General features: G+C 32.2%; 8 protein-coding genes across 8 annotated transcripts; 1 reads left to right on the top strand and 7 right to left on the bottom strand.

Annotated features, from left to right (window-relative positions):
• The first annotated feature begins 9,793 nt into the window (after window positions 1-9,793).
• Window positions 9,794-10,793, top strand: LOC142224101 (uncharacterized). The gene is made up of 2 exons (XM_075293903.1): window positions 9,794-9,927; window positions 10,025-10,793. The coding sequence occupies exons 1-2, from the start codon at window positions 9,880-9,882 to the stop codon at window positions 10,655-10,657; spliced, it is 681 nt and encodes a 226-aa protein (XP_075150018.1). The 5' UTR covers window positions 9,794-9,879; the 3' UTR covers window positions 10,658-10,793.
• Window positions 10,794-23,575: 12,782 nt separating this feature from the next.
• Window positions 23,576-24,480, bottom strand: LOC142224100 (uncharacterized). The gene is made up of 2 exons (XM_075293902.1): window positions 24,329-24,480; window positions 23,576-24,255 (listed from the first exon to the last, which is right to left on the bottom strand). The coding sequence occupies exons 1-2, from the start codon at window positions 24,374-24,376 to the stop codon at window positions 23,623-23,625; spliced, it is 681 nt and encodes a 226-aa protein (XP_075150017.1). The 5' UTR covers window positions 24,377-24,480; the 3' UTR covers window positions 23,576-23,622.
• Window positions 24,481-31,007: 6,527 nt separating this feature from the next.
• Window positions 31,008-31,865, bottom strand: LOC142224098 (uncharacterized). The gene is made up of 2 exons (XM_075293900.1): window positions 31,715-31,865; window positions 31,008-31,642 (listed from the first exon to the last, which is right to left on the bottom strand). The coding sequence occupies exons 1-2, from the start codon at window positions 31,760-31,762 to the stop codon at window positions 31,160-31,162; spliced, it is 531 nt and encodes a 176-aa protein (XP_075150015.1). The 5' UTR covers window positions 31,763-31,865; the 3' UTR covers window positions 31,008-31,159.
• Window positions 31,866-38,380: 6,515 nt separating this feature from the next.
• LOC142224097 (uncharacterized) lies at window positions 38,381-39,349 on the bottom strand. Its single transcript, XM_075293899.1, has 2 exons — window positions 39,258-39,349; window positions 38,381-39,183 (listed from the first exon to the last, which is right to left on the bottom strand). Exons 1-2 carry the CDS (start codon window positions 39,303-39,305, stop codon window positions 38,557-38,559), a joined length of 675 nt encoding a protein of 224 aa, XP_075150014.1. The 5' UTR covers window positions 39,306-39,349; the 3' UTR covers window positions 38,381-38,556.
• A 1,690-nt stretch (window positions 39,350-41,039) lies between these two features.
• LOC142224099 (uncharacterized) lies at window positions 41,040-41,875 on the bottom strand. The gene is made up of 2 exons (XM_075293901.1): window positions 41,794-41,875; window positions 41,040-41,718 (listed from the first exon to the last, which is right to left on the bottom strand). Exons 1-2 carry the CDS (start codon window positions 41,839-41,841, stop codon window positions 41,080-41,082), a joined length of 687 nt encoding a protein of 228 aa, XP_075150016.1. The 5' UTR covers window positions 41,842-41,875; the 3' UTR covers window positions 41,040-41,079.
• Window positions 41,876-50,540: 8,665 nt separating this feature from the next.
• LOC142224096 (uncharacterized) lies at window positions 50,541-51,398 on the bottom strand. Its single transcript, XM_075293898.1, has 2 exons — window positions 51,323-51,398; window positions 50,541-51,244 (listed from the first exon to the last, which is right to left on the bottom strand). Exons 1-2 carry the CDS (start codon window positions 51,368-51,370, stop codon window positions 50,606-50,608), a joined length of 687 nt encoding a protein of 228 aa, XP_075150013.1. The 5' UTR covers window positions 51,371-51,398; the 3' UTR covers window positions 50,541-50,605.
• Window positions 51,399-61,958: 10,560 nt separating this feature from the next.
• LOC142224094 (uncharacterized) lies at window positions 61,959-62,684 on the bottom strand. Its single transcript, XM_075293896.1, has 2 exons — window positions 62,623-62,684; window positions 61,959-62,540 (listed from the first exon to the last, which is right to left on the bottom strand). The coding sequence occupies exons 1-2, from the start codon at window positions 62,668-62,670 to the stop codon at window positions 62,148-62,150; spliced, it is 441 nt and encodes a 146-aa protein (XP_075150011.1). The 5' UTR covers window positions 62,671-62,684; the 3' UTR covers window positions 61,959-62,147.
• A 6,546-nt stretch (window positions 62,685-69,230) lies between these two features.
• On the bottom strand, window positions 69,231-69,986 carry LOC142224093 (uncharacterized). The gene is made up of 2 exons (XM_075293895.1): window positions 69,912-69,986; window positions 69,231-69,830 (listed from the first exon to the last, which is right to left on the bottom strand). The coding sequence occupies exons 1-2, from the start codon at window positions 69,957-69,959 to the stop codon at window positions 69,447-69,449; spliced, it is 432 nt and encodes a 143-aa protein (XP_075150010.1). The 5' UTR covers window positions 69,960-69,986; the 3' UTR covers window positions 69,231-69,446.
• Window positions 69,987-71,827: the final 1,841 nt, after the last annotated feature.

Here is a 71,827-nt window from a genome sequence, read left to right as displayed (position 1 = left end):
AAAGTAAGTAGTCCGATTTGTATGAAAGAATTCAAATCTTTTCGAATTTGTTTTCAGCAGGAAGGATATGGTTGACTAAGTTAACGCAAAATGTTCCTACAAATACGCTTCGGAAGGCGCAGCGAAGCGGGCCGGGTTACGCTAGTAGTAATATAATTTTTACAAAATTGTCTATAGTAATAAAGCTTTGACTTATTCCAAAGAAACAAAATTTTGACAAAATTTTCTAAGCAAATAAAATTTAAAAAAATCGTGACAACATTAAAAAAAATTAAAATTTTTTTTTATAGAAATAACATTTTGGCGAAATGTTCTATAGAAATGAAATAAAAAAACAAGTATATACGGCCGTAACTTCGGTCAGGCCGAATCTTATGTACCCTCCACCATGGATTGCGTAGAAACTTCTACGAAAGACTGTCATCCACACTCGTCCACTTCCACATCCACTTAACATTGTTTTCTAAATTGTGACTTAGTCCAAACGTGGTAGAGAGCCAGAATTGAAATATGGGGGTCGCTTATATGGGGGCTATATACAATTATGAACTTGATATGGACCAATTTTTGTGTGATTGGGGATCGATTTATTTGAGGGCTATATATAACTATAGACCGATATGGACCTAGTTAGGCATGGTTGTTAACGGCCATATACTAACACAATGTACCAAATTTCAACTGACTCGGATGAAATTTGCTCCTCCAAGAGGTTCCAAAACCAAATCTCGGGATCGGTTTATATGGGGGCTATATATGATTACGGACTGATATGGACCACTTTTGGAATGGTTGTTAAATATCATATACTTTCACAACGTACCAAATTTCAACCAGATCGGATGAATTTTGCTTCTCCAAAAGGCACCGGAGGTCAAATCTGGGGATCGGTTTATATGGGGGCTATATATGATTGTGAACTGACATGAACCACTACCTGCATGGTTGTTGGATACCATATACTAACATCACGTACCAAATTTCAACCGATTCTGATGAATTTTGCTCTTCCAATGGGCTCCGGAGGTCAAATCTGAGGATCGGTTTATATGGGGGCTATATATAATTATGGACCGATTTCGAACAATTTTTGCATGGGTGTTTGAGGCCATATACTAACATCACGTACCAAATTTGAACTGAATCAGTTGAATTTTAATCTTCCAAGGGGCTCCGGAGTTCAAATCTGGTGATCGGTTTATATGGGGGCTATATATAATTATGGACCAATGTGGACCATTTTTTGCATGGTCATTAGAGACCATATATTAACACCATATACCAAATTTCAGACGGATCGGATCAAATTTGCTTCTCTTAGAGGCTCCGCAAGCGAAATCGGGGGATCGGGTTATATGGGGGCTATATATAATTATGGACCATTTTTTGCATGGTCATTAGAGACCATATATTAATACCATATACCAAATTTCAGCCGGATCGGATCAAATTTGCTTCTCTTAGAGGCTTCGTAAGCCAAATCGGGGGATCGGTTTATATGGGGGCTATATAAAATTATGGACAGATGTGGACCAATTTTTGCGTTGTTTTTAGAGATCATATGTTGACACCATGTACCAAATTTCAGCCGGATCGGATGAAATGTGCTTCTCTTAGAGTCCCCGCAAGCCAAATTTGGGGGTCCGTTTATATGGGGGCTATACGTAAAAGTGGACCGATATGGCCCATTTGCAATACCATCCGACCTACATCAATTATAACTACTTATGCCAAGTTTCAAGTCGATAGCTTATTTCGTTCGGAAGTTAGAGTGATTTCAACAGACGGACGGACATGCTCAGATCGACTCAGAATTTCACCACGACCCAGAATATATATAATTTATGGGGTCTTAGAGCAATATTTCGATGTGTTACAAACGGAACGACAAAGTTAATATACCACCATCCTATGGTGGAGGGTATACAAAGTATATACAGCAGAAAGTTCAGCCGGGCCGAATCGTAAATACCCACCACCATGAACCAAATAGTAGTTTCTCTTGAAATTTCAGGGGAGTTTGATGACAGATATTCTCCCAAGCAGAGCAGTACAACCATTACAATAATTTCAGACATATCGATAAAAACTACAGTTTCTAGAAACCCAAAGAGTTAAATTGGGAGATCGGTCTATATGGGGGCTATACCAAAACAGGGACCGATACTCACCATTTTCGGCGCATCTTTTTATGGTCCCAAAATACCTTTAGGTTTTCAATTTCGGGCAAATTGGATAAAAGTTATGGATTCTAGAAGCCCAAGCAGTAAAAAAAGAGAGATCGGTCTATATGGGGGCTATACCAAAACATGGACCGGTTCTCACCATTTTCGGCGCACCTCTATATGATCCCAAAATACCTCTAGATTTTCAATTTCAGGCTACTTTGATAAAAACTACGGATTCTAAAGGGTGATTCTTTTGAGGTTAGGATTTTCATGCATTAGTATTTGACAGATCACGTGGATTTTATTACCAAAATCAGTGGCAGAAAATCCGCTTTTTTATCGACAAATTTTGTTCAGCGATGAGGCTCATTTCTGGTTGAATGGCTACGTAAATAAGCAAAATTGCCGCATTTGGAGTGAAGAGCAACCAGAAGCCGTTCAAGAACTGCCCATGCATCCCGAAAAATGCACTGTTTGGTGTGGTTTGTACGCTGGTGGAATCATTGGACCGTATTTTTTCAAAGATGCTGTTGGACGCAACGTTACGGTGAATGGCGATCGCTATCGTTCGATGCTAACAAACTTTTTGTTGCCAAAAATGGAAGAACTGAACTTGGTTGACATGTGGTTTCAACAAGATGGCGCTACATGCCACACAGCTCGCGATTCTATGGCCATTTTGAGGGAAAACTTCGGAGAACAATTCATCTCAAGAAATGGACCGGTAAGTTGGCCACCAAGATCATGCGATTTGACGCCTTTAGACTATTTTTTGTGGGGCTACGTCAAGTCTAAAGTCTACAGAAATAAGCCAGCAACTATTCCAGCTTTGGAAGACAACATTTCCGAAGAAATTCGGGCTATTCCGGCCGAAATGCTCGAAAAAGTTGCCCAAAATTGGACTTTCCGAATGGACCACCTAAGACGCAGCCGCGGTCAACATTTAAATGAAATTATCTTTAAAAAGTAAATGTCATGGACCAATCTAACGTTTCAAATAAAGAACCGATGAGATTTTGCAAATTTTATGCGTTTTTTTTTTAAAAAAAAGTTATCAAGCTCTTAACAAATCACCCTTTAGAAGCCCAAGAAATAAAATCGGGAAAACGGTCTATATGGGGGCTATACCAAAACATGGACCGATACTCACCATTTTTAGGACACCTCTTTTTGGTCCCAAAATACCTCCAGATATTCAACTTGAGGAAAATTTCATAAAAAGTACGGATTCTAGAAGCCCATGAAATAAAATCGGGAAATTCGTCTATATAGGGGCTATACCAAAACATGGACCGATAGTAACCATTTTCGGCGAACCTCTTTATGGTCCCAAAATACCTATAGATTTTCAATTTCAGGCTAATTGGTTAAAAACTACGGATTATAGAAGCCCAAGAAGTAAAGTTGGGAGATCGGTCTATATGGGAGCTATACCAAAACTTGGACCGATACTCACCATTTTCGGCGCACCTCTTTATGGTTCCAAAATACCTTTAGATTTTCAATTTCGGGCAAATTGGATAAAAACTACGGATTCTAGAAGCCCAGAAAGTAAAATCAGGAGATCGGTCTATATGGGGGCTATACCAAAACATGGACCGATACTCGCCATTTTCGGCGCACCTCTTTATGGTACCAAAATACCTTTAGATTTTCAATTTCGGGGAAATTGGATAACAAGTACGGATTCTAGAAGCCCAGGAAATAAAATCAGGAGATCGGTCTATATGGGGGCTATACCAAAACATGGACCGATGCCCACCATTTTTAGCACACCTCTTTATGGTTCCAAAATACATATAGATTTTCAGTTTCAAGCAAATTGGATAAAAACCGATACTCACCATTTTCGGCGCACCTCTTTATGGTCCCAAAATACCTTTAGATTTACAATTTCGGGCAAATTGGATAAAATCTACGGATTCTAAGAGCCCAAGACCCCAAATCGGGAGGTCGGTTTATATGGGGACTATATCAAAACCTAGACTGATATAGCCCATCTTCGAACTTGACCTGCCTGCTGACAAAAGACGAGTTTGTGCAAAATTTCAACACGATTGCTTCATTATTGAAGACAGACAGCCAGACAGACAAACAGACAGACAGACGGACATGGTTATATCGTCTTAGAATTGCTGCCTGATAATGAATGTATATACTTTATATAGTCGGAAATCGATATTTCGATAGGATACAAACGGAATGACAAACTTATTATACCCCCGTCACCATTCTATGGTGGTGGGTATAAAAATCTTGATAAAAATTTAACAAAATTTCCTATGAAATAAAAATTTGACAAAATTTCCTATAGAAATAAAATTTTTGAAAAAATGTTCTTATGAATAAAAGGTTGAAAAAATTTTCTATAGAAATAAAATTTTGACAAAATTTTCTATAAAAATAAAATTTTGACAAAATTGTGTATTGCAATAAATTTTTGGCAAAATTTTCTATAAAAGTAATAATTTAACAAAATTTCCAATGAAATAAAAATTTGACAAAATTGTCTATGGAAATAAAATGTTGACAAAATTTTCTATAGAAATAAATTTTTTGAAAAAATGTTCTTATGAATAAAAGGTTGAAAAAATTTTCTTTAGAAATAAAGTTTTCACAACATTTTTTATGGAAATAAATTTGTGACAAAATTTCCTATAGAAATAAGTTTATGACAAAATATTCTATAGAAATAAAATTTACGTGTAATTTTGCACAAGGAGTAGAATTAAGATTTTAACTGTGCATGTCAGATTGGCTTCTATTTACTTTATTTATTCATTACTTTCAAATAGTATGGAACACTCGGGGAATTCCACGATTCATTGCATTATGCAATATTTCCTTGAAAAAGAAATAATTCCAAAGTATTTAATTGATGTAAATAAGAGATTGAAAGTTTCCATATCATCATGAGTTAATCAAACCCGTGACAGAACAATATCAGTTTCATTTTCTTTGTTGATGGAAAACAGATTTTCTCACATGTCCATAATACTAGCAATGGCAATTAGCGCTTCCAGTGAATAACCACACAAATGTCTGTCAAGTACTGTTTTCTTGCAAACTCAGTTTCATGGCTTCATGTTAGTGTCAAAGGTCACAGTGCATTTCCATTATTGTAAATGTAAACATTTCCCCAGAGAAGACATATCCATATCGTGGTCTATGTTAATTTTCTGTTTTTGATTTAAAATTGCAGTCTTATAAACGATCCAATGTACTTCCTCAAGGCCCATATAAGCCATACATACGTCTTCTTTTGTAATGAAGGGGAAAATATGTAACAGTATAAAAAAACACAAGAGTTTTTCGTATGTGACACTTTCCCTTTGTTGTGGTTTTGATTACGGATGTTGGTTTTCCTGCTGTTGTATGACTGTCACCTGTTATTAGCTACACTGGCAAAAGCAAACATTAAGGCTGAATTAAAGTTTTCATGTAGAAAACATTATTCAGCCGAGCTGAATTAAAGTTTTCTTATAGAAAATATTATTCAGCCGGGGTGAATTAAAGTTTTCCTTTAGAAAACTTTATTCAGCAAGGCTGAATTAAAGTGTTCTTATAGAAAACTTTGATTCAGCCGGGCTGAATTAAAGTTTTGCTATAGAAAACATTATTCAGCAGGGCTGAATTAAAGTTTTCCTATAGAAAACATTAATTCAGCCAGGCTGAATTAGTGTTTACTATAGGAAAACTTTACATCAATCTGCCTGAATAAAGTTTTCTATTAGAAACCTGTAATTCAGCCTGGCTGAATTAATGTTTACTATAGGAAAATTTTAATTCAGCCCGGCTGAATAATGCTTTCTATAGCAAAACTTTAATTCAGCCCAGCTGAATAATGTTTGGTATAGGCAAAATTTAATTCAGCCCGGCTGAATAATGTTTACTATAGGAAAACTTTAATTCATCCTGGCTGAATAATGTTTACTATAGGAAAACTTTAATTCAGCCTGGCTGAATAATGTTTTCTATAGGAAAACTTTAATTGAGCTTGGCTGAATTAATGCTTTCTATACAAAAGCTTTAATTCAGCCAGGCTGAAAAATGTTTTCCAAAGGAAAACTTTAATTCAGCATGGCTGAATAATGTTTTCTTAAGGAAAACTTTAATTCAGCCAGGCTGAAAAATATTTTCTATAGGAAAACTTTAATTCAGCCTGGCTGAATAATGTTTTCTATACAAAAGCTTTAATTCAGCCAGGCTGAAAAATGTTTTCTAAAGGAAAACTTTAATTCAGCATGGCTGAATAATGTTTTCTTGAGGAAAAATTTAATTCAGCCTGGCTGAATTAATGTTTACTATAGAAAAACTTTAATTCAGCCAGGCTGAATAATGTTTTCTATATGAAAACTTTAATTCAGTTCGGCTGAATAATGTTTGCTATAGGAAAACTTTAATTCAGCCTAGCTGAATAATGTTTTGTATAGGAAAACTTTAACTCTGACTGGACAGCCTGAAAAATGTTTTCTATAGGAAATCTTTAATTCAACCTTGACGAATAGTGTTTTCTATTGGAAAACTGTTATTCAGCCTAACTGAATAATGCTTTCTAAAGGAAAACTTTAATTCAACCTGCCTGAATAATGTTTTCTATAGGAAATATTTAATTCAGCCGGGCTGGAAAATGTTTTCTATAGGAAAACTTTAATTCAGCCCGGCTGAATAATGTTTTCTATAGCAAAATTTTAATTCAGCCCGGCTGAATAATGTTTGCTATTGGAAAACTTTAATTCAGCCTGACTGAATAATGTTATCAATAGGAAAACTTTAACTCTACCTGGCTGAATAATGTTTTCTATTGAAAAACTGTAATTCAGCCGGACTGAATAATGTTTTCATAGGAAAACATTAATTCAGCCCAGTTGAATAATGTTTTGTATAGGAAAACTTTAACTTTGCCTGGCTGAATAATGTTCTCTATTAGACAACTGTAATTCAGCCTGGCTGAATAAAGTTTTCTATTAGAAACCTGTAATTCAGCCTGGCTGAATTAATGTTTACTATAAGAAAATTTTAATTCTGCCCGGATGAATAATGCTTTCTATAGCAAAACTTTAATTCAGCCCAGCTGAATAATGTTTGGTATAGGCAAAATTTAATTCAACCTGCCTGAATAATGTTTTCTATAGGAAATATTTAATTCAGCCGGGCTGGAAAATGTTTTCTATAGGAAAACTTTAATTCTGCTAGGCTGAATAATGTTTTCTATACGAAAACTTTAATTCAGCCTAGCTGAATAATGTTTTGTATAGGAAGCCACCGTGGTGCAATGGTTAGCATGCCCGCCTTGCATACACAAGGTTGTGGGTTCGATTCCTGCTTCGACCGAACACCAAACAGTATTCAGCGGTGGATTATCCCACCTCAGAAATGCTGGTGACATTTCTGAAGGTTTCAAAGCTTCTCCAAGTGGTTTCACTTCAATGTGGAACGCCGTTCGGACTCGGCTATAAAAAGGAGGTCCCTTGTCATTGAGCTTAACATGGAATCGGGCAGCACTCAGTGATAAGAGAGAAGTTCACCAATGTGGTATCACAATGGACTGAACTGTCTAAGTGAGCCTGAAATATCGGGCTGCCACCTAACCTAACCTAACCTACTATAGGAAAACTTTAATTCAGCGCGGTTGAATAATGTTTTCTATAGCAAAACTTTAATTCAGCCCGGGTGAATAATGTTTGCTATTGGAAAACTTTAATTCAGCCTGACTGAATAATGTTATCAATAGGAAAACTTTAACTCTACCTGGCTGAATAATGTTTTCTATTGAAAAACTGTAATTCAGCCGGACTGAATAATGTTTTCATAGGAAAACTTTAATTCAGCCCAGCTGAATAATGTTTTGTATAGGAAAACTTTAACTTTGCCTGGCTGAATAATGTTCGCTATTAGACAACTGTAATTCAGCCTGGCTGAATAAAGTTTTCTATTAGAAACCTGTAATTCAGCCCAGCTGAATAATGTTTTCTATAGGAAAACTGTAATTCAGCCTGACTGAATAATGTTTTCTATTGGAAAACTGTAATTCAGCCTGACTGAATAATGTTGCCTATAGGAAAACTTTAACTCTGCCTGGCTGAATAATGTTTTGTATAGGAAAACTTTAATTCAGCCTGGCTGAATAATGTTTTCTATACAAAAGCTTTAATTCAGCCAGGCTGAAAAATGTTTTCTAAAGGAAAACTTTAATTCAGCATGGCTGAATAATGTTTTCTTAAGGAAAACTTTAATTCAGCCTGGCTGAATTAATGTTTACTATAGGAAAACTTTAATTCTGCCAGGCTGAATAATGTTTTCTATACGAAAACTTTAATTCAGCCTAGCTGAATAATGTTTTGTATAGGAAGCCACCGTGGTGCAATGGTTAGCATGCCCGCCTTGCATACACAAGGTTGTGGGTTCGATTCCTGCTTCGACCGAACACCAAACAGTTTTCAGCGGTGGATTATCCCACCTCAGAAATGCTGGTGACATTTCTGAAGGTTTCAAAGCTTCTCCAAGTGGTTTCACTTCAATGTGGAACGCCGTTCGGACTCGGCTATAAAAAGGAGGTCCCTTGTCATTGAGCTTAACATGGAATCGGGCAGCACTCAGTGATAAGAGAGAAGTTCACCAATGTGGTATCACAGTGGACTGAACTGTCTAAGTGAGCCTGATATATCGGGCTGCCACCTAACTTAACCTAACCTACTATAGGAAAACTTTAATTCAGCGCGGTTGAATAATGTTTTCTATAGCAAAACTTTAATTCAGCCCGGCTGAATAATGTTTGCTATTGGAAAACTGTAATTCAGCCTGACTGAATAATGTTATCAATAGGAAAACTTTAACTCTACCTGTTTTCTATTGAAAAACTGTAATTCAGCCGGACTGAATAATGTTTTCATAGGAAAACTTTAATTCAGCCCAGCTGAATAATGTTTTGTATAGGAAAACTTTAACTTTCAGCCTAGCTGAATAATGTTTTCTAAAGGAAAACTTTAATCCAGCCTGGCTGAATAATGTTTTCTAAAGGAAATCTTTAATTCAGCCTGGCTGAATTAATGTTTACTATAGGAAAACTTTAATTTAGCCAGGCTGAATAATGTTTTCTATAGCAAAACTTTAAATCAGCCCGGCTGAATAATGTTTGCTATAGGAAAACTTTACTTCAATCTGGCTGAATAATGTTTTCTAAAGGAAAACTTTAATTCAGCCAGGCTGAATAATGTTTTCTAAAGGAAAACTTTAATTCAGCCTGGCTGAAAAATGTTTTCTATAGGAAAACTTTAATACAGCCTGCCTGAATTATGTTTTCTATAGGAAAACTTTAATTCAGCCTAGCTGAATAATGGTTTGTATAGGAAAACTTTAGCTCTGCCTGGCTGAATTATGTTTTCTATAGGAAAACTTTAACTCTGCCTGGCTGAATTATGTTTTCTATAGGAAAACTTTAATTCAACCTTGACGAAAAGTGTTTTCTACTGGAAAACTGTTACTCAGCCTAACTGAATAATGCTTTCTATAGGAAAACTTTAATGTACTGACGACAAAGGGTTAATGATGCCCAGTCAGTGGTTTTATACGTGTACGTGCTGTGGAATTATTCATTCTTTTGCATATTTCGGTCCATTGTTTATCTACTAAATATGGTATTAGAAAAGGGAATTCAGACATTTAGTTATATTACCAAGCGCTACGAAGTGAACTACCAAGTCAGTCAACAATGAAAATGTCTGTGTTGTTAATATTGTCTCTCTTAGCCATGTCTGAGGTTAGTGAAACTTTTTTATATTAATTTTATTTGTTTATTATTTTTTTTTTTTTTTTGGAAAATTATAATAATTTATAACATGTCCTTTGTCTTTTAGCAATTTCCTGTAGTCGAGGCTGACGATGGGACCGACGACAATTTGACTGTATTGTATGCTGAACATCTACGTGCATCTCTCTGGTCTATGGAAGTGTATGAAATGGTAGAAGAATACTTAAATTCATTGAAAACATGGACATTGGATAATAAATCGAAATTACGTAAAACTGGCATCGATTGGGATCAGTATAGTGACCTTGAAGAAGCTATTGTCACTGCCACGGAGCTATTGGAGGCATTAATACTGAATTTCAATGGTCCCTATACTTGTAAACAACAAATAGCACTTCATGCTTCACTTGAAAATATCTTTAGCATTTTATCCAAATTACGAGATCCGGATTTAATGACTCAGTGGAATCAAATACATAAAGGATTTGAAACAAATATGCGTGTGATTTTGGTAGAAAATAGATTAAAATTTTTCTCATATTTGGATGATGAAGTAAGATTTTTAGTGGAAAATAAGGATGTAGATATACAAATTAAAAATGCTTACCTATCAGATTGGCACAAGAGATTTACTCAACATTATTACCTGTTTGATATGTTGAAAGTGGAAAATATTCGTTCATTTTTACCCAAAAGTCCAATGATGCCAACTGAATGTAATGATGATGAAGAAGAGTAATCTTTCAATAAATAGTAGAAATTAAATTAATTAAATTAACAGTATAAATTACAATAATCAACCCTAATATATGCCTATTGTCCCATATTCCTATTGAACCAGAATTATAATAAAAAACAACACTCTGAAAAGTAAAGTTTTGTTTATTTCTATCGAAAATTTTGTCAAAATTTTATTTCTATAGAAAATGTAGTCAAAATGATATTTCTATAGAAAATTTAGTCAAAACGATATTTCTATAGAAAATTTTGTCAAAATTTTAGGTCTATAGAAAATTTTGTAAAAATTTTATTTCTACAGAAAATTTTGTCAAAATTTTATTTCTATCAAAAAATTTTGTCAAAATTTTATTTCTATAGAAAATTTTGTTAAAATTTTATTTCTATCAAAAAATTTTGTCAAAATTTTATTTCTATCAAAAAATTTTGTCAAAATTTTATTTCTATAGAAAATTTTGTCAAAATTTTACTACTATCAAAAAATTTTGCCAAAATTTTATTTCTAAAGAAAATTTGCAAAATAAAGAAAATTTTGTCATAATTTAATTTCCATAGAAAATTTTTTGAAAATTTTATTTATACAGAAAATTTTGACAAAATTTTATTTCTATAGAACATTTTATCAAAATTTTATTTCTATAGAATTTTACCAAAATTTTATTTCTACAAGAAATTCTGTCAAAATTTTACTTATATAGAAAATTTTATCAAAATCGTATTTCTATAGAAAAATTTGTCAAAAGTTTATTTCTATAGAAAAATTTGTCATAATTTAATTTCCATAGACAATTTTTTGAAAACTTTATGTCTATAGACATTTTGTCAACATCTTATTTCTATAGAAAATTTTGTCAAAATTTTATTTCTATAGAAAATTTTGTCAAAATTTAATTTCCATAGAAAATTTTGTCTTAATTTAATTTCCATAGAATTTTTTTTTTGAAAATTTTATTCCTATAGAAAATTTTATCAACATTTTATTTATATAGAAAATTTTGTCAACACTTTATTTCTATAGAAAATTGTGTCAAAATTGTATTTCTGTAGAATTTTACCAAAATTTTATTTCTACAAGAAATTCTGTCAAAATTTTACTTATATAGAAAATTTTAACAAAATCGTATTTCTATAGAAAAATTTGTCAAAATTTTATTTCTATAGAAAAATTTGTCATAATTTAATTTCCATAGAATTTTTTTTGAAAACTTTATTTCTATAGACATTTTGTCAACATCTTATTTCTATAGAAAATTTTTTCATAGAATTTTACCAAAATTTTATTTCTACAAAAAATTCTGTCAAAATGTTACATTTATAGAAGATTTTATTAAAATCGTATTTCTATATAAAAGTTTGTCAAAATTTTATTTCTATAGAAAATTTTGTCATAATATAATTTCGTTCGTTTTGTTTTGTTATTGTTGGTTTTGTTCTTTAAGCATTGTTGTTGTTTTTATACCCTCCACCAAAGGATGGGTGTATATTATATTCCGTTTGTAACACATCGAAATATTGCTCTAAGACCCCATAAAGTATATATATTCTGGGTCGTGTCCGTCCGTCCGTCCGTCCGTCCGTCCGTCCATCTGTTGAAATCACGCTAACTTCCGAACGAAACACGCTATCGACTTGAAACTTGCCACAAGTAGTTGTTATTGATGTAGGTCGGATGGTATTGCAAATGGGCTATATCGGTCCACTTTTACGTATAGCCCCCATATAAACGGACCCCCAAATTTGGCTTGCGATTGCTCTAAGCGAAGCAAATTTCATCCGATCCGGTTGAAATTTGGTACATGGTGTTAGTATATGGTCTCTAACAACCATGCAAAAATTGGTCCACATCGGTCCATAATTACATATAGCCCCCATATAAACCGATTACCCGATTTGGCTTGCAAATTTCATCCGATCGGTCTGAAATTTGGTATATGGTGTTAGTATATGGTCTTTAATTAACATGCAAAAATTGGTCCACATCGGTTCATAATTATATATAGCCCCCATATAAACCTATAACCAGATTTGACCTCCGAAGCCTCTTGGAAGACCAAAATTCATCTGATTCAGTTGATATTTGGTACGTGGTGTTAATATATGTTCTCAAATACCCATGCAAAAATTGGTCGAAATCGGTCCATAATTATATATAGCCCCCATATAAACCGATCCCCAGATTTGACCTCCGGAGCCCCTTGGTACAGCAAAATTCATCCGATTCGGTTGAAATTTGGTACGTGATGTTAAATAGTATATGGTATCCAACAACCATGCAGGAATTGGTTCATATCAGTCTATAATTATATATAGCCCCCATATAAACCGTTCCCCAGATTTGACCTCCGGTGCCTTTTGGAGAAGCAAAATTCATCCGATCTGGTTGAAATTTGGTACGTGGTGGTAGTATATGATATTTAACAACCATGCCAAAAGTGGTCCATATCAGTCCATAATCATATAAAGCCCTTATATAAACCGATCCCGAGATTTGGTTTTGGAGCCTCTTGGAGGAGCAAATTTCATCCGAGTCAGTTGAAATTTGGTACATTGTGCTAATATATGGTCGTTAACAACCATGCCTAATTAGGTCCATATCGGTCTATAGTTATATATAGACCTCAGATAAATCGATCCCCAATCACACAAAAATTGGTCCATATCAAGTGCATAATTCTATATAGCCCCCATATAAGAGACCCCCGTATTTCAATTCTGGCTCTCTATGTACCGTGCACAAAGTCCATATCGATTCGTAATTATTTATAGACTTAACTATACATAACTTTTTTGTCTAATATATACCATGTGGACCATGCACTAACTCACAATTTAGAAAACGATGTTAAGAAGTTTTAGGAAGTTCGGTTAATACCACAACCCAAGTAATGCGATTATGACATATTTCGTAGAAGTTTCTACGTAATCCATGGTGGAGGGTACATAAGATTCGTCCTGGCTGAACTTAGGACCGTATATACTTGTTTTTTTTTTGTTGAAAATTTCATTCCTATAGAAAATTTTATCAACATTTTATTTATATAGAAAATTTTGTCAACACTTTATTTCTATAGAAAATTGTGTCAAAATTTTAGTTCTATAGAATTTTACCAAAATTTTATTTCTACAAAAAATTCTGTTAATATTTTACTTATATAGAAAATTTTATCAAAATCGTATTTCTATAGAAAATTTTTTCAAAATTTTATTTCCATAGAAAAATTTGTCATAACTTAATTTCCATAGAAATTTGTTTGAAAACTTTATTTCTATAGACATTTTGTCAACATCTTATTTCTATAGAACATTTTGTCAAAATTTTATTTCTTTAGAAAATTTTGTCTTAATTTAATTTCCATAGAATTTTTTTTTTTTTTTTTGAAAATCTTATTCCTATAGAAAATTTTATCAACATTTCAGTTATATAGACAATTTTATCAACACTTTATTTCTATAGAAAATTGTGTCAAAATTTTATTTCTATAGAATTTTACCAATATTTTATTTCTACAAAAAATTCTGTCAAAATTTTACTTTTATAGAAAATTTTATTAAAATCGTATTTCTATAGAAAAGTTTGTCAAAATTTTATTTCTATAGAAAATTTTGTCATAATATAATTTCATTCGTTTTGTTTTGTTATTGTTGGTTTTGTTCTTTAAGCATTGTTGTTGTTCTTTGATTTAAGCTTAAAACTATGCATTGACTAAACTGTAGTTTTTACTGTAGTGTAGCTTAACCAACTGAGGAAAGGAATGTTTGTCAAATTTAACAGGTTGGCTGATAAGTCCCCGGTCTGACACATAGATGGCGTTGCTAGTATTAAATGCATATTATTTTTATATAGTACCAACCTGCAAATGATTCGTGTCAAAATTTGACGTCTTTAAGTCAATTAGTTTGCGAGATATAGCGCCTTTTTTGAAGCAACTTTTGTTATTGTGAAAAAAATGAAAAAAAAAGGAATTTCGTGTTTTGATAAAATATTGTTTTCTGAAGGGAAAAAATACGGCGGAAGCAAAAACTTGGCTTGATAATGAGTTTCCGGACTCTGCCCCAGGGAAATCAACAATAATGGTTGGTATGCAAAATTCATGCGTGTTGAAATGACCACGGAGGACGGTGAACGCAGTGGACGCCCGAAAGAGGTGGTTACCGACGAAAACATCAAAAAAAAAAAAAAAATGACCGTAAAATGAAGTTGATCGAGATAGCAGAGGCCTTAAAGATATCAAAGGTTGGTCATATCATTCATCAATATTTGGATATGCGGAAACTCTGTGCAAAATTGGTGCCGAGCGAGCTCACATTTGACCAAAAACAACAACATGCTGATGATTCTGAGCGGTGTTTGCAGCTGTTAACTCGTAATACATCCAAGTTTTTCCATCGATATGTGACAATGGATGAAACATGGCTCCATCACTACACTGCTGAGTCCAATCGACAGTCGGCTGAGTAGACAGCGACCGGTGAACCGTCTCCGAAGCGTGGAAAGACTCAAAAGTCCGCTGGCAAAGTAATGGCCTCTGTTTTTTGGGATGCGCATGGAATAATTTTTATTGATTATCTTGAGAAGGGAAAAACCATCAACAGTGACTATTATATGGCGTTATTGGAGCGTTTGAAGGTCGAAATCGCGGCAAAATGGCTCCATATGAAGAAGAAAAATGTGTTGTTCCTCCAAGACAATACACCGTGCCACCATATTCTCCAGATCTGGCCCCCAGCGACTTTTTCTTGTTCTCAGACTTCAAAAGGATGCTCGCAGGGACATAATTTGGCTGCAATGAAGAGGTGATCGCCGAAACTGCGGCCTATTTTGAGGCAAAATCGAAGGAGTACTACCAAAATGGTATCAAAAATTGGAAGGTCGTTATAATCGTGCTATCGCTCTTGAAGGGAACTATGTTGAATAATAAAAACGAATTTTGACAAAAAAAAAAAAATGTGTTTTTCTTTGTTAGACCGGGGACATATCAGCCAACCTGTTATTTGGGGAAAGCCCTATAAGCTGCAAGGTGGTTGGATGGACGCACATTTCGGAATTACCACATTCCTCATCAGCATCCTCTACTTGCAGCAACCTCTGTTTGATGTCACCGGTCACCCTGAATCCTCACGATTCCATTTCCCCTTCTCACAATCGCCGTAGATCTTCGTTGTCTCTGCTTTACATTTGACTTGGGTACTTATCAAGGTCGCAGTCAGTCCAGATCTAAACGATCCCATTGTCTCTGCCCCCCGTTTGACTTGTGTACTTACCCAGGTCGCAGTCACTCCAGATCTACACGATCCCATTGTAGCTGTCCATCATTGGTCTTGTGTACTTACCCAGGTCTAGATCTTCACGATCCCATTGACGCTGTACTTACCAAGGTCACCATTCCTAGTGTCGTCGCATCTATCCACTCCGCCGTTCCTAGTCTCTAGTTCGGTCCAGGGCACTGTTCATTCGCTATTCACCGTCGCTTAGTACTATTCTAGCTCTACTTACTCCACATCAGGATTCACACGATCACCTTTGACTCACCACTGTCTCGTTTCCATACGTCTCACCGGATTCATAGGGCGTACTTAATCGCCCAGACTTTCAGAGCGTACTTAGCCAGGTCGCCAGTTAATCCCACACATTCGCCAGCGCATGATCCTGCCCAGACTTCCAGAGTGTATTTAGCCAAGTCGTCATTTCATCACCCACATTTGCCAGCGCAAGATCCTGCCCAGACTTCCGTACACAGATACGACGCCATTCAGCGCTCCCATTCCTGCCATACCGACGATCAGGCCAAACACGTGCCTAGTCCAGTCCGGTGTGGTTATCCAGGCCACCATATCAAGCCCTTCCAGCCCCTTCGAAACAGTACCACCTACTCACACCACCCGTATCTCCAGTAATTATATACTACTCTAACTGTAGGCGATTTACAATCAATAAACCTTAATAACAACGTAAAACACCGTTTTTTTCTTTCTCCTTTCCTTTCTGTGATGGACCCTTCCCCCGCGAACAATTCCCCAGCGACCGGAGGAAACTCGTCGTTACAATCTAACCAATATTTTTGTAAAATCGCCACTGCTAAGTAACAAAAATTGTAAATATTACTCAAATTGTCCTCTATATCTCGAATACACGTGTATCGCCCAATGAATCATAAATCCCAGCGCGATTTAAATTTTAATTCTAGAGAATTTGTGGAAGTACAAAAAATTGCCTCCAAATCAGTTAAGATATAAATATTTGTACATGGGATATATTCCATGTACAATAACTCCCAATAAATTTGTAGGTGTTGAGATGGCAACAGACATTTTGGTATATAACAGGTTGGGTGATAAGTCACCGGTCTGACACATATATGGCGTATTAAATGCATATTATTTTTATATAGTACCAACCTGCAAATGATTCGGGTTTTGACGTCTTCAAGACAATTAGTTTGTGAGATAGAGCGTCTTTTGTGAAACAACTTTTGTTATTGTGAAAAAAATGGAAAAAAGGAATTTCGTGTTTTGATAAAATACTGTTTTCTGAAGGAAAAAAATACGGTGGAAGCAAAAACTTGGCTTGATAATGAGTTTCCGGACTCTGCCATAGGGAAATCAACAATAATTGATTGGTATGCAAAATTCAAGCGTGGTGAAATGACCACGGAGGACGGTGAACGCAGTGGACGCCCGAAAGAGGTGGTTACCGACGAAAACATAAAAAATCCACAAAATGATTTTGAATGACCGTAAAATGAAGTTGATCGAGATAGCAGAGGCCTTAAAGATATCAAAGAAACGTGTTGGTCATATCATTCATCAATATTTGGATATGCGGAAGCTCTGACCAAAATGGGTGCCGCGCAAGCTCACATTTGACCTAAAACAACAACGTGTTGATGATTCTGAGCGGTGTTTGCAGCTATTAACTCGTAATACACCCGAGTTTTTCCGTCGGTATATGACAATGGATGAAACATGGCTCCATCACTACACTCCTGAGTCCAATCGACAGTCGGCTGAGTGGACAGCGACCGGTGAACCGTCTCCGAAGCGTGGAAAGACTCAAAAGTCCGCTGGCAAAGTAATGGCCTCTGTTTTTTGGGATGCGCATGGAATAATTTTTATCGATTATCTTGAGAAGGGAAAAACCATCAACAGTGACTATTATATGGCGTTATTGGAGCGTATGAGCCCCATATGAAGAAGAACAAGTAAGGAAAGTCTAAAGTCGGGCGGGGCCGACTATATTATACCCTGCACCACTTTGTAGATCTAAATTTTCGATACCATATCACATCCGTCAAATGTGTTGGGTGCTATATATAAAGGTTTGTCCCAAATACATACATTTAAATATCACTCGATTTGGACAGAATTTGATAGACTTTTACAAAATCTATAGACTCAAAATTTAAGTTGGTTAATGCACTAGGGTGGAGCAAAATTTTAGTAAAAAACAAGTATATACGGCCGTAAGTTCGGCCAGGCCGAATCTTATGTACCCTCCACCATGGATTGCGTTGGAACTTCTACTAAAGGCTGTCATCCACAATCGAATTACTTGGGTTGCGATAACACTTGCCGATGGCAAGGTATCGTAAAACTTTTTAACACTGTCTTCTAAATTGTAAGTTAGCCCATACGGGGTATATATTAAACAAAAAAAGGCCGATTAAATACGTATATAATCTAGTTTGACAAAATTTTCTATAACAATAAAATGTTGACAAAATTTTTTATAGAAATGAAACCTTGACAAAATTTTCTATAGAAATAAAATTTTGACAAAATTTTCTATAGAAATAAAAATTTGACAAATTTTTCTATAGAAATAAAAACTTGACACAATTTTCTATAGAAATAAAATGTTGACAAAATTTTCTATGGAAGTAAAATGTTGACAAAATTTTCTATAGCAATACAATTTTGACAAAAATTTCTATAGAAATAAAATGTTGACAAAATTTTGTATAGAAATAAAATTTTGACAAAATTTTGTATAGAAATAAAATGTTGACAAAATTTTCTATAGAAATAAATAAATTACTTACAAAATTTTCTATAGAAATAAAATTTTGACAAACATTTCTATAGAAATAAACTTTTGACAAAACTTTCTATAGAAATGAAATTTTAACAAAATTTTCTATAGTAATAAAATTTGACAAAATTTTCTATGGAAATAAAGTTTTGGTAGATTACAAAATTTTCTATAGAAATAAAATTTTGACAAAATTTTCTATGGAAATAAAATTTTGACAAACATTTGTATAGAAATAAACTTTTGACAAAACTTTCTATAGTAATAAAATTTGACAAAATTTTCTATGGAAATAAAGTTTTGGTAGATTATTTTTGGCGATATGGACCAATTTTTGTGTAATAAGTCATCGGCTATATATAACTAAAGACCGATATGGACCAATTGACAAAATGTACCAAATTTCAACCGTATCGGATGACTTTTGCTCCTCCAAGAGGTTCCGGACGTCAAATCTGGGGACGGTTTATATGGGAACTATGTATAATTATGGACCGATATGGACCAATTTTTGCATGGTTGTTAGAGACCATATACTAACACCATATACCAAATTTCAACTGGATCGGATTAATTTTGCTCTTCCAAGAGGCTCCGGAGGTCAAATCTGGGGATCGGTTTATATGGGGGCTATATATAATTATGGACCGATATGGACCAATTTTTGCATGGTTATTAGAGGACGTAAACTAACATCAGGTACCAAATTTCAACCGGATCGGATGAATTTTGCCCCTCCAAGAGGCTCCGGAGGTCAAATCTGGGGATCGGTTTATATGGGGGCTATATATAATTATGGACCGATATGGACCAATTTTTTCATGGTTGTTAAAAACCGTATACTAAGATCACGTACTAAATTTCAACCGGATCGGATGAATTTTGCTCCTCCAAGAGGCTCCGGTGGTCAAATCTGGGGATCGGTTTATATGGGAGCTATATATAATTATGGACCGATATGGACCAATTTTTGCATGGTTGTTAGAGGCCGTATACTAACATCAGGTACCAAATTTCAATCGGATCGGATGAATTTTGCCCCTCCAAGAGGCTCCGGAGGTCAAATCTGGGGATCGGTTTATATGGGGGCTATATATAATTATGGACCGATATGGACCAATTTTTGCATGGTTGTTAGAGACCGTATACTAAGACCACGTACCAAATTTCAACCTGATCGGATAAATTTTGCTGCTCCGGGAGGCTCCCCAAGCCAAATTTGGGGATCGGTTTATATGGGGGCTATACGTAAACGTGGTCCGATATGGCCCATTTTCAATACCATCCGACCTACATCAATAACAACTACTTGTGCCAAGTTTCAAGTCGATAGCTTGTTTCGTTCGGAAGTTAGCGTGATTTCCACAGACGGACGGACAGCCGGACAGACGGACAGACGGACAGACGGACGGACGGACAGACGGACGGACGGACGGACATGCTTAGATCGACTCAGAATTTCACCACGACCCAGAATATATATACTTTATGGGGTCTTAGAGCAATATTTCGATGTGTTACAAACGGAATGACAAAGTTAATATACCCCCATCCTATGGTGGAGGGTATAAAAAAGTGTTGTTCCACCAAAACAACGCACGTCATTGATAACGATGGCAAAAAATCATGAATTGGGTTTCGAATTGCTTCCCCACCCACCGTATTCTCCAGATCTGGCCCCCAGCGACTTTTTCTTGTTCTCAGACCTCAAAAGGATGCTCGCAGGGAAAAAATTTGGCTACAATGAAGAGGTGATCTCCGAAAGTGAGGCCTATTTTGAGGCAAAACCGAAGGAGTTCTACCAAAATGGTATCAAAAAATTGGAAGGTCGTTATAATCGTTGTATCGCTCTTGAAGGGAACTATGTTGAATACTAAAAACGAATTTTGACCAAAAAATGTGTTTTTTTTTGTTAGACCGGGGACTTATCAGCCTACCTATTATAGTGGTGAAGGGTATAATACAGTCGCCCGACATTAGATTTTACTTACTTGTTTATAAATTAAATGTTGAAACAACAATTTTTCCAAAATAAAAATTATTCTTAATGCTGTTATAATCCAAATTAAAATGTTTTTATACCCTACAGCATAGGATGGGGGTATATTAACTTTGTCATTCAGTTTGTAACACATCGAAATATTAAGACCCCATAAAGTATATATATTCTAGGTCGTGGTGAAATTCTGAGTCGATCTGAGCATGTCCGTCCGTCCGTCCGTCCGTCTGTTGAAATCACGCTAACTTCCGAACGAAACAAGCTATCGACTTGAAACTTGGCACAAGTTGTTGTAATTGATGTAGGTCGGACGGTATTGCAAATGGGCCATATCGGTACTTTTTTACGTATAGCCCCCATATAAACGGGCCCCCAAATTTGGCTTGCAGACCCTCTAAGAGAAGCAAATTTCATCCGATACGGCTGAAATTTGGTACATGGTGTTAGTATATGGTCTCTAACAACCATGCAAAAATTGGTCCACATCGGTCCATAATTATATATAGCCCCCATATAAACCGATCCCCCGATGTGGCTTTCAGAGCCTCTAAGAGAAGCAAATTTCTTCCGATCCGGCTGAAATTTGGTACATGGTGTTGGTATGTGGTCTCTAACAACCATGCAAAAATTGGTCCACATCGGTCCATAATTATATATAGCCTCCCTATAAACCGATCCCCAGATTTGGCTTGCGCAGCCTCAAAGAGAAGCAAATTGCATCCGATCTTGCTGAAATTTGGTACATGGTGTTGGTATATGGTCTCTAACAACCATGCAAAAATTGGTCCACATCGGTCCATAATTATATATAGCCTCCCTAAAAACCGATCCCCAGATTTGGCTTGTGGAGCCTCTAACAGAAGCATATTTCATCCGATCCGACTGAAATTTGGTACATGGTGTTGTTATATGGTCTCTAACAACCATGCAAAAATTGGTCCACATCGGTCCATAATTATATATAGCCCCCATATAAACCGATCCCCAGATTTGGCTTGCGGAGCCTCAAAGAGAAGCAAATTTCATCCGATCCGGCTGAAATTTGGTACATGATATTGGGATATATGGTCTCTAATAACCATACAAAAATTGGTCTACATCGGTCCATAATTATTTATAGCCCCATATAAACCGTTCTCCAGATTTGACCTCCGTAGCCTCTTGGAGGAGCAAAATTTATCCGATCCGGTTAAAATTTGGAACGTGGTGTTAGTATATGGTCGCTAACAACCATACCAAAATTGGTCCATATCGGTCTATAGTTGTATATAGCCGATCTCCAATCATACAAAAATTGGTCCATATCGGTTCATAATCATGGTTGCCACTCTAGACAAACATAATCTACCAAAATTTTATTTCTATAGAATTTTTTTTTTTTCAAAATTTTATTTCTATAGAAAATTTTGTCAAAATTTTATTTCTATAGAAAATTTTGTTAAAATTTTATTCGGTTCATATTTTATTTCTTATTTCTATAGAAATTTTATTTCTATAGAAATAAAATGGTAGATTATTTTTGGCTCGAGTGGCAACCATGATTATGAACCGAATAAAATTTTAACAAAATTTTCTATAGAAATAAAATTTTGACAAAATTTTCTATAGAAATAAAATTTTGACTAAATTTTCTATATATAGAATATTTTGTCAAAATTTTATTTCTATAGAAAATTTTTTTCAAAATTTTATTTCTATAGAAAATTTTGTCAAACTGAATTATATACGTATTTGATCGATCTTTTTTGATTTAATATATATGGACTTACATACAATTTAGAAGACGGTGTTAGGAGGTTTTAAGATACCATCGACAAGCGTTACCGCAACCCAAGTAATTCGATTATGGATGACAGTCTTTCGTAGAAGTTTCTACACAATCCATGGTGGAGTGTACATAAGATTCGGCCTGGCCGAACTTACGGCCGTATATACTTGTTTTAATTTAAAATAGCTTTGTAGCACTTTTAACATATGGTTTTTTTAACAATATTTTTTGGTGTACTAATATTTATGTGCGTCACTGTATATGTTTTTTTTTTTCGATTTGGGCAACACTGGCCCAAATACCCACATTTATTTTATAAAATCGCCACTGATAAGTCGAAAACTTATAAAAATGACTCAAATTTTCCTATAATTCTAATACACATCTATCGACCTATAAGTCATAAATACACTTTTGCAAAGTTGCCTTAAAATTGGTTCAAGTTTAAATGTTTCCCATGTTTTTCTGATAACATTGAGTTCCACCCCTGGGCATTAGCCGACTAAAATTTTAGGTCTATAGATTTTGTAAAAGTCTAAAAAATTTTTGTCCAGATTGGGTTAGATTTTAATATATGTATATGAGAACATACAAACTTTTATATAGTCCCCAACACATTGGACGGATTTGATATGGTATCAAAAGTATGGATCTACAAAGTGTTACAGGATATAATATATTCGGCCCCCCGTCTTTAGAATTTTCTTACTTGTTTGGCTCTCAGTATGAAAAAATTCTCGCCCACAAAACAATATTTGTGGGAATCCATTACTTCCCGAAGCTTACTCATAACGTGCTCTTTCGATTTGAATGTATTCTGTATTGGTAAGCTGTGGACGACAATGGAACCTACAAGACGGTCGAAGAAGTTCGAAAATGCTCTATGGGAGACATTACTTTATGATAACTCATGTCAAACGCAAGAAGAAGTCGCCAAATCATTGGGAGTTACACGCCAAACCATTTCCCTTGGATGAACACTATTGAGAATGGTTTCAAACCATGCATTCCATCATTATTTTTGACGAAAAGTATATCCACATTCGACAAGTTTATGGTTAACCCGGTCATATCTCTAACATTGACAGTACAGCTGGTGGTAGAAAAATATAAAAAAAAAAAATACAAGAAATACCAAAATCCATTTATTGATCAAGAAAATTTCTTTTTTTATAGCATAAGTTTACGATAATCACAATCATCTGGTAGATAATCAGTTCTAGGTAAAAATGAACGTATTTCCAGTACTCTAGTGATTCCATTATCCTTGTAATGTCGCCGATAAAATTCATCATACCATTGTCTTAGTCTGCTTAATTTGTTTTCTTTATCCCCATTTTCTAATAAGAATCTAACTTCGTCATCCACTCTGTTGACAAATCTTTTCAAATTGTAGTGTCTGATAGTATTCAAATCGGACTTGAAGCGTCTATTGATATCATACCACTGAATGGCTAAATGTGAATCCCTTAAGCCCGATAAAATGTTAGCGATATTAATTATGTTTTCCTGAAGAGATAGCGTTAGCTTGCAAGTTCTTAAATTTGCACTATTCACTAGTAATGCCTTCACTCCTGTGGTAGCATTGGCAAAAGTCTGTGCAAATTTATGGGTTATGTTAGGCGCAAGCCCCTTTTCAAGAATTTCCGATTGGTTCTTTAATATCCATAATTCCAAATCACTTAGGAATTGCTCCACCATGATATATATTTCAGAGGACCATAGAGATCTATGTAGGTTTCTATAGTAAAATTCTGAGAACTGATCTTCAGTATAAACTTCGGCATCGGCTATAGAAAATAACTAAGAGACAAGAGTCATTTATAAATTCGAGAAAATATTTGTTTAAAATAAATTTTAAAAACATGCCACTTACCCATGTTATGGCTAAAAGCGATACTGTTAAATGTATAGCGATTTTCATTGTTTACAAATTTCGAACTAAAAATTCGTGTTTCCAGTTTTATATCTAGATTTATAATCGAAGAAACTATGCAAAGACACGAATTATTCCAAAGTCTATGCATTATTACCATTGACTGATTAGAGTTCATCCATTTGTTTGGATAATGCATATACAAAGGTGCTGTAAACATTTTGCTGGCACTACGATGAACTTCTCAGTAAAAAAAGAGCCGATTTATCTCCATTTTGACAAAAAAAATGGCGATAAATCGGCAAAATTGGCAGCCCTGGTGGTAGCTCTAATTCCGCTCTTTACTCCCCCACTCCTTTCTATAACATATGCAATGTACAATTCTATTACTGTTATTGCTTTAACTCACTCTCTTGCTCACAATCAATGCTGCCGCAATGATTCTCAAACTTATTTTCCCATGCCAGCAGAACAAAAGTCAAACAGCAACAGATGTTCAAACTTACACCACAACTGCGTCAATATATTTTAGAAAATAAACAATTTCTTCTCTAACACTTAATTATTTCGAGAATATAATGTAATTCACAATATTTACAATAAATTTTTTCTTTTTTATACCCTGCGCCACACTGTGGAACAGGGTATTATAAGTTAGTGCATATGTTTGTAACACCCAGAAGGAGACGAGGTAGACATATCGTGTCTTTGGCAATAATGCTCAGGGTGGTTCCCTGAGTCGATATAACCATGTCCGTCTGTCCGTCAGATTTGCTTGAAATTTTGTACAAACATAACACTTAGTCGTATAGTCAAGTGTGCAAAATTTGATTGAAATCGGTTCAGATTTAGGTATAGCTTCCATATATATCTTTCGCCCGATATGGACTTATATGGCCACAGAAGCCAGATTTTTGGCCGAATTTGGTTGAAATTTTGCACTAGGAGTACAATTAGTAGTGCAGTTAAGTGTGCAAAATTTGATTGAAATCGGTTCAGATTTAGATATAGCTCCCATATATATCTTTCGCCCGATATGCGCTTATATGAACCCAGAAGCCAGAGTTTTATCCCGATTAGCTTGAAATTTTGCACAAGGAGTACAATTGTTAGTATAGTCATGTGTGCCAAATTTGATTGAAATCGGTTCAGATTTAGATATAGCTTCCATATATATTTTTCGCATGATATGGACTTATATGGCCCCAGAAGCCAGAGTTTTATCCCGATTAGCTTGAAATTTTGCACAAGGGGTACAATTGTTAGTATAGTCATGTGTGCCAAATTTGATTGAAATCGGTTCAGAGTTAGATATAGCTCCCATATATATGTTTTTCTGATTTCGACAAAAATGGTCAAAATACCAACATTTTCCTTTTAAATCGGCGCTGCTTAGTCGAAAAGTTGTAAAAATGACTCTAATTTTCCTAAACTTCTAATATATATATATATCGAGCGATAAATCATAAATAAACTTTTGCGAAGTTTCCTTACAATTGCTTCAGATTTAAATGTTTCCCATATTTTCTTACTAAAATTGTGTTCCACCACTTAAATTTTGAGTCTATAGATTTTGTAAAAGTCTATCAAATTCTTCCAGATCGAGTGATATTTAAATGTATGTATTTGGGACAAACCTTTATATATAGCAGCCAACACATTTGACGGATGTGATATTGTATCGAAAATTTAGATCTACAAAGTGGTGCGACTATAATATAGTCGGCCCCGCCAGACTTTAGACTTTCCTTACTTGTTATACCCTCCACCATAGGATGGGGGTATATTAACTTTGTCATTCCGTTTGTAACACATCGAAATATTGCTCTAAGACCCCATAAAGTATATATATTCTGGGTCGTGGTGAAATTCTGAGTCGATCTGAGCATGTCCGTCCGTCCGTCCGTCCGTCCGTCTGTTGAAATCACGCTAACTTCCGAACGAAACAAGCTATCGACTTGAAACTTGGCACAAGTAGTTGTTATTGATGTAGGTCGGATGGTATTGCAAATGGGTCATATCGGTCCACTTTTACGTATAGCCCCCATATAAACGGACCTCCAAATTTGGCTTTCGATTGCTCTAAGAGAAGCAAATTTCATCCGATCCGGCTGAAATTTGGTACATGGTGTTAGTATATGGTCTCTAACAACCATGCAAAAATTGGTCCACATCGGTCCATAATTATATATAGCCCCCATATAAACCGGTCCCCTGATTTGGTTTGCGGTTCCCTCTAAGGCAACGAAATTTCATCCGATCCGGATTGTGAGTTAGTCCATATCACGTATGGACTAACTCACAATGTAGAAAATGATTTAAGATACCACAACCCAAGTAATTCCATTGTGGATGACAGTCTTTCGTAGAAGTTTCTACGCAATTACCTCAAATCTACCCAATTAAAAAAATCTTTTTTTAAGTCTTCGGTCGTATTTTTGTGGTTATTTTACACATTTTTGTCAAAGTTTTATTTATATGGAAAACTGTTTCAAAATTTTATTTCTATAGAAAATTTTTTTGCACAATTTTATTTTTATAGAAAATTTTCGCAAAATTTATTTTATTTTATTTCTAAAGAAAATGTTGACAAAACTTTAAATCTATAGAAAATTTTGTAAAAATGTTATATCTATACAAATTTTGTCAAAATTATATACATATAGAAAATTTTGTTAAAATAATTTTTCTATAGAAAATTTATCTTAATTTTATTTCTATAGAACCTTTTTGTCAACATTTTATTTCAATCGGAAATTTTGTCAAAATTGTATTTCTGTAAAAAATTTTGTTAAAATTTTATTTCTATCGGAAATTTTTTCAAAATTTTATTTCTATAGAAAATTTTGCAAAATTTGACAGAATTTTATTTCTATAGAAAATTTTGTCAAAGTTTTATTTCTATAGAAAATTTTCTCCAAATTTTACTTCTATAGAAAATTTTCAAAATTGTATTTCGATAAAAATGTTGTTAAAATGTTATTTCTATAGAAACTTTTGTGAAAATGTTATTTCTATAGAAAATTTTGTTAAAATTTTATTATATTATATTTGTAAAAATTTTGTTTAAATAGACAATTTTATCAAAGTTTTATTTCTATAGAAAGTTTGATAAAATTGTATGTCTATAGAAAATTTTGTCAACAATTTAGTCTTACCGAAAATGTTGTCAAAATTTTATTTCAATAGAAAATTTTGTTAAAATTTTATTTCTACAGATCATTTTGTCAAAATTTTATTTCTATCGAAAATTCTTTGACAATTTTATACCTATAGAAAATTTTATCAAAATTGTATTTCTGTAAAAAATGTTGTCAACATTTTATTTCTATAGGAATTGTTGTCAAAGTTTTATTTTTAAAGAATATTTTGTCAAAATTTTGTTTGTACAGAAAATTGACAAAATTTTTATTTCTTTATACAAGTTTGTCAACATTTTTCAAAATTTTATTCCTATAGAATATGTTCTATAGAAAATTTTGTCAAAATTTTGTTTTCGACAGAAAATTTTGTCAAAATTTTGTTTTGAATAGAAAATTTTGACAATTTTTTTTTAAATATTGTCAAATATTTATTTCTATAGAAAATTCTTTGACAATTTTATTCCTATAGAAAATTTTGTCAAAATTGTACTTCTGTAGAAAATTTTGTGAACATTTTACTTTTATAGAAAACTAGCGTAACCCGGCCCGCTTCGCTGCGCCTTCCGAAGCATATCTGGAGGAATATTTTGCGTTAACTTTCCCATCTAATAAATCGGAAAAAGCAAAAATAGTACACAAGTTTACCACATTAACATTTGCTAAAATGTTTGAAAATGATGCACCCTCTACGTTGGCTGCCAATTTCATGTAAATTTAAGTTCTTTGCTAAAAAGAAGTCTGGCAAAAATCATACAATTATGTACCGAGTTCCCATTTACGGACAACCCTCTACTTTCAATTTAAGAAAAAATAACGGACAAAAGAGAATCCTCTCCCCACCTTCGCTCCACTCCGACCTGATATCGGACTATCACGTACCATATATTAATTTCACAACTACTCGATGGTCCCTATAAATTCTATCGAAGTAAATCGACAAAGTTTATTTCAATTTTCCCCTTCCCCAACTAGATATCGAAAATCATATACTAATTTAAAAATCATGTATAAATTTAATCACCTCCTCCCACGTTCTCTGTAAATTTCAAGTAGATCGGCGTTGTTTAAATTTTGCTCTGTTGTTTTAAAGGGACGTCACTTTCCCCGATACACAATACAATATCGACAAAAACCGTAGTGAATAGCACCCCTAACCTTCCCTGAAAATTCTTGAAACTTTCCTTCAAGTGTGGGGCAAGGAAGGTTGCCTCTTCGTTCATAACCTTCCCCCACTGTCTATGTAAATTTCAAGAAAACTTAAGAATTGTTGTTTTTTTTTGCAGTTTTGGAGGAGGACCTCCTCCCCGACTAAATATCGAAAAGTGATGTAGCGTATCTTTTGTAAACGTCCCAGAAAATGTCAAGCAAATTATAAGCCTAAAGGGGCGGCCACTCTTCCGTCCAAATATCACAAAATCAGGTATCAACTATTAATATCGTAACCTCTCCCCAGTCCTCTGTAAATTTCAAGTAACTCGGTAAAAGTTTAATTGTTTCTCTGTATGTACTTAAGAGAAGCGGATGTCTCCCTATGCCCTTTTTATATTTATTAAAAAATCAGGAACCTGATATAATTTTCATAACCTCACCCATTTTTTCCGTAAAATTTCAGTCGGGGGAGTTTAGTTTTGTTTTCACTGTACTTAAAAAAAAGTCGGGCAAAGGGGTGGTCCCCCTCCCCGACCAAATATCGAAAAGTAATGTAGCGGATTTTTGTCTAGATGCCAACCCCAACATTCAATGAAAATTTCAAGCAAATCGTATAATTTTGTTCCAAGTTTCAAAAAGCAGGGCAAGGGGGAGGTCCCCCTTCCCGTACACATATGAAATCATCAGGTACCCCATATTAATTCCATAATCTCGCCGCATGTTCTCTGTAAATCTCAGATAATTTAGAGAATTTTAGTTTTTTCACTGTATTTAAAAAAAAAGTCGAACAAAGGGGAGGTCCCCCTCCGCCACCAAATATCGAAATAAAAAGTAGCGGATCTTTGTCTAGATGCCAACCCCAATCTTCGATGAAAATTTCAAGCAAATCGGCCAACTTTGGTCCAATTTTCACAAAGTCCGACGAAGGGGAGGTCCCCCTCCGCGACCAGGTGTCAAAAAATGAGGTACCCTATTTTCACCACATGAACGCCCCCTACGATCTCTGAAAGTTTCAAGTAAATCGGTTCAGCCGTTTCGGAACCAACTCGGAACATACTAACAAACAAACAAATAAACAAACATAGATTGAATTTTATATATATAGATTTTGTCAAAATTTTATTTCTATGAAAAATTCTTTGACAATTTTATTCCGATAGACAATTTTGTCAAAATTGTATTTCTGTAGAAAATATTATCAAAATTTTATTTCTATAGAAATTTTTTGTCAAAGTTTTATTTTTATAGAATATTTTGCCAAATTTTGTTATAGAAAAAATTTTCAAACTTTTATTTCTGTAGAAAATTTTATTCCTATATAAATTGTTGTCAAAATTCTATTTATATAGAAATTGTTGTCAAAATTTTATTTCTATAGAGTTATTGTCAAAATTCTATTTCTATATAAAAATTTTGTCAGAATTTTGTTTCTATAGAAAATTTTGTTAAATATTTATTTCTATAGAAATTTTTGTCAAATTTTTATTTCAATTTTATTTCTATAGAAAATTTTGTCAATATGTTATTTCTGTAGAAAATTTTGCCAAAATTTTTTTTCTATAGAAAATTTTGTAAAAATTTTCAAAATTTTATTTCTATAGCAAATGTTGTCAAAACTTTATTTCTATAGAAATTGTTGTCAGAATTTTATTTCTATAGAAATTGTTGTCAGAATTTTATTCTTATAGAAAATTTTGTCAAATATTTAATACTATAGAATTTTTTGTCAAAATTTTATTCCAATTGAAAATTTTGTTAAAATTTTATTTCTATTGAAAATAACATATTGAGAGTTAATTATGTAGACAATTTTGTCAAAATTATATTTCTATAGAAAATGTCGTCAAAATTTTATTTCTATAGAAAATTGACAAAACTTTTATTTCTGTAGACAATTTTGTCAAAAATTTTTTAAATTTTATTTCTATAGAATATGCTCTATAAAAAATTTTGTCAAAATTTAGTTTTCTATAGAAAATTTAGTCAACATTTTGTTTTCTATAGAAAAAATTGTCATATTTTATTTCTATAGAAAATTCTTTGACAATTTTATTCCTATAGAAAATTTTGTCAAAATTTCATTTCTATAGAAAATTTTGTTTCTATAGAATATTTTGTCAAAATCTTATTTCTATAAAAAGTTTTATTAAAATTTTAGTTCCATAAAAAATTTTATTAAAATTTTATCAAATTTTAATTTCTATAGAAAAGTTTGACAAAATGGTATTTCTATGGAAAATTTTGTCAAAATTTTATTGCAATAGAAAATTTTGTCAAAATTGTATTTCTATAAACAAATATACATGCTTTATTTTTTTGGGAGTGTTATGCTGGGTATAAAAGTGCTTACCCAGAGATTAGAAAAATTTAAAAATATACAAACAATCTTAATACCAAAAGTATTTTATTTTCATTTATTTTTTACGTTAATTTTTAGGTACCGTTTGTCGACCGATTATGACTTTTGGAAAAACTGAACCTACTCCATAATCTTTGTAATATCGCCGATCGAGTTCATCATACCATGGCTTTAGTCTACTCAATTTGTTTTTATATCTAATAAGAATCTTACTTCATCGTCCAATGAGTCGACAAATCTTCTCAAATTGTCTTTTCTGATAACCTTCACACCGGTATCAAAGCCTCTGTAGATATCATACCACAGAGTGGCTAACTTGGTATCCCTTAACCTCGATAAAATATTAATAATGTCATCTAAGCTATTTCGAAGTGATATTGTTAGGCTACAATTCTCTTCATTTTCACCATTCATCAGTAATGTCTTGACACTTGCACTAGCGTTGCCAAAAGACTTTTCCAATTCACGGGTTAATTCAGGTGTTAGCCCTTTTTCAAGAATTTCCCCTTTATACAATGACATCCACAATCGCAAATCATTTAGCAATTGATCTACCATGACAAATATTTCATAGGACCATAGAGCTTTATGTAGGTTATAATAGTAATATTCTGAGAAATCATCTTCAGTATGATAAACTTCGGCTTCAGCTATAGAAAATAACTAACAGACAAGAAATATTTATGAATTAGAAAAAAATATATACAAAAAAATTGAAAAAAACATCGCTCTCACCTGCATTATGGCTAAAAGCGAAACTGCTAAATATATAGAGATTTTCATTTTTCTCAAAGTTCGAACTAAAACTGAGTGTTTCTAGTTTTATACCCCGATTTTTTATTCCAAGAAACTATGCAAAGACACGAATAGTTCCAAGGTCTATAAATTATAATCATTGACAGATTAGCGTTTATCCATTGGATTGGGTAATGAATATAGTTACAATGACGCTGTCATTTGTCACCAGCACTATTACGAACTTTCCAATAAAAAAAACACAACATTTCAAAAAGTGTTTGGGATTCCCAAGTTAAAATGCGGAAGTAGTGAAAATTTGGATCACATTTTTAGTAAATTGTAATAGTTGCCTTTTTATCAAATTTTTAAAATTTTGTCACTTCGAACTACCGGTCGGAATGAACTTAGGACGGGATTTTTTATATATCAAAAAAAATTTTTGAAATATTTACAAACATTTCTTAAGATTACATTTATAATGATCAACCTAGTTGATAAGCATTGCTCTTTTACAAAAAAAAAACGTATATTTTGTGTCAAGGTAATCGAAAAAATTGCCAATTTAATTTGATAACTGATCACAAATGTATTTCCCGTCAGCAACAATATAACCCTTTTCAAACAATCACATATCCCTATATGACATCCCTATTTCATCATCTACAAATTTAATGTTTTGAACGACTTTAGCAAAAATATCCAGCTGAACGTGAACATTCAATTCTCCCCCACCCACTCTGTCTATAACATAAGCTAAGTACAATTCTATTACTGCTATGCTTTAACCAACTCTCTTGCTCACAATCAATGCTCTCCCAATGATTCTGATTCTTACTTCTCCATGCCAGTATATCTAACTAAAGCCAAATACACTAACAAACAATAGTCAAACAACAGCTACTCAAACTACAGCACAATCACATCATAGTCAATATTTTTAACAAAATTCAATTTTTCTCTACAAGAATATAACCCATTTAAAGCGATTAAAGAATCGTTTTGTTTCATAACATCATAATATTAAATTTAGCCCACAAAACCCTCGTATACTCTCTTATACTATTGCGTATTTATTAGCGTTGTAAGTCAGGATTTATTATTTTGAATCCCCATATATTTTGAAATCGCAAATCTCGGGATTTATAAAAATCGATCCATAATGACAGCGCTAGTATTTATATATACTATTTTACCCGTCACTCGACAATCGAAGTAACATATGTGTAAGATGGTATAAAAGTCATAGATTATATGGTATTTCAGTGATAAATTTGTATATCCAAAAAATTGACACTAACACAATTATCTGTTAGACAAACCGCTGAAGATTTAGAGATATTATATAAGTACACCAAAGCATTTAGATTATAGGTTTCAATTTGTCAGTAATACTGGCGATATGTGTTAAAAACTTCTCTGTAAGTGGCATCTCACAAAGTTTTTCGCTCAACTATAAGAAATAGGTAAATCAACAATTGGATGAAAATAATAATGGCTTGAAAAAATACTTTCAAGTTTTTGTTTAAAATAAAATCCTTAAAATGTGGCCAAATCAGATTTAATTGTTTTGTATTATAAGCTTCCTCGCCAACTTAGATACATCTCTTAAATATCGGAAACATATCCGTCCCTATTTTTAGCAGGTTATTAGGTTAGGTATTTGTTGTTGTCGTTGTAACAGTTTTTAATGTAATTTCATCCAATTTGTTCTAGGATCTAAGAACTCTGCGAAAAGGGTAGGGTGCGTCCAGAGTGATCTGGTGGTGAGTCGGGTAGGTTTAGCTGGACAAACGAAAAAGTGACAAGTGTCATGTGGCCCTTGGTTACAGATGGAACACACGTCAGCTACGCTGCTATCAATCACTGATAGGTAGGAATTGAGGCGGCTGCACTTGCCTGATCTTAATTGGGCTAAAACCACCCTTGTCTGCCTTGGGAGGTCTCCGAGAAGAGGATTAACCTTGTAGCTTCTCACCGCTTCAACTACAGTATCCTCATGAATCCTGTTCAGATCTGTCAGATATGCTTCCTGATATAGAGGCTCACTTTTGTAACGCTTGATCTCGGGCTCTAGAAGGTGAAAATCAACTCTTGCATTCCTGGGTGGAGGTTGCCTATCCACAAGATGGTGATTTGGATGACAATTTCGATAGCAACCCAGGAGGTACTGCTTTGACAACATGTAATTATGTCGACTCACCGGGATGATCTTGGTCTCCGCATAAAGGTGATCCAGGGGTGTACTGCAGAGACATCCTGTTGCAGTTCTGCAGCGGCAGCGGTCTGACAGGTCTGGATGTTATTCCACTGTGTGTCGCTTGTCTGAGATGTCCACACTGGCGCTGCATCGTTTACCGGCCAATTGTCTTATAGGTAGTCAACAAGGTTTCTTTGTCCGCACCCCAAGTATTGCCGGCAAGTGACTTGAGGACCTTGTTTCTACCGCGGAGCTTGTTACAAATTACAGTGGCATGGACAGACGACTTAAAAAGGCTGTCGAATGTGACCCCGAGTATCTTGGGGTAGTTCACTGTCGGAGTTATTTCGCCATCGACTCTAACATTCAACTGCCTACGAACTTCCGCCGTCCATGTAGTGAACAGCGTGGCTAAGGATTTGTCGGCGGATATCCTCAAATTTCTAGCAGTGAAATAACTGATCAGCAATGTAGACGTTTAAACGATCGCATATGTCATCAACAATGGGTCCGGATGCCAGGATTGTACAGTCGTCAGGTTAGGTATTTAGGTTAGGTTTAGTGGCATTGTTATATTTCAGGCTCAATTATACTACACCAAAAAATGTGAACATACCATGAAAGAAAATTTATGGTTATTTTAGAAAAGTTTAACTAAAATACACTCAAAAAAAGTGGAATTATTATGTTTGGAGAAAGTCTGTCTTTATTCGAATAATTTTTTTAGTACGTTAGTCAAATTAACTACTCGTACTTCTCACAAAATAGTTCACTACTTTTTATACCCTCCACCATAGGATGGGGGTATATTAACTTTGTAATTCCGATTGTAACACATCGAAATATTGCTCTAAGACCCCATAAAGTGTATATATTCTGGGTCGTGGTGAAATTCTGAGTCGATCTGAGCATGTCCGTCCGTCCGTCCTTCCGTCTGTTGAAATCACGCTAACTTCCTAACGAAACAAGCTATCGACTTGAAACTTGCCACAAGTAGTTGTTATTGATGTCCGATGGTATTGCAAATGGGCCATATCGGTCCACTTTTACGTATAGCCCCCATATAAACAAACCCCAAAATTTGCCTTGCAGACCCTCTAAGAGAAGCAAATTTCATCCCATCCGGCTGAAATTTGGTACATGGTACATAGTATATGGTCTCTAACAACCATGCAAAAATTGATTCACATCGGTCCATAATTATATATAGCCCCCATATAAACCGATCCCCCGATTTGGTTTGCGGAGCCTCTAAGAGAAGCAAATTTCATCCGATCCGGCTGAAATTTGGCATATGGTGTTAGTATATGGTCTCTAATGACCATGCAAAAATTGGTTCACATCGGTCCATAATTATATATAGCCCCCATATAAACCGATCCTCAGATTTGACCTCCGGTGCCTTTTGGAGAAGCAAAATTCATCCGATCTGGTTCAAATTTAGTACGTGGTGGTAGTATATGATATTTAAGAACCATGCCAAAAGTGGTCCATATCAGTCGATAATCATATATAGCCCACATATAAACCGATCCCGACATTTGGTTTTGGAGGAGCAAATTTCATCCGAGTCAGTTGACATTTAGTACATTGTGATAGTATATGGCCGTTAACAACCATGCCTAAATAGGTCCATATCGGTCTATAGTTATATATAGCCCTCAGATAAATCGACCCCAATCACACAAATAATGGTCCATATCAAGTTCATAATTGTATATAGCCCCCATATAAGCGACCCCAATATTTCAATTCTGGCACCCTACGTACCGTGCAAAAGTCCATATCGATAATTATTTGTAGACTTACCAACACATACCTTTTTTGTCTAATATATACCACGTTTGGACTAACTCACAATTTAGAAAACGATTTAAGCTACCACAACCCAAATAATTCGATTGTGGATGACAGTCTTTCGTAGAAGTTTCTACGCTATCCATGGTGGAGGGTACATAAGATTCGGCCTGGCCGAACTTACGACCATATATACTTGTTAATTGTGTCAAATATTAAAAATGCCCCTTCAACAGATGTGTTTGAAAAAGAATGTCATTACATACGTGCTTGCACGCACAGAAAAAACATGTTTGGACATTGTTGCCGCATCCATTTAATGCTTATCTAGAGTAGACAATTATCGCGAAAACCATGTATTTTTTCTTTGAAAAAATAATTTTCGAGCGGAGAAAAATATATGTTGGCAATAAGTATTTAAATGGTTCTCAAATGCCGCAAACATGTTCTATTATTTAAATGATAGAATTTGGGACCATTACATGGTCGGGAAAATCATGACCATTCAATTTTTTACTTTTTTGCAGAGAAAAAAGTATTTTTATAGGTTACGTATAGACATGTCTACAACCATTACATGGCCATAAAGACCATGTACATTGTTTTCGTGACCATTTAATTTTTTAATTTTTTTGCAGCGACAAGAATTTTATAAAAACATTGAGCAGGTACACACGATTTTCATTTTGCGCGTCAGTCGTGTGTTGATTGTTTCTTGGAATGGACGGAGCATACGGGATTACTGTGCTTTGTGTTAATTTATTTATTCAGAAGTGGCACGTGGTTTTATGTGAACACAAAAAGGAAAGTGTTATTGGAAAAAATGTACCTGTTTTTTGTTCTGGATTTTGATATATGGAATAATTTATTTTTATTTGCAGTTACATGATGTCTGCGTTGGTACATTTGATGGGCAGGAAGTAATTATGGAATGATTTCTTATCATTGAAATTGAACCAAAATAGAGTGTGTAAAAATATGTGATGTTTGCTTGCACGACATTGTAAATACAAATAAACAATGAATTAGATTATAAATAAATAAAAACCAATACATACAGTTAATTTTGTGTTTTCTTTTCCCAAGTGACGTCTTTTTTTCGACGACGAAAAAAGTTTTTTTTTTTCATAAAGATCAAAACATTTTAGGTTGCGACCATGTTCTTTTAACTGGAAGAAAAACATTTTTGACGAGTACCATAACATTTTAGATCGTGACCATTGTCTTGTAATGGAAACAAAATTCTTTTTATCAATATAATAGCATTTTAGATGAGGACAATTTTATTTTTCTTAGAACCATGTTCACTGAGCCAACATGATTGCAGGTGACAATGTTACATGGTCGCCGCAAAAATAGCTCATATCATATTATTTTGCTCTTCGAATATGATTGTGACAATCACGTTTCTTCTCTGCGTGTGTATTTAGGAACATAGGTTGACTTCCCTTATTTTTTTTCTCAAAATTCATGTCAGAATTGGTTCAAATTTTGTTGAGAATTTCTCCACTTTATAAGGTCTAAGATATTTTGTTTACCCCCAATAATCCCCCCAAATAAATGTTACCACTAAAAATCCCCCTAAACGTGTAAAAAACCCTAAATTTGGGGGGTGGGGGGAACCCCAAAACCTGGCAACACTGCCACACACCTCCACCTCTTATATCATGTACAAAATACACTCCCATTATCCATATTGCTTTAGTTCACTCTCTTGCTTTCAATTATCAAAACCTAAAATATCCAACTACTCATCGAACATCCCCACCTGCTCTATCAATAACAATGGTTTGCCAAGTACAAAATACACTCCTATTATCCTCATTGTTTTAATTCACTCTCTTGCTTTCAATGCTTTCTCAATGATTAACATTACCCTATTGGATCATTATAAAATCAAACAAAGTCTCACCAAATACCCCCACCTCCTCTACCAATTCGTTTGCCTATACAAAATACCCCCCTCATAATTATCCTCATTGCTTTAATTCACTCTCTTGCTTTAGTGATCTCTCAATGATTGATATTACCCTATTCGATCATTTTAAAACCAAACAAATTCTCACCAATTCGTTTGCCTATAAAAACGTGCCCCTCATCATTATCCTCATTGCTTTAATCCACTCTCTTGCTTTTAATGCTCTCTCAATGATTAATATTACCCTATTCGATCATTTTAAAGTCAAACAAATTTGATTGAGACTTACTCGTAAGTCTCACCCACACATATCACATATCTACTACTAAAAGTTGATGTAACAGTCGCTGCTGTAGATTTTACAGCACTTGTTTACAATAGTTAATGTTCTAGCAACCTTGGTCGTTTGTGAAGTGGGTTTTGATACTGTTGATGGATCCACTGTTAATCACCTCCTCTATCAATTGTATTCATTTTCCTATACAAAATACAATGAGGATAAGAGTCTCATTGTTTTAATTCACTCTCTTGCTTCAGTGCCATCTCAATGACTTTCAAACAAGCCAGCATAACAAGAGCTAAACTCCAGAACACACACAAACAATAAACATCCATATTATAATCAAAAAAATTAGATGTTTAAGCCGTTATCTATTACTATATCGCAAAAGGGAATGAAATTTCAATTTCCTAATATCCTAATATCGAAAATTCTAATTTTTATTTTATATAATCCAAATTTAAAGCTATATACATTGCTAAAGAATATCTTTATTTTAAAGAAGACGCATCAGAGAGGTTCATATTCTTTGGTTCCAAGTAAACTTTGATTATGTGAGATTATGGAAATCGGGTATATGGAGATCGAAAGCATTTTATTACCCTGCTTTTTTTGTTGATGACTATTTATTTACGGTTTAACTTTTTCTAATGATATATTTTATGATAATCACAATCGCTCTGACGTTTTGAACTTTTGGGTAGAAATGAACGTATATCCAAGACTTTGCCCATAGTAACATCTATATAGTAACGACGTGAAAACTGATCATACCATTTCTTTAGACTCTGCATTTTTGTTGCTTTATCCGCATTATGATTTTCCAATAAGAATGTAACTTCATCATCCAATGAGTGGTAAAAATCTCTCATATATTCTTTCCTCCACAATTTCATATTAATTTCAAAGCGGTTATAGATCAAATGCCATTGGGTAACTAGATTTGTATCCCTTATCGTCGATAAAATATTAAAGATATTTTCTAGGGATGCCTGAAGTGATGCTATTGCAATGCAAGTTTTGTCATTTTGATAATCCAGTAGTAATGTTTTCACCGCTGCAATGGCCTGGACCATAGACTCCTCCAGTCTATTGGCTAAATCATGAGTTAACCCCAGTTTAGGAGTTTCCAACATCCAGAATTTTAAGTCAGCTAGGTAGTTTTCTACCATGGAATATATTTCCAAGGACCATAGAGATTTACGTAGTTGTTCAGCATAACGTTGTTTCTGCAGATCTTCCGTCGCAAATGCAGCTTCAGTTATATGCAATAACTAAGAGATAAGGGAGGGATATTTATGAATATTATAAAATATTTACAGATAGAAATTGAAAATTATTCACAAACCAGTATTATGGCTAAAAGCGTAATCGTTAAATATATAGCGATTTTCATTTTGGTTTAAGGTCTCACTTGTAATTGTAACTAAAAATGTATGTTCCCTTTTCATTATTTTATATCTAGATTTATAACCCGAGAAAGTATGCAGAAGCACGAGCTATTTCAGAAATCTACACTGCAAAAAAAGCTTGTCCTGTTTTGCACAAATAATTTTGCACAAATAATTTTGGCCAAAGATACAAAGATTTTCACTAAGGATGTGAGAAAGTGGTCGTGAGCTGAACATATAGCGAAATCCAATGCAACATTCTTTGAAAAATAAGCGTGGACTAAATTGCAGTTCCAATCAGTAAGGAGAAAGTCTATTACTTTGTAAAATATAATATATCGCTGAAGATGATCACCGATGGTGTATCGAAATATCCGAGAATAGCAATATTTCAATAAAAAGTAATGAAAAACATTAACACCAGCATTTCTCATTAGTCCATGACCTCAAGCCAAACAAATAATCCCAAAATTGTAAAATTCCGAAGGTCAACTAACAAAACTAAACAATGTTGACAAAATTTTCTGTAGAAATAAAATTTTGACCAAATTTTCTATAGCAAATAAAATGTTGACAAAATTTTCCATAGAAATGAAATTTTGACAAAATTTTCTATGGAACTAAAATTTTGACAAAATCCCCTACAGCAACAACATTTTCTATAGAAATAGAATTTTGACAACATTTTCTATAGAAATAGAATTTGGACAAAATTTTCTATAGAAATAAAATTATAACAAAATTTTCTGTAGAAATAATATTTTGACCAAATTTTCTATAGCAAATAAAATTTTGACCAAATTTTCTATAGCAAATAAAATGTTGACAAAATTTTCCATAGAAATGAAATTATGACAAAATTTTCTATGGAACTAAATTTTTGACAAAATCCCCTATAGCAACAACATTTTCTATAGAAATAGAATTTTGACAACATTTTCTATAGAAATAGAATTTGGACAAAATTTTCTATAGAAATAAAATTATAACAAAATTTTCTGTAGAAATAATATTTTGACCAAATTTTCTATAGCAAATAAAATGTTGACAAAATTTTCCATAGAAATGAAATTTGGACAAAATTTTCTATGGAACTAAAATTTTGACAAAATCCCCTATAGCAACAACATTTTCTATAGAAATAGAATTTTGACAACATTTTCTATAGAAATAGAATTTTGACAACATTTTCTATAGAAATAAAATTATAACAAAATTTTCTGTAGCAAATAAAATTTTGACCAAATTGTCTATAGCAAATAAAAGTTTGACGAGATTTTCTATAGCAAATAAAATTTTGACCAAATTTTCTATAGCAAATAAAATTTTGACCAAATTTTCTATAGCAAATAAAATTTTGACAAAATTTTCTTTAGAAATAAAATTTTGACAAAATTTTCTATAGAAATTTAAATTTGACAAAAAATTTTTATAGAAATAAAATTTTGACAAAATTTTCTATAGTAACAAAATTTTTACAAAATTTTCTATAAAAATAAAATGTTGACAAAATTTTCTATAGAAATAAAATTTTGACAAAATTTCCTATAGAAATAAAATTGTGGCAAGATTTTCTTTAGAAATAAAAATTTGAAAAAATTTTCGTTTGGCATAAAAATTTGAGAAAATTTTCTTTTAAAATAAAATTTTGACAAACATTCAAATACATACATTTATTTTAAAGGTGGTAGTTTTTGGGCAAAAATTTTCTTAAAAAACAAAAAAAAAACTACACACAATCTCTGTACCAAAAGCATTTTATTTCCTTGGTCCAATTTTCTAATGATATAATTTACTATAATCACAACTAACCGGTAGAGATGGACTTTTAGGTAAAAATGAACGTATATCCAGGGCTTGTCGGATAGCATCATCCATATAATAACGATGTGAAAATTTATCATGCCATTGCTTTAGTTTCTTCAAGCTTGTTCCATTATTGGCATTTTTATTTGCCAAAAGGGCTTTAACTTTATCATCCAATGAGTGGACAAAATGTCTCATATTTTCTCTTCTGACCAGTTTTATATTATTTTCGAACCGTTTATAGATATCAATCCACTGAGTTGCTAAAGATTTATCTCTGATCATGGATAAGATATCGAAAATATTTTCTAAATTTGCCTGAAGTGATATTGTTAGCACACACGCTTGATCATTTTCCGCATTCTGCAGTAGTACCGTCAGTTTGGTGGTAGCATTGGTAATCGTCTCTTCAAGTTCATCAACTAAGTCAGCAGAGAGGCCAGCTTCAGGAATATCCAATGGGTTCATCGATATCCATGATTTTAATTCATTTAGATATTGCTCTACCCTGACATATACTTCAAAGGACCATAGAGAATTACGGAGCTTTTCGTAGTAAAATTCTGAGAACTGCTCTTCAGGTGTAATTGTTGCTTGGGCTATCGAAAATAGCTAAGACATAAGGGATATTTATGAATAGTAGAACTCACATTTAAATAAAATAAATAAAAAATATAACTTACTAACCTGTGCTATGGCTAAAAGCGAAACGGCTAAATATAAAGCGATTTTCATTTTTTGTTCGAAAGTTTTCACTTGCCTAAGAACGTTGTATTCCCATTTTATACCTCAATTTATAATCCAATCAAATATGCAGGAACACGAATTGTTTCATTAGCTAATATAATGAATATATTTCCTTTTCATTTTTTGTCAAAATTATCTTTCTATAAACGAAAGTTGTCAATATTTTATTTCTATAGAAAATTTTGTCAAAATTTTATTTCTATAGAAAAGTTTGTTAAAATTTTATTTTTGGAGACAATTTTGTTAAAATTTAATTTCTATGGAAAATTTTGTCAAGATTTTATTTCTATAGAAAATTAAGTAAACATTTTATTTCCATAGAAAATTTTGTCAAAATTTTATTTTTATATAAAAAAAATTGCCAAATTTTATTTATATTATGGATGTTTTTATTATATTCGACCTGTATAGAGATTTTCCAATTGATAATTGTTGATAAAAACGAGCTCGAGGTCTGGATGATTAATTTTTATTTATTCAATATTTCGTCTTTTCATTGAAAGACTTCATCGGGAAAATTGTTTTTTTTTTTATTTATTTCTATAGACAATTTTGTCAAAATTTCAATTGCTATAGAAATTTTTGTGAACATTTTATTTCTATAGAAAATTTTGCCAAACTTTTATTTTTCTAGAAAATTTTGATAAAGATTTATTTCTATGGAAAATTTTGTCAAAATTTTACTGCTATAGAAAATTTTTTCAAAATTGTATTTTTATAGAAAAGTTTGTCAAAATGTTATTTCTATAAAAAATTTTGTCAACATTTGAGTTCTATAGAAAATTTTGTCAAAATTTTCTTTCTATCGAAAAAAAAATTGCCAAAATTTTATTTCTATAGAAACTCTTGTCAAAATTTTTTTTTTTTTTAGAAAATTTTGTGAAAATTGTATTTCTACAGAAAATTTTGTTAAAATTTTATTGCTGGACACAATTTTGTAAAAATTTTATTTATTTAAGAAATTTTGTCAAAATTTTATTTCGCTAAGAAATTTTGTCAAAATTTTATTTCTATAGAAAATTTTTTCAAAATTTTATTTCTGTTGAAAATGTTGTCAAAATTTTATATATATAGAAAATTTTGTCATAGTTTACATAGTTTATAGAAAAGTTTGTCAAAATGTTATTTCTATAACAAATTTTGTCACAATTTGAATTCTATAGAAAATTTGGTCAAAATTTTCTATCTATCGAAAAAACAAATTGCGAAAATTTTATTTCTGTAGAAATTTTGTCAAAAATTTTATTTCTATAAAAAATTTTGTGAAAATTGTATTTCTACAGAAAATTTTATTAAAATTTTATTGCTGGACACAATTTTGTCAAAATTTTATTTCTGCAATAAATTTTGTCAAAATTTTATTTCGGTAAGAAATTTTGTCAAAATTTTATATCTTTTTGTTTTGTTTTGTTATTGTTGGTTTTGTTCTTTAAGCATTGTTGTTGTTTTTTATTTCAGCTTAAAACCATACATTGACTAAACTACAAGAGTAGCTTAACCAACAGAGGAAAAGAATGTTTGTCAAATTTATTTGGGCAAAGCCCTATAGACTGCAAGATGGTTGGATGGACGCAAATGGAAAAAGAGGAGGAGGCACGCTCAAAATAAACCTAGCCATGTGAATTCAAATCGATGATTTGACAGTGGCATAGGAAAAGAGATATGTTTGTTTCGAATTTATTTCGGCATAAGCCGGCTGTCAATGTAAAACCTTTTTTCGGAGGGTTCAAGTGTGGTTTTTGTTGGGTTTAATAAACTGCCTGAATTTATTCTGATAATTGGTTGATAGTTTTGCTGCAAGTAGAGGATGCTGATGAGGAATGTGGTAATTCCGAAACGTGCGTCCATCCAACCATCTTGCAGTCTATAGGGCTTTGCCCAAATAAATTTGACAAACATTCTTTTCCTCTGTTGGTTAAGCTACTCTTGTAGTTTAGTCAATGTATGGTTTTAAGCTGAAATAAAAAACAACAACAAAATTTTATATCTATAAAATTTTTTTTCAAAATTTTATATATATAAAAAATTTTGTCATAGTTTGTTTTCTATAGAAATGCTGTTAAAATTTTATTCCTGTAGAAAATTTTTTTAAAATTGTATTTCTTTTGCAAAATTTGGCAATATTTTATTTCTATAGAAATTTTTATCATAATTTTATTTCTATGGAAAATTTTATCATTTTTTTTCTTTCTGTAGAAAATTATACCAACATTTTATTTCTATAGAAAATTTTGCCAAACTTTTATTTTTCTAGAAAATTTTGACAAAATGTCATTTCTATGGAAAATTTTGTCAAAATTGTATTGTTATAGAAAATGTTGTCAAAATTGTATTTTTATAGAAAAGTTTGTCACATTGTCATTTCTATAACAAAATTTGTCACAATTTGAGATCAAAATTTTCTTTCTGAGGAATCTTTTGTCAAAAATTTTATGTCTATAGAAAATTTTATGAACATTTGATTTCTACAGAAAATTTTGTTAAAATTTTATTGCTGGAGACAATTTTGTCAAAATTTTATTTCTACCGAAAATTTTGTTAAGATTTAATTGCTGGAGACAATTTTGTCAAAATTTTGTTTCTATAGAAAATTTTGTCAAAACTTTATTTCTATAGAAAATTTTGTCAATATTTTATTTTTATAGAAAATTGTGTCAAAATTTTATTTTTATAGAAAATTTGGTCAAAATTTTATTTTTATAGAAAATTTTAATAAAATTTTATTGCTGAAGACAATTTTGTTGAAATCTTATTTCTATTGAAAATTTTATCAAAATTTTATTTCTATTAAAAATTTTATTCAAAATTTATTTTTATAGAATATTTTGTTATAATTTTATTTCTATAGAAAATTTTGTCAAAATTGTATATTTTGTCATAATTTGTTTTCTATAGAAATTTTGAAAACTTTATTTCTATAGAAAATTTTTTCAATGAAAAATGTTACCAAAATTTTATTTCTATAGAAAATTTTATCCAAAGTTTATTTCTGTAGTAAATGTTGTCAAAATTTTATTGCAATAGAAAATTTTGTCAAAATTTTATTTCTATAGATAATTTTAATAACATTTTATTGCTGGGGACAATATTGTTAAAATTTTATTTCTATGAAAAATTTTATCAAAATTTTATTTCTATAGAAAATTTTATTCAAAATTTATTTTTATAGAATATTTTGTTATAATTTTATTTCTATAAAAAATTTTTTCAAAATTGTATATTTATAGGAAATTTTGTCATAATTTCTTTTCTATAGAAATTTTGAAAAACTTTATTTCTATAGAAAATTTTGTCAAAATTTAATTTCTGTAGAAGATTTTGTCAAAATTTTATTTCTGTAGAAGATTTTGTAAAAATTTTGTTAATATAGAAAATTGTGTCAAAAATGTATTTCTACAGAAAATTTTGTCAAAATTTTTTATTTATAGAAAATTTTAATAAAATGTTATTGCTGGAGACAATTTTGTTGAAATCTTATTTCTATCAAAAATGTTACAACATTTTATTTGTATAGAAAATTTTATCCAAATTTTATCACTGTAGGAAGTGTTGTCAAAATTTTATTCCAATAGAAAATTTTGTCAAAATGTTATCTCTATAGAAAATTTTAATAACATTTTATTGCTGGAGACAATTTTGTTAAAATTTTATTTCTATGGAAAATTTTATCAAAATTTTATTTCTATAGAAAATGTTATCCAAAATTTATTTTTATAGAGTATTTTGTTAAAATTTTATTTCTATAGAAACTTTTGTCAAAATTGTATATTTATAGAAAATTTTGTCATAATTTGGTTTCTATAGAAATTTTGTCAAAACTTTATTTCTGTAGAAGATTTTGTCAAAATTTTATTTCTGCAGAAGGTTTTGTCAAAATTTTATGTAAGTAGGAGATTTTGTCAAAATTTTGTTTCTATAGAAAACTTTGTCAAAAATTTATTTCTACAAAAAATTTTGTCAAAATTTTATATTTATAGAAAATTTTGTCATAATTTGTTTTCTAAAGAAATTTTGTCAAAGCTTTATATATATAGAAAATTTTGTCAATATTTTATTTCTGTACAAGATTTTGTCAAAATGTTGTCAAGATTTTATTTCTATAGAAAATTTTGTAAAATCTCTAATTCCATAGACATTTTTCTCTAAATTTTATACTTATAGAAAAAATTGTCAAAATTTTATTTATATACAAAATTTCACAAAAATTTTGTATCTATAGAAAATGTTGTTAAAATTTTATTTCTATGGAAAATTTTGTCAAAATTTTATTGCTATAGAAAGTTTTGTCAAAATTGTATTTTTATAGAAAATTTTGTCACAATTTTATTTCTATAGAAAATTTGGTCAAAATTTTATATTTATAGAAAATTTTGTCATAATTTGTTTTCTATAGAAATGTTGTCAAATCTTTATTTCTATAGAAAATTTTGTCAATATTTTATTTTGAAGAAGATTTTGTCAAACTTTTTTCAAAATTTTATTTCTATAGAAAATTTTGTCAAAATTCTAATTCCATAGAAATTTTTCTCTAAATTTTATATTTATAGAAAAATTTTTCAAAATTTTATTTATATAGAAAAATTTCACAAAAACATTGTATATATAGAAAGTTTTGTTATTTTTTTTTTAACGTATATAGAAAATTTCACAAAAATTTTGTATCTATAGAAAATTTTGTTAAAATTTTATTTCTATGGAAAATTTTGTTAAAATTTTATATCTATAGAAAATTTTGTTAAAATTTTATTTCTATAGAAAATTTTGTTAAAATTTTATTTCTATAGAAAATTTTGTCAAAATTTTATTTCTATGGAAAATTTTGTCAAAATTTTATTTCTATGTCAAAATTTTATTTCTGTAGAAGATTTTGTCAGAATTTTATTTCTATAGAAATTTTATATTTATAGAAAAATTTGTCAAAATTTTATTTATATAGAAAATTTCACAAAAACATTGTATAGAAAGTTTTATTAATTTTTTTTTAACGTATATAGAAAATTTCACAAAAATTTTGTATCTATAGAAAATTGTGTTAAAATTTTATTTCTGTGGAAAATTTTGTTAAAATTTTATTTCTATGGAAAATTTTGTTAAAATTTTATATCTATAGAAAATTTTGTTAAAATTTTATTTCTATGGAAAATTTTGTTAAAATTTTATTTCTATAGAAAATTTTGTCAAAATTTTATTTCTATAGAAAATTTTGTCAAGCTTTTATTACTATAGAACATGTTGTCAAAATTTTATTCCTATTGAAGATTTTGTCAAAATTTTTATACCCTTCACCACTACTGTGGTACAGGGTATAATAAGTTTGTGCATTTGTATGTAACGCCAAGAAGGAAAAGTCTGAGACCCATCGTTTAGTATACCGATCGTCTTAGAATTAAATTCTGAGTCGATTTAGCGATGTCCGTCTGTCTGTCTGTCTGTCTGTCTGTCTGTCCGTCTGTCTGTCTGTCTGTCTGTCTGTTGATGTATTTTTGTGTGCAAAGTACAGCTCGCAGTTTTAGTCCGATTGTCCTGAAATTTGGTATAGGGTCCTGTTTCGGCTCAAAGACGATCCCTATTGATTTTGGAAAAAATCGGTTCAGATTTAGATATAGCTGCCATATATATCTTTCACCGATCTGGTCATAATTGGCGTGTATATCAACCGATCTTCCTCAAATTCCGTACATCCGAATATTTTATGAGTCTCAAAAAACTTGCAAAATATCAGCCAAATCGGTTCAGATTTAGACATAGCTCCCATATATAGCTTTCACCCGATTTACACTCATTTGCCCACAGAGGCCAATTTTTTGCTCCGATTTAGTTGAAATTTTGCACAGGGAGTAGAATTAGCATTGTAGCTATGCGTGTCAAATTTGGTTGAAATCGGTTCAGATTTAGATATAGCTCCCATATATATGTTTTTCTGATTTCGACAAAAATGGTCAAAATACCAATATTTTCCATGTAAAATCGCCACTGTTTAGTCGAAAGTTGTAAAAATTACTCTATTTTTCCTTAACTTCTAATACATATATATCGAGCGATAAATCATAAATAAACTTTTGCGAAGTTTTCTTAAAATTGCTCCAGATTTAAATGTTCCCATATTTATACCCTTCACCACTACTGTGGTACAGGGTATAATAAGTTTGTGCATTTGTATGTAACGCCAAGAAGGAAAAGTCTGAGACCCATCGTTTAGTATACCGATCGTCTTAGAATTAAATTCTGAGTCGATTTAGCGATGTCCGTCTGTCTGTCTGTCTGTCTGTCTGTCCGTCTGTCTGTCTGTTGATGTATTTTTGTGTGCAAAGTACAGCTCGCAGTTTTAGTCCGATTGTCCTAAAATTTAGTATAGGGTCCTGTTTCGGCTCAAAGACGATCCCTATTGATTTTGGAAAAAATCGGTTCAGATTTAGATATAGCTGCCATATATATTTTTCACCGATCTGGTCATAATTGGCGTGTATATCAACTGATCTTCCTCAAATTCCGTACATCCGAATATTTTATGAGTCTCGAAGAACTTGCAAAATATCAGCCAAATCGGTTCAGATTTAGACATAGCTCCCATATATAGCTTTCGCCCGATTTACACTCATTTGCCCACAGAGGCCAATTTTTTGCTCCGATGTAGTTGAAATTTTGCACAGGGAGTAGAATTAGCATTGTAGCTATGCGTGTCAAATTTGGTTGAAATCGGTTCAGATTTAGATATAGCTCCCATATATAGCTTTCGCCCGATTTACACTCATATGACCACAGAGGCCAATTTTTAACTCCGATTTAGTTGAAATTTTGCACAGGGAGTAGAATTAGCATTGTAGCTTTACGTGCCAAATTTGGTAGAAATCGGTCCAGATTTAGATATATCTCCCATATATAGCTTTCGCCCGATTTACACTCAAATGACCACAGAGGCCAATTTTTTGCTCCGATTTAGTTGAAATTTTGCACAGGGAGTAGAATTAGCATTATAGGTATGCGTGTCAAATTTGGTTGAAATCAGTTCAGATTTAGATATAGCTCCCATATATAGCTTTCGCCCGATTTACACTCAAATGACCACAGAGGCCAATTTTTTGCTCCGATTTAGTTGAAATTTTGCACAGGGAGTAGAATTAGCATTGTCGCTATGTGTGCCAAATTTGGTTTAAATCGGTCCAGATTTAGATATAGCTCCCATATATAGCTTTCGCCCGATTTACACTCCAATGACCACAGAGGCCAATTTTTTGCTCCGATTTAGTTGAAATTTTGCACAGGGAGTAGAATTAGCATTGTAGCTATGTGTGCCAAATTTGGTTGAAATCGGTTCAGATTTAGATATAGCTCCCATATATAGCTTTCCCCCGATTTACACTCAAATGACCACAGAGGCCAATTTTTTGCTCCGATTTAGTTAAAATTTTGCACAGGGAGTAGAATTAGCATTGTAGCTATGCGTGCCAAATTTGGTTGACTCCTTAACAAGTGATGAAAATTCAGTGCAACGGCTGTTGGAATGGTGAATATCCGTCCTATGAAAATCTCATGTTAAATTCATCGCTTATCTGTCCGTCCGTCCATGTATTTGTTGTTCACAGGATTCCGGTCGCAGTTAAACTTCTAATACATATATATCGAGCGATAAATCATAAATAAACTTTTGCGAAGTTTCCTTAAAATTGCTTCAGAATTAAATGTTTCCCATATTATTTTTTACTAAAATTGTGTTCCACCCTAGTGCATTAGCCAACTTAAATTTTGCGTCTATAGATTTTGTAAAAGTCTATCAAATTCTGTCCAAATCGAGTTATATTTAAATGTATGTATTTTGGACAAACCTTTATATAAAGCCCCCAACACATTTGACGGATGTGATATGGTATCGAAAAAAATTTAGATCTACAGAGTGGTGCAGGGTATAATATAGTCGGCCCCGCCCGACTTTAGACTTTCCTTACTTGTTCTTCTATAAAAAATTTTCCCAAAATTTTATTTCTGTACAAAATTTTGTCAAAGATCTAATACTATAGACATTTTTCTCTAAATTTTGTATTTATAGAAAAATATGTCAAAATTTTGTTTATATAGAAAATTTCGCAACAATTTTGTTAAAATGTTATTTCTCTAGAAAATTTTGTTAAAATTTTATTTCTATAGAAAATGTTGTTAAAATTTTATTTCCATAGAAAATTTTGTCAAAATTTTAATTGCTATATAAATTTTTGTAAACATTTTATTTATATAGAAAATTTTGACAAAATTTTATTTCTTTAGAAGAGTTCAAAAACATTTTATTTCTATACAAAATATTCTTAAATTTTGATTTCGATAGAATATTTTCTCAAAATTTTATTTCTATAAAAATTTGTAGAGTACCTTTAAGGAATATTTTACAAAATCTACCAAAACGTCAAGGATTATACCAATCTACCAAACAATAAAAAATATGCTATTTTAGAATTTGATATACTAACATCACGTACTAAATTTCAACCTCATCGAATAAAATATACTTCTCCAAAAGTCTCCCCAAGCCAAAATTTGGGAGCGGTTTATATGGGGGCTATATATAAAAGTGGTCCAATAAATTAGCGTGATTTCAATAGATAGACGGATGGACGGACGGACATCGAGAGATCATCTCAAAATTTCAGGCCATCTTATGGTGGAGGGTATACAAATAATGAAAAAAAATACACACATTCTCAGTTCCAAAAGCATTTTATTACGTTGCGATTTTTAAGGTACACTTAAGATCCATTTCTTTCTAATAATATAATTTACTATAATCACAACTAGCCGATAGAGATGGACTTTTGGGTAAAAATGAACGTATGTCCAGTGTTTGGCGGATAGAATCATCCATATAATGACGACGTGAAAATTTATCATACCATTGCATCAGCCTCTTGAAGTTTCTTCCTATATTGGCATATTTATTTGCCAAATAGGCTTTCACTTTATCATCCAATGAGTGGACAAAGTCTATCATATTATCTCTCCTGATCTCTTTTATATTATTTTCGAAGCGTTTATAGATATCATACCACTGTGCTGCTAGATTTTTATCTCTTATCATTGATAAGATATTGAAAATATTTTCTAAATTTGCCTGAAGTGATATTGTAAGTGCACAAGCTTGATCACTTTCCTCACCCTTCAGTAGTACCGTCAGTTTGGTGGTAGCATTGGTAATCGACTCTTTAAGTTCATCAGTCAATTCTCGAGATAGAACCGCATCAGGAATATACAATTGATTCTTTAATATCCATGATTGTAATTCATTTAGGTATTCGCCTACCGTACCAAATACATCATAGGACCACAGAGAATTACGTAGTGTTTCATAATAAAATTCTGAGAACTGGTCCTCAGGCGTAACTTTTGCTCCAGCTATAGAATCGAACTAAAATATAAGGGATATTTATGAATATAAGAGCCCCAATTTAAATGAAATGAATTAGAAAAAGATTATCTTACTAACCTGTGTTATTGCTAAAAGCCAAACGGCTAAATATAAAGCGATTTTCATTTTTTTCCTCACTTGCCTTAGCACTTTGTTTTCCCTTTTTATATCTCCATTTATAGTCCAATAACCTATGCAGAAACACGAATTGTTTCATTAGATAAAGTTATGAATATATTTCGTCTATTTGAAAAACAATAAAAAATGATTCTGTAGAAAATTTTAAAAAATATATAAATTATTTTATTTCTATACAAAATTTTGTCAAAATATTATATATCGAGAAAATCTTGTCAACATTTTATTTATGTAAAAAATTTTGTCAAAAATTTATTCCTATAGCAAATGTTGTCAAAATTTTATTTCTATAGAAATTTTTTTTTTAAATTTTATTTCTATAGAAAATGTTGTAAAAATTTTATTTCTATGGAAAATTTTGTTAAAATTTTATTTCTATGGAAAATTTTGTTGAGATTTTATTTCTATGGAAAATTTTGTCAAAATGTTGTTTATGAGGTATACAAATATATTTCTATAGAAATTTTTTTCAAAATTGTATTCTTATTGAACATTTGGTCAAAATTTTATTTATGTAAAAAATTTTGTCAAAATTTTATTTCTATAGAAAATTTTTTTCAAAAATTTTATTTCTATAGAATAATTTCTCAAAAATGTATTTCGATAGAAAAGTTTGTTAAAAATTTCATTTCTTTTGAACATTTTCTCAATATTTTGTTTCTATGAAATAAAGGGTGATACGGTCAAAATTTGATCAAGGGAAAACGCGTGTAAATCGGTGAAATCGTTTATTTAAAAAATCAAATTAAATTTCTTTTTCAAGTTCAATTAGTATAAAATTCAGGAAAAATATTCAGTTAGGCTTTCGCTTTTCCAAATCCGAATTGCCGGGCCTCACGCTTGACACCTGCCATCAGATTTTGTACAGCCACCTTGTCCACCTTCTTCGCCGCAGAAAGCCAGTTTGCCTTGAACTGCTGCACGTCCTTAGCAGTTTTTTTTTTTGGTCTTCTTTAGGTTCCGCTTGACAATAGCCCAGTATTTCTGAATTGGGCGGAGCTCTGGCGTGTTAGGAGGGTTCTTGTCCTTGGGAACCACCTGCACGTTGTTGGCGGCGTACCACTCCATGGCCTTTTTACCGTAATGGCAAGATGCCAAATCCGGCCAAAACAGTACGGAACAACCGTGCTTCTTCAGGAAAGGCAGCAGACGTTTATTCAAACACTCTTTCACGTAAATTTCTTGGTTGACAGTCCCGGAAGCTATGAAAATGCTGCTTTTCAAGCCACAGGTACAAATGGCTTGCCAAACCAGATATTTCTTTGCGAACTTTGACAGTTTTATATGCTTGAAAATATCTGCTACCTTTCCCCTTCCCTTTTGCCGTATATAACTCCTGTCCCGGAAGCTGCTTGAAGTCGGCTTTGACGTAGGTTTCGTCGTCCATTACCACGCAGGCAAACTTCGTCAGCATCGTCGTGTACAGCCTCCGGCGGGATCGCGCTTTGGCCGTCGTATTTTGTTTATCATCGCGATTTGGAGTCACTACCTTCTTGTAAGTCGATAGTCCGGCTCGTTTTTTGGCTCGATGCACGGTTGTAGACGATACACCCAGCTTATTTGCGGCATCTAGGAGAGAGAGGTTAGGGTTCCGCTTGAAAGTACCGGCAGCCCTCTTTGTCGTCTCAGCGGCTTCCGGTTTTCGATTTCCCCCCGATCCAGACTTCCTGGCTGTCGACAAACGTTCCCCAAACACTTTAATTACATTTGTAACGGTTGATTTGGCAACTTTTAGCGATTTTGCCAGCTTTGCGTGCGAATAGCTCGGATTTTCGCGATGCGCGAGCAAAATTTTGATACGCTGCCCTTCTTGCTTGAACGGCATTTTAACAACTGAAGAATTCCAAAATCAAAATAGGAGCAACATTCTACACACACACACCTTCAAAATGAGGGGTGTTCAGGTTTTTAAAATTCAAAATTGAAAGAAATACATCAAGTTGATATTGACCAAATTTTGACCGTATCACCCTTTATTTTCGGAAAATTTTATTTCCATAAAAAATTTGGTCAGAATTTTCTTTCTATAGAAAATTTGGTCAAAGTTAATTCCTATAGAAAATTTAATAAAAAATTTATTTCTATTGAATAATTTCTCAAAAATGTATTTCAATAGAAAATTTCATTTCTATGGAAAATTTTGTTAAAATTTTATTTCTATGGAAAATTTTGTAAAAATTTTATTTCTATGGAAAATTTAGTTAAAATTTTATTTCTACGGCAAATTTAGTTAAAAGTTTTATTTCTATCGAAAATTTTGTGAAAATTTTATTTCTATAAAAAATTTTGTCAACATTTCATTTCTATAGAAAATTTTGTCAAAATTTTTTTTTATAGAATATTTTCTCAAAAATGTATTTCGATAGAAAATTTTGTCAAAAATGTATTTCTATGGAAAATTTTCTCAAAATTTTATTTCTAGAGAAAATTATCTCAAGATTTTATTTCTATAGAAAAAAAATTTTCATAATTTTATTTCTATAAAAAAATTTTCAAAATTTTATTTCTATAAAAAAAATTTGGTCAGAATTTTATTTCTATAGAAAATTTGGTCAAAGTTAATTCCTATAGAAAATTTAATAAAAATTTTATTTCTATAGAAAATTTTGTCAAAGTTTTATTTCTATAGAATAATTTCTCAAAAATGTATTTCGATAGAAAATTTTGTTAAAAATGTAATTTCTATGAAAAATTTTGTTAAAATTTTATTTATATGGAAAATTTTGTTAAAATTTTCTTTCTATGGAAAATTTTGTTAAAATTTTATTTCTATGGAAAATTTTGTGAAAATTTTATTTCTATAGAAAATTTTGTCAACATTTTATTTCTATAGAAAATTTTGTCAAAAAAATTTTTTATAGAATATTTTCTCAAAAATGTATTTCAATAGAAAATTTTCTCAAAATTTTATTTCTATAGAAAATTATTACAAGATTTTATCTCTATAGAAAAAATTTTCAAAATTTTATTTTTGTAGAAAATTTTCTCAAAATTTTGTTTCTATTAAAATTTTTCGGAAAATTTTATTCCTATAGAAAATTTAATAAAAATGTTATTTCTATTGAAAATTTTCTCAAAATTTTATTTCTATAGAAAATTTTCTTAAAATTTTATTTCTATAGGAAATTTTCTCAAAAATGTATTTCTATAAAAAATTTTCTCAAAAATTTATTTTTATAGAAAAAGTTATCAAAATTTTATTTTATGCCAATTTTGGTTGAATTCGGTACAAATTTAGATATAGCTCCCATATATATCGTTCCTCCGATTTTCTCTGATATGACCACAGAAGTCAAAGTTGTAATCCGATGTACGTTAAATTTTACACAGGGAGTAGAATTAACATTGTAACAGGGAGTAGACTTAACATCAGTTCAGATTTAAATATAGCCACCATACATACGATTTTTTGATTTCGGCAAAAATAACCAAAATATGTTAGCAAAAAAAAGTCGAAAACTTGTAAAATCACTTACATTTTCCTATTCTTCAAATACATATCCATCGACCGATAAATCATAAATACATTTTGCGAAGTTGCCAAAAAATTGCTTCAGATTTAAATGTTTCCCCATTTTTTTTTACTAAGATTGTGTTCCACCTCAGGTCATTAGACGCTTAAATTTCATATCTAGATTTTGTAGAAGTGTAACAAATTTTTTTCCTTATCCGGTCAGATTTAAATGTATGTATTTGGGACAAACCTTTATATATAACACCTAACTCAATTGACGGATTTGATATAGTATCGAAAATGTGGATCTACAATGTGGTACATGGTATAGTATAGCCGGCCCGACTTTAGACTTTTTTTACTTGTTTGTTTATAGAAAAATTTCCCAAAAATTTATTTTGATAGAAAATTTTCTCAACATTTTATTTCTATATAAAATTTTCTCAAATGTTTTTTTGTTTTTATACAAAACATTTTTATTTCGATAGAAAAAAAATGTTCAGAATTTGAATTCTTTAGAAAATTTGGTCACATTTTATTCCTACAGAAAATTAGGAAAAAATTTTATTTCCGTAATAAATTTGGTGAAAATTTTATTTTTATAGAAATTGTTGTCAAAATTTTATTTCTGTAGAAAATTTGGTAAAAAAGTTTCTCAAGATATTATTTCTGTAGAAAATTTGGTCAAAATTTTATCTATATAGAAATTGAAGAACCTCTTAGTTGGTGAGGAATGATTTGCAAACTCTATCAAAACGTCAAAAATTCTACCAATCTACCAAACAGTAAAAAATGTGCCATTGCTTAACAACCCAGCAAAAAAAAATTTCCAAAAAAAGTAATTTGGATCCCTAATTTGTGATGCGGAATTAGTGCAAACTTGGATCATTTCCAACGAATTTTACATGGGCTTGTCAAGACGGAAGTACCACATTTTTGGATTCTTTGCATTAATTTAGAAGTTGTGCCTTGGAAATTCATTTGGATGAAGAAATTTTAAAAACGAAAAAAAAACCAAAAATTTTTTCTCCAATTTCACTTTTTATTTTTATCAGTATTAATGATTGTTATACCCTCCACCATAGAATGGGGGTATATTAACTTTGTAATTTCGTTTGTAACACATCGAAATATTGCTCTAAGACCCTATAAAGTATATATATTCTGGGTCGTGGTGAAATTCGGAGACTATCTAAGCATGTCCGTCCGTCCGTCTGTTGAAACCACGCTAACTTCCGAACGAAACACGCTATCGACTTGAAACAAGTAGTTGTTAATGATGTAGGTCGGATGGTATTGCAAATGGGCCATATCGGTCCACTTTTACGTATATCCCCCATATAAACGGACCCCCAGATTTGGTTTGAGGAAACTCTAAGAGAAGCATATTTCATCCGATCCGGCTGAAATTTGGTACATGGTGTAAGTATATGGTCTCTTATAAGCATGCAAACATTGGTCCACATCAGTCCATAATTACATATAGCCCCCATATAAACCGATCCCCAGATTTGGTTTGCGGGTCCTCTTGGAAGGCGGAAATATCATCCGATCCGGTTGAAATTTGGTACGTGATGTTAGTATATGCACGCTCACAAAAAATAGCTTCTGTAACATATACTCCCAAACATATTTTGCTTCAAGCATATACATTTTTGGGTATTGCCCAAACATTTATATGTTTGATCTCTTCCAATATATAATATGTTTGAAAGCATATTGGTCTAAACAATATATGTTTGGGTAGTCGAAGTTCCAAACATTTTGTATTTTTGCATCCAAATTCAATAATGTTGTCTTCCAAAAAACAATATGTTATTATGTGAACATATAATATGTTTGGAAGCATTTTGCACCCAAAAATATTATATGCTTAAAAAAAATTCTCCCAAACAATATTGTGCTCAAAATTTTATTTATTTATTTATATATTTACAATCATAATGAATTATGAAAATAAACAGGTAATATAGGTGCTAACAACATAGGTTTTCGACCTGAATGCTCAAAATTTTGTTTCTGCCCAATTGTATATTCCCCGACATCTTTCTCACTTCCACGAGATTTTTTAGTTCTTAGCACCTTTTTCTGTAATACAAACATTGTAGAATAAATTATTCAATTTTATGATTTTTATACCCACCACCATAGGATGGGGGGTATATTAACTTTGTCATTCCGTTTGTAACACATCGAAATATTGCTCTAAGACCCCATAAAGTATATATATTCTGGGTCGTGGTGAAATTCTGAGTCGATCTGAGCATGTCCGTCCGTCCGTCCGTCCGTCCGTCCGTCCGTCCGTCTGTTGAAATCACGCTAACTTCCGAACGAAACAAGCTATCGACTTGAAACTTGGCACAAGTAGTTGTTATTGATGTAGGTCGGATGGTATTGCAAATGGGCCATATCGGTCCACTTTTACGTATAGCCCCCATATAAACGGACCCCAAAATTTGGCTTGCGAGGCCTCTAAGAGAAGCAAATTTCATCCGATCTGGCTGAAATTTGGTACATGGTGTCAGTGTATGGTCTCTAACAACCATGCAAAAATTGGTCCACATCGGTCCATAATTATATATAGCCCCCATATAAACCGATCCCCCGATTTGGCTTGCGAGGCCTCTAAGAGAAGGAAATTTCATCCGATCCGGCTGAAATTTGGTACATGGTGTTAGTATATGGTCTCTAACAACCATGCAAAAATTGGTCGAAATCGGTCCATAATTATATATAGCCCCCATATAAACCGATCCCCCGATTTGGCTTGCGAGGCCGCTAAGAGAAGCAAATTTCATCCGATCCGGCTGAAATTTTGTACGTGATGTTAGTATATGGTCTATAACAACCATGCAAAAATTGGTCCATATCGGTTCATAATTATATATAACCCCCATATAAACCGATCACCAGATTTGACCTCCGGAAACTATTGGAAGACCAAAATTCATCTGATTCAGTTGAAATTTGGTATGTGGTGTTAATATATGGCCTCAAACTCCCATGCAAAAATTGGTCCATATCGATCCATAATTATATATAGGCCCCATATAAACCGATCCCCAGATTTGACCTCCAGTGCCCCTTGGAAGAGCAAAATTCTTGCCGTTTGGTACGTGATGTTAGTATATGGTATCCAACAACCATGCGGGAATTGGTTCCTATCAGTCCATAATTATATATAGCTCCCATATAAACCGATCCCCAGATTTGACCTCTGGTGCCTTTTGGAGAAGCAAAATTCATCCGATCTGCTTGAAATTTGGTACGTGGTGGTAGTATATGATATTTAACAACCATGCCAAAAGTGGTCCATATCAGTCCATAATCGTACATAGCCCCATATAAACCGATCCCGAGATTTGGTTTTGGAACTTCTTGGAGTAGCAAATTTCATCCGAGTGAGTTGAAATTTGGTACATTGTGCTAGTATATGGTCGTTAACAACCATGCCTAACGAGGTCCATATCAAGTTCATAATTGTATATAGCCCCCATATAAGCGACCCCCATATTTCAATTCTTGCTCTCTACGTACAAAAAGTCCATATCGATTCGTAATTATTTGTAGACTTAACTATACATAACTTTATTGTCTAATATATACCATGTATGGACTAAATCACAGTCTTTCGTAGAAGTTTCTACGCAATCCATGGTGGTGGGTACATAAGATTCGGCCTGGCCGAACTTGCGGCCGTGTGTACTTGTTTTATTTTAATTTTACCTTTTGCCGGACGGGGATTCGAACAGCGGACCACACAGTTTGTAAGGATCAAAGAAGTAGCTGATCAATTGCCCAAGGAAAAATAAAATGTTAATTTTGTAATAACAAGCAACAACCACCAACTTAATTCAATATCGCTCCCTGTTAAATAGCGCCCCAAGCTACTAAACACATATATGTTTATAAGCTATTTCTAAATTAATATATGTTTGCATCCAAGCATATTATATTTACAAACATTTTATGTCCCAAACATAATATGTTCTAACATATTAACATATATGTCCCAAACATGTTATGCTAGTTTATGAACATTATATGCTTGCACCCAAAAATATTGTGTTTAAAAATTTGTGTTCCAAACATATAATGTTTATAGCCAAACATATGAAAAACAGTCTTTTTCAACCGTGTGGTCTTTAACAACCAGGCAAAACATGGTCCACATCGTTCCATAATTATATATAGCCCCCACATAAACCGATCCCCAAATTTAAACTCCGGAACCTCTTGGAGGAGCAAAATTCATCGGTTGAAATATGGTACATTACGTTAGTATATGGCCGCCAACAACCATGCCAATATTGGTCCATATCGGTCTATAGTTATATATAGCTGATTCCAAATCACACAAAAATTGGTTCATAGTCATGGTTGCCACTCGAGCCAAACATAATCTACCTAAATTTTTTTCCATAGAAAATTTTGTGAATATTTTTTTTATATAGAAAATTTTATCAAAATTTTATTTCAATAGAAAATTTTATCAAAATTTTTTATCTATAAAAAAATTTTGACAAAATTTTAGTTCTATCGAAAATTTTGTCAAAGTTTTATTTCTATAGAAAATTTTGTAAAAATTTTATTTCTATAAACAATTTTGTAAAAATTTTATTTGTATAATTCTGTCAAACTTTTATTTCTATAGAACATTTATGAAGTACCTCTTCGTTGGAGAGAAATATTTTGCAAAATATACCAAAACGTCAGGAATTCAAAAGTTTATATCTATAGAAAATTGTGCCAAAATTTTATTTCGATAGAAAATTTTGTTAAAATTTTATTTTAATAAAAAAAGTTTAGAAAAATTTTATTTCTATAGAAAATTTAGCAAAATTTTATATCTATAGAAAATTTTGTTAAAATTTTATTTCTATAAAAAATTTTGGCAAAATTTTATTTTTATAGAAAAATTGTCAAAATTTTATTTTTATAGAAAATTTTGTCAAAATTTGAGTTCTATAGAAAATTTTGTCAAAATTTGAGTTCTATAGAAAATTTTGTCAAAATGTTATTTCTATACAAAACATTGTAAAAATTTCATTTATATAAAAAAACAATTTGTCAAAATTTGATTTCTATAGAAAATTTTATTTGTATGGAAAATTTTGTCAAAATTTTATTTGTATAGAAAATTTTATCACAATTTTATTTCTTTTAGTTGTTGTATAGTTGACCTTTTAGTATAATTATTTGTAGAGTTTGTAAGGCTTGAGGTCATGTACTAATAAAATAAAATAAAATCTTAGTTTTTTTTATTTTTTTATTTTTGTTTTCTTTCCAATATTTTCATTTATTTCTATAGAAAATTTTGTCAAAATTTTATTTCGATAGGAAATTTTGTCAAAATTTTATTTCTATAGAAAATTTTGTCAAAATTTCATTTCTATAGAAAATTTTGTCAAAATTTTATTTCTGTAGAAAATTTTGTCAAAATTTTATTTCTATAGAAAATTTTGTCAAAATTTTTATTCTATAGAAAACTTTGTCAAAATTTTATTTCTATAGAAAATTTTTTCAAATTGTTATTTCTATAGAAAATTTTGCCAAAATCTTAATTCTATAAAAAAATTTTGCCAAAATTTTACTTCTATAGAAAATTTTGTCAAAATTTTATTTGTATAGAAAGTTTTGTGAAAATTTTATTTCTATAGAAAATTTTGTCAAAATTTTATTTCTATAACAAATTTTGTCACAATTTTATTTGTATAGAAAATTTTGTCAAAATTTTATTTGTATAGAAAATTTTGTCAAAATTTTATTTGTATAGAAAATTTTGTCAAAATTTTATTTCTATAACAAATTTTGTCAAAATTTTATTTCTATAGAAAATTTTATTTGTAAAGAAAATTTTGTCAAAATTTTATTTGTATAGAAAATTTTGTCAAAATTTTATTTGTATAGAAAATTTTGTCAAAATTTTATTTGTATAGAAAATTTTGTCAAAATTTTATTTGTATAGAAAATTTTGTCAAAATTTTATTTCTATAAAAAATTTTGTCAAAATTTTATTTCTATAGAAAATTTTTTCAAATTTTTATTTCTATAGAAAATTTTGTCAAAATCTTATTTCTATAAAAAACTTTTTTCTTTTTATTTTTAAAAAAAAAATTTTATTCCTATTAAAAATTTTGTCCAAATTTTATTTCTATAGAAAATTTTGTCAAAATTGTATTTCTATAAAAAACATTTTTTCTTTTTATTTTTATAAAAAATTTTTTATTCCTATTAAAAATTTTGTCCAAATTTTATTTGCATAGAAAATTCTGCCAAACTTTTATTTCTGTAGAAAATTTATGAAGTACCTCTTGGTTGGAAATAAATATTCAGGAATTCAAAAGTTTATATCCATGGAAAATGTTGTCAAAATTTTATTTCAATAGAAAATTTTGTCAAAATTTTTCTTCTATAAAAAATTTTTGGCAAAATTTTATTTCTATAGAAAATTTTATCAAAATTTAATTTCTATATAACATTTTGTCAAAATGTTATTTCTATATAAAACTTTGTCAAATTTAACCTCCGGAACTTCTAGGAATAAAATTTTGACAAAATTTTCTATAGAAATGAAATTTTGTCAAACTGAATTATATACGTATTTAATTGGCCATTTTTTGTTTAATATATACCCCTTAGGAACTAACTTACAATTTAGAAGATCGTGTTAAGAAGTTTTAAGATACCTTGCTATCGGCAAGTGTTACCGCAACCCAAGTAATTCGATTGTGGATGACGGTCTTTAGTACAAGTTTCTATGCAATCCATGGCGGAGGGTACATAAGATTCGGCCTGGCCAAACTTACGGCCGTTTATACTTCTTTTTGATTGAAATTTGGTATATAATGTCAGTTTAGTTTTCTAACAACCTTGCAACAAATGCTCGATATCGCTCCTTAATTATATATAAGCCACCTTTAGATTTCACTTATGAAGGCTTATGCCTTAAAATTTTTCATCCAAGTGGGTTGAAATCAGGCTGCCACTTTAACCTAATCTAACCTAACATGGGCTTGTCACGGGACGGATGTCCACAATTTCATCAGGCGAATTTGCATCACTTCTTTAGGTTTGATCCGAATTCAGTGTTTTGGATATGAATTAAAAATATTTGTGATATATTGCCAAATATATAATTTTTATAATTTTTTTTATGACTTTTAATGTATTCTAAAGCTTGTCTGAAACATTTGACCTCAAATACTTTCTGAAATTCGCAATTTTTCTAGAATGGATTCAGAATTTTTTTTGCCAAAATTTAAATAATTTGTACCATTATGTCATTGATGATTGAACGACAAAACTTTTTTAGTTACGGCCACACTGATAAGAAGGCTTTACTTTTTGTTTCCTGGCCACTTGCATATTCTTTTGGAAGCGGCTGTAGATAGCACTCCACTGAGCCGCTAGATTTTCATCCTTTATCAACCTTAAGACGTCGAATATTGAATTTAAGTCCTGCTGAAGTGATTTTATTTCCGCACAAGCATCCTTTACGTTCCCCAGTCTTAATGCCTCAGCCAGATCGGCAGCAAAGAAAAGAGAATCGTCAAGTCCCTCAACTAAATAACGATGAAGACTTTTAGAAATCTCCAATTTATTATTTGACATCCATAATTGCAATTCATTTAGGTATTGCTCTACCGTGACAGATTCTTCATTGGTCCATGAAAATGTAACTGCTTCCGCTAAAGAAAATAACTAAGAGATAATGAACACTTTTGGATGTTAGAACCCATATTTATTCAAAAAAAAAAAATGTAAAAGAAAATGTTTTACTTACCTTTGTTATGGTTAAAAACGAAATGGTTAAATATATAGTGATTTTCATATTTTTAAAGATCCCATTCATCTGTTCACTTCAAATTCCCTTTTTATAGTTTTATAGCGAGAATGATAATCCAAGAAAATATGCAGAACCACGAATTATTCCTTTAGCTAAAATATGGAATTTATTTCATACAATTGGAAAACAATATACAATCCCTCCCACATGGGTAAGGCCAGGAAAAGTGTGACATAGTGGCTCAGGTCGAATTTTGCTATTTCGACGATATCAGGAAAGTTTATATTCCTATACAAAATTCTCTAAAAAATTAAAGAAAACTTCCCTGGGATTTTCCTATGAACAGATAAAGGAAGAAAGGAAAAACAAAACAAAAACTATTAGTTTTAGACAGTTGAGCTTCCACAACCACTCACGGTTGCCGCATTGTTGAATTCTACTAATAATAGTAAATTTTTTACTGTTTGGTAGAATTCTTGATGCTTTGGTACATTTTTTTCAAAAAACTTCCTCTTTAACTAAGTATTACTTTAATAGAAATTTTTGGCAAATTTTTTTAAAGAAATAAAATGTAGACCAAATGTTACCATATTTTCCATAGAAATAAAATGTTGACAAAATTTTCTATGGAAATAAAATTTTGAGAAAAATGTATTTAAAACTAAAACTATTGAAAAAAATTATAGAACTAAAATTTTGACAAAATTTTTTATAGGAATAAAATTTTGACAAAATTTTCTATAAAAATAAAATTAAGACAAAATTTTCTATAGAAATAAAACCTTGACAAAGTTTTGAATAATAATAAAATTTTGACAAAATGTTCTATAGAAATAAAATCTTGACAAAATTTTGTATAATAATAAAATTTTGACAAAATTTTCTATAGAAATAAAATTTTGGTAGATTGTTTTTGAGGATCGGCTATACATAACTATAGACCGATATGGACCAATTCTGGTATGGTTGTTAGCGGCCATATACTAGCGCAATATACGAAATTTCACCACGTACCAAATTTCAGCCGGATCGGATGAAATTTGCTTCTCTTAGAGGCTCCGAAAGCCAAACCAGGGGATCGGTTTATATGGGGGTTATATATAATTATGGACCAATATGGACCAATTCCTGCATGGTTATTAAAGACAATACACTAACACCACGTACAAAATTTCAACTGAATCGGATGAATTTTTCTCATCCATGAGGCTCCGAAATCCAAATCTGGGGATCGGTTTATATGGGGGCTATATATAATTATGCACTGATGTGGACCAATTTTTGCATAGTTGTTAGATATCATACACTTACACCATGTACCAAATTTCAGCCGGATCGGATGAAATTTGCTTCTCTTAGAGGCTCCGCAAACTAAATCTGGGGATCGGTTATATGGGGTCTGTATATAATTGTGAACCGATGTGGACCACTTTTTACATGGTTGTTAGAGACCATATAATAACACCACGTACCAAATTTCAGCCGCATCGGATGAAATTTGCTTCTCTTTGAGGCTCCGAAAGCCAAATCGGGGGATCGGTTTATATGGGGGCTATATATAATCATGAACCGATGTGGACCAATTTTTGCATGGTTGTTAGAGACCATACAATAGCACCATGTACCAAATTTCAGCCGGATCGGATGAAACCTGATTCGTTTAGAGGGTCTGCAAGCCAAATTTGGGGGTCCGTTTATATGGGGCTATACGTAAAAGTGGACCGATATGGCCCATTTGCAATACCATCTGACCTACATCAATAACAACTACTTGTGCCAAGTTTCAAGTCGATAGCTTGTTTCTTTCGGAAGTTAGCGTGATTTCAACAGACGGACGGACGGACGGACATGCTCAGATCGACTCAGAATTTCACCACGACCCAGAATATATATACTTTATGGGGTCTTAGAGCAATATTTCGATGTGTTACAAACGGAATGACAAAGTTAATATACCCCCCATCCTATGGTGGAGGGTATAAAAAAATTCATAGAAATAAAATTTTGACAAAATTTTGAATATTAATAAAATTTTGATAAAATTTTCTATAGAAATAAAATCTTGACAAAATTTTGAATAGTAATAAAATTTTGGCAAAATTTTCTATAGAAATAAAATTTTGGCAGATTATTGTTGAGGATCGGCTATATATAACTATAGACCGATATGGACCTATTCTGGCTTGGTTGTTAGCGGCCATATACTAGCGCAATATACCAAATTTCACCACGTACCAAATTTCAACCGAATCGGATGAATTTTGCTCCTCCAAGAGGCTCCGCAAGCCAAATCTGAGCGTCGGTTTATATGGGGGCTATACGTAAAAGTGGTCCGATATGGCCCATTTGCAATACCATCCGACCTACATCAATAACAACTACTTGTGCCAAGTTTCAAGTCGCTAGCTTGTTTCGTTCGGAAGTTAGCTTGATTTCAACAGAAGGACGGACGGACAACGGACGTGCTTAGATCGACTCAGTATTTCACCACGACCCAAAATATATATACTTTAAGGGGTCTTAGAGCAATATTTCGATTTGTTACAAATGGAATGACAAAGTTAATATACCCCCCATTCTATGGTGGAGGGTATAACAAAAACTATAAAGTTTAGACAGTTGAGCTTCCACAACCACTCACGGTTGCCGCAATTGTTGAATTCTACTAATAATAGTAAATTTATTACTGTTTGGTAGAATTCTCGATGTTTTGGTAGATTTTGTAAAATTTTCCTCTCCAACTAAATAGTACTTCAATAGAAACTTTGATCAATTTGACCAATTTTTCTATAGAAATACGTTTTTGGCAAATTTTTTTAGAGAAATAAAATATTGACCAATTTATTATAAATTATTCGTGAGTCACGACATTTTTCGTGAGTCACGATATTTTTCGTGAGTCACGATATTTTTCGTGAGTCACGACATTTAAAAGATTTTTGTGCGTGAGTACAAATTTTCTTTTCGTTAGCGTGTGTGAGCGTGAGTCCTACCAAAAAATATCGTGCGTGAATAAGATTTCTCAGTGTGCGTGAATAAGATTTCTCAGTCGTGAGTGTGCGTGAGTAAAATATAACTCACGTGCACACCTCTAATAGAAATACACATTTTGATCAAATTTTCTTAAAAATAAAGTATTACCAAACTTTAATATAAATAAAATTTTGAAGAAATTTTCTTAAGAAATACAATTTTGATAAAATTTTCTATGGAAATGAACTTTTGACAATACTTTCTATAGAAATATAATTTTGACAAATTTTTCTATAGAAATAGAATTTTGACAAAATTTTCTATAAAAATCAAATTTTTAGAAAATTCTCGATAGAAATAAAATTATGATAAAATCTTCTATAGAAATAAAATTTTGAAAAATTTTCTATAAAAATAAAATTTTGATAAAATTTAAAAAAAAATATATATTACCAAATTTGTTATTGAAATAAATTTTTAATCAAATTTTTTATGGAAATAACATTTTGACCAAATTTTCTAGATAAATGACATTTTCACAAAATTGTCTTAAAAGAAAAGTGTTAACCAAATTTTTATACAAATACAATTTTTAACAAAATTTGCACAGAAATAAAATTTTGAAAAAGTTTAACTAAACTTTGATAACATTTTCTATATGTATAAAATTTTCAAAAAATTTACTACGAAAATGAAATTTTGACAATATTTTTTAGACATAAAATTTTGACATAGAAAATAGAAATAAAATTTTAACCAAATTTTCTTTAGAAATAAAGTATTACCAAATTTTTATATAAATAAAATTTTTATGATTTTTTTAATCCTTTCGACCCCGAATTTTTATAGATATCGCTAAAAAATTTTTATACTCTTAATCATGTTTAAGTCATTTAAGAAGCGTATAGCCAAAATTTCGGGTCGCCACGCCCATTCATTTGGACGTTAGAGAATGTAGCCTGTGGACAACTTTGGGCAATTGTGGCAATAAAATGGTTTGTTTTGTAATTATAGACGTATTACGTTTTATTGGATTTCTTACATTTTTTTATTATTATTACAGTAAATGTATACTTAGATGTGCGCGTGAGTGAAATTTCACTTACGCTCACGCGCATTTTCGAAGAAATATTTATACTCACGCACGACATGTGGGTAGGAATTCACGTTCACGCAAATTCATGAAACGAAAAGTTATGCAGTTTCACGTTCACGCAAATTCATGAAACGAAAAGTTATGCAGTTACTGATCAGTAAGTTATATTCATATCTCACGGCGCAACCATTAGCAAAATTCAAATATGTTTCACAATCAAACAACGGACGCTATTGAAATCTGAAGCGTGATAAAATCCGTGAAGGTGATTAAATTCGGTGAGCTTGAATCGTAGACGTGAATTTGTTGTTTCTGTCTCTGTCTTAACGTGAATGTGAATTTTATCGTGAACGTCAACTTTGTCGTGAGCGTGAATTGGATCGTGAACGTGAATTTTAATCGTGAGCGTGATTTCGGAGAAATTTTACTCACGCAAATCACGAACACAATTTGATTTTTGCTCATGCACGACACATTTTTGTTTATTTAGTCCCGTTCACGCACATTCACGAGATTTAGTCTAAATTTCTTTCACGGCTTCGCGTGAATCATGCGTGATTCACGAAAATGTTTTGTTTTGTTCTGAAACCATGCCAGTTTAACAGTCTAAAAAACCAAAGTATAGTAAAGCGACAATATTCGTGCTAATCCACCAGTATGTTGCCAAGAAGGCAGATATCTATGGCTTCTTCCCTTTTTACGATTCCTCTCAAGGTTAGGTTAGGTAAAGTGGCAGCCCGATATTTCAGGCTCCCTTAGACTATTCAGTCCATTGTGATACAACAGTGGTGAACTTCTCTCTTATCACTGAGTGCTGCCCGATTCTATGTTAAGCTCAATGGCAAGGGAACTCCTTTTTATAGCGGAGTCCGAACGGCGTTCCACATTGCAGTGAAACCCCTTAGAGAAGCTTTGAAACCCTCAGAAATGTCACCAGCATTGCTGAGGTGGGATAATCCACAGCTGAAAAACTTATTGGTGTTTGGTCGAAACTTGGTTTGAACCAACGACCCTGTTTATGTAAGGCGGGCATGCTAAACATTGCCCCACGGTGGCTCCCTTTAAGAGGTAGGTTAGGTTAGGTTAGGTTATGTGGCAGCCCGATGTATCAGGCTCACATAGACTATTCAGTCCATTGTGATACCACAGTGGTGAACTTCTTATCACTGAGTGCTGCCCGATTCCATGCTAAGCTCAATGGCAAGGGACCTCCTTTTTATAGCCGAGTCCGAACGGCGTTCCACATTGCAGTGAAACCCCTTAGAGAAGCTTTGAAACCCTCAGAAATGTCACCAGCATTACTGAGGTGGGATAATCCACAGCTGAAAAACTTTTTGGTGTTTGGTCGAAACTTGGTTTGAACCAACGACCCTGTTTATGTAAGGCGGGCATGCTAACCATTGCACCACGGTGGCTCCCTTTAAGAGGTAACTGTAGATACCGGATAGCAGATGGGATATTACAAATAAGGAAAGACAAAACAAATTAAAGGGTGAAACATTTAAGCTTCGATATTCAGTTGGGGGAATAGAGCTACCTCTACTTAATGAGTCCAGTGTGAAGTCGAACTATCTTGAACTATCTTGACTCGTTCAGCGGATGCCATCCTAAATGTGGTGCAATGGTTAGCATGCCCCCCCTTGCATACACAAGGTCGTGGATTCGATTCTTGCTTCGATCGTACACCAAAAAGTTTTTCAGTGGTGGATTATCCCACCACAGTAATGCTGGTGACATTTCTGAGGGTTTCAAAGCTTCTCTAAGTGGCTTCACAGCAATGTGGAACGCTGTTCAGACTCGGCTATAAAAAGGAGGTCCCTTGTCATTGAGCTTAACATGGAATCGGGCAGAACTCAGTGATAAGAGAGAAGTTCACCACTGTGGTATCACAATGGACTGAATAGTCTAAGTGAGCCTGATACATCGGGCTGCCACCTAACCAAACCAAACCAATCCTAAATGTGGCCCGGTTTGAGTGGTTTGTCCATATGCATTTTATCCTGTGCTGGAAAGAGAGGAGGTCACAGTATTGCCTCACCGAGAATATTTTTGACTGATGCTGCAGATACTGTTCCGGTGTTATGGAGTGACATCGAATTGTAAGAACCGTTTGAAGATTTCTGCATGTGATCTCGCTTATCAATATCCTGTAAGAACATCTTGGAGACTCATATCGTTCCCCTCCCCAATCTTAAGATTTGCTCTTATTTTACTTTGTTGCTGTATTGTGGTGATTTTTTTCGTGAACCCTCTCTCCATCTGGTTTTCTATCTTTCTCTCTCTTTTAAAAACATATGTTAACATAGATATGTTTATTCGACATTTTTTAATTCATATAATTTTACATGCCCACGCCGTTCCGACTCGGCTATAAAAAGGAGGTCCCTTGTCATTGAGCTTAACATGGAATCGGGCAGCACTCAGTGATAAGTGAGAAGTTCACCAATGTGGTAACGCAATGGACTGAATGGTCTAAGTGAGCCTGATACATCGGGCTGCCACCTAACCTAACCTAACCTAACCTACATGCCCATAATTTATATTTTTGAAAAATTATGACCCAAATATATCCCAATTTATTATAATATATGGCCCATACATTTTATGCTATTACGTATAGGAAGAATATATTGCTGTACATAAAAATAAACGGAAATATTGTTTCTATTGCCCCGGAACCGGAAAACAATTTTCAGCATTTTATGGTATTTTCTTAGGATTATTTCATTGATGATTGAATGGCAAAAATTCATCAGTTACAGTGATACAATGGCTTTTGTGCATTCACTATTTGAGCACTTCGCATTTTCCTTTTGAAGCGGTTATAGATATTATCCCACTGAGCTTCTAGATTGCCATAATTTATCCCGAATGTTAAGACCTTGGCGATAAATTCTAATTTCTGCTGAAGTGATTTTATTTCCGCACAGGCATCATTTACCTTCCTCAGTCTTAATGCCTTAGCCTGATCGGCAGCAGGGTAAATGGAATAAATTAAATTGCGATGAACACGTTTCAAGATATCAAATATATTGTATGTCAGCAATAATTTCAATTCATTTAGGAATTGCTCAACCACGATAAATTCTTTTTCATTGGTCAAGGAAAATTTACGTGCTTCAGCTAAAAAAAATAACTAATAGACAAGAGATAATTATGAATGTTAGAACCCATATTTATGCAATAAAGTAAATTTAAAAAAAATGATTTTACATACCTGTGTTATGGCAAAAATCGAAAGGCTTACAAATATAGTGATTTTCATTTTTTTAAAGTTCGCACTGGTCTGTGCACTTCCAATTCAATTTTCGGAGAATTTATAGTTAGATCTCTAATCCAAGAAAATATGCAGAGCCACGAATTATTGTATTAGCTAAACTATGGAATACAATTCATCTATTTGAAAAAAAAAAAACAAGTATATACGGCCGTAAGTTCGGCCAGGCCGAAGCTTATGTACCCTCCATCATGGATTGCGTAGAAACTTCTTCTAAACACTCGAATTGCTTAAGTTGCGGTAACGCTTGCCGATGGCAAGGTATCTTAAAACCTCCTAACACCATCGTCTAAAGTGTATGTAAGTCCATACGTGGTATATATCAAATCAAAAAAGATCGATCCAATACGTATATAATTCAGTTTGACAAAGTAGACATAAAATTTTGACAAAATTTTCTACAGAAATAAAATTTTCACAAAATTTTCTATAGAAATAAACTTTTAAAATTTTCTATAGAAATAAAATCTTGGTAGATTATTTGTGGCTCGAGTGGCAACCATGATTATGAACCGAATAAAATTTGAACAAAATCTTCTATAGAAATACAATTTTGACAAAATTTTCTATAGAAATAAAATTTTGACAATGATGAAAATTTTATTATGAACCGAATAAAATTTTAACAAAATTTTCTCTAGAAATAAAATTTTGACAAAATTTTCTATAGAAATAAAATTTTGGTAGATTATTTTTGGCTCTAGTGGCAACCATGATTATGAACCGATATGGACCAATTTTTGTGTGAATGGACCAATTTTGGTATGGTTGTTAGCGACCATATACTAACACCACGTTCCTAATTTGAACCGGATCGGATGAATTTTGCTCCTCCAAGAGGCTCCGGAGGTCAAATCTGGAGAACATTTTAAATGGGGGCTATATATAATTATGGACCGATATGGACCAATTCTGCGACGGTTGTTAAAGATCATATACTAACACCATGTACCAAATTTCAGCCGGATCGGATGAAATATCCTTCTCTTAGAGGCTCCACAAGCCAAATCTGAGGATCGGTTTATATGGGGACTATATATAATTAAGGACCGATATGGACCAATTTTTGCATGGTTGTTAGAGACAATATACCAACATCATGTACCAAATTTCAGCCGGATCGGATGAAATTTTCTTCTCTTTGAGGCTCCTCAAGCCAAATCTGGGGATCGGTTTATATGGTGGCTATATATAATTATGGACCGATGTGGACCAATTTTTGCGTGGTTGTTAGAGACCATATACCAACACCATGTACCAAATTTCAGCAGGATCGGATGAAATTTGCTTTTCTTTTAGGCTCCGCAAGCCAAATCTGGGGATCGGTTTATATGGGCGCTATATATAATTATGGACCGATGTGGACCAATTTTTGCATGGTTGTTAGAGACCATATACCAACACCATGTACCAAATTTCAGCCGGATCGGATGAAATATGCTTCTGCTAGAGGCTCCACAAGCCAAATCTGAGGGTCCCTTTATATGGGGGCTATACGTAAACGTGGACCGATATGGCCCATTTTCAATACCATCCGACCTACATCGATAACAACTACTTGTGCCAAGTTTCAAGTCGATAGCTTGTTTCGTTCGGAAGTTAGCGTGATTTCAACAGACGGACGGACGGACGGACGGACATGCTTAGATCGACTCAGAATTTCACCACGACCCAGAATATATATACTTTATGGGGTCTTAGAGCAATATTTCGATGTGTTACAAACGGAATGACAAAGTTAATATACCCCCATCCTATGATGGAGGGTATAAAAAAAAAAAAAACAAATATATACAGCACTAAGTTCGGCCGGTCCGAATCTTAAATACCCACCACCATGAACCAAATATTAGGGT

This window comes from Haematobia irritans, chromosome 2 (assembly GCF_050003625.1).
Source record: "Haematobia irritans isolate KBUSLIRL chromosome 2, ASM5000362v1, whole genome shotgun sequence".
NCBI lineage: Eukaryota > Metazoa > Arthropoda > Insecta > Diptera > Muscidae > Haematobia > Haematobia irritans.
Note: the sequence above shows the minus strand (reverse complement) of the source record. Positions and strands in the feature narration are given on the sequence as shown.

What these genes read in the sequence shown, in the direction of transcription:
- LOC142224098 (XM_075293900.1), bottom strand. Translation starts at nt 31,762, where the DNA reads ATGAAAATCTCTATATATTTAGCAGTTTCGCTTTTAGCCATAATGCAG. An exon ending in CGCTTTTAGCCATAATGCAG is followed by an intron (nt 31,643 to 31,714) that starts GTGAGAGCGATG and finishes CTTGTCTGTTAG; the next exon opens with TTATTTTCTATAGCTGAAGC.
- LOC142224093 (XM_075293895.1), bottom strand. Translation starts at nt 69,959, where the DNA reads ATGAAAATCACTATATTTGTAAGCCTTTCGATTTTTGCCATAACACAG. An exon ending in CGATTTTTGCCATAACACAG is followed by an intron (nt 69,831 to 69,911) that starts GTATGTAAAATC and finishes CTTGTCTATTAG; the next exon opens with TTATTTTTTTTAGCTGAAGC.
- LOC142224099 (XM_075293901.1), bottom strand. Translation starts at nt 41,841, where the DNA reads ATGAAAATCGCTTTATATTTAGCCGTTTCGCTTTTAGCCATAGCACAG. An exon ending in CGCTTTTAGCCATAGCACAG is followed by an intron (nt 41,719 to 41,793) that starts GTTAGTAAGTTA and finishes CTTATGTCTTAG; the next exon opens with CTATTTTCGATAGCCCAAGC.
- LOC142224097 (XM_075293899.1), bottom strand. Translation starts at nt 39,305, where the DNA reads ATGAAAATCGCTATATATTTAACGATTACGCTTTTAGCCATAATACTG. An exon ending in CGCTTTTAGCCATAATACTG is followed by an intron (nt 39,184 to 39,257) that starts GTTTGTGAATAA and finishes CTTATCTCTTAG; the next exon opens with TTATTGCATATAACTGAAGC.
- LOC142224096 (XM_075293898.1), bottom strand. Translation starts at nt 51,370, where the DNA reads ATGAAAATCGCTTTATATTTAGCCGTTTGGCTTTTAGCAATAACACAG. An exon ending in GGCTTTTAGCAATAACACAG is followed by an intron (nt 51,245 to 51,322) that starts GTTAGTAAGATA and finishes CTTATATTTTAG; the next exon opens with TTCGATTCTATAGCTGGAGC.
- LOC142224094 (XM_075293896.1), bottom strand. Translation starts at nt 62,670, where the DNA reads ATGAAAATCACTATATATTTAACCATTTCGTTTTTAACCATAACAAAG. An exon ending in CGTTTTTAACCATAACAAAG is followed by an intron (nt 62,541 to 62,622) that starts GTAAGTAAAACA and finishes ATTATCTCTTAG; the next exon opens with TTATTTTCTTTAGCGGAAGC.
- LOC142224100 (XM_075293902.1), bottom strand. Translation starts at nt 24,376, where the DNA reads ATGAAAATCGCTATACATTTAACAGTATCGCTTTTAGCCATAACATGG. An exon ending in CGCTTTTAGCCATAACATGG is followed by an intron (nt 24,256 to 24,328) that starts GTAAGTGGCATG and finishes CTTGTCTCTTAG; the next exon opens with TTATTTTCTATAGCCGATGC.
- LOC142224101 (XM_075293903.1), top strand. Translation starts at nt 9,880, where the DNA reads ATGAAAATGTCTGTGTTGTTAATATTGTCTCTCTTAGCCATGTCTGAG. An exon ending in CTCTCTTAGCCATGTCTGAG is followed by an intron (nt 9,928 to 10,024) that starts GTTAGTGAAACT and finishes TTTGTCTTTTAG; the next exon opens with CAATTTCCTGTAGTCGAGGC.